Source organism: Anabrus simplex, chromosome X, assembly GCF_040414725.1.
Source record: "Anabrus simplex isolate iqAnaSimp1 chromosome X, ASM4041472v1, whole genome shotgun sequence".
Lineage (NCBI taxonomy): Eukaryota > Metazoa > Arthropoda > Insecta > Orthoptera > Tettigoniidae > Anabrus > Anabrus simplex.
Window position 1 is genome coordinate 22,380,271 of NC_090279.1, and position 72,089 is coordinate 22,452,359.

Consider the following 72,089-nt stretch of genomic DNA (forward strand, 5'->3'; position numbering starts at 1 on the left):
AAGGCAGATCGTGCTCAATGGGAACAGCCCAGCCTTGTTAAGTGACAGAATGGGATGATAGTTCATATTTATGAACACTGAGGAAGTAGCAACGAACATTGCATTATGGAGAGTATAGTACCGAGCACATGAGGCGACCAGCTCAGTTTAAGATAATAATCACTCTCTGTGCTCACTCAACAACACCAAGCTTGTCTAATTAATAAAACGTACCTAATTGACGGAAATTTTAAACCATTATTAGTCTGTCTTCTATAATGTGCGAAGATAGAATGACAAATCTTCTTTATGTCCTAAAGTGATCATGATTCTTATTGGGGGGATTTGAAAAGTAGGGCTTGGTCATGAGTGCAAGCTTAACCTAACAGGCACGGATTCGACTTGAGACCTATCATCACAGGCCCTGGATTCAACCCTAGGCGTAACCTTACAAGGTCATTAGCTTTACAGACTCATGTTTGACGTCCAAGAGTGCTGGCTTAAGCCAACAGGCACAGATTTGTTGCCCAGCTCAACCTTACATGGGCTTTTCACATTCGAGTTTGAGATTCGATCCTAGGCTTAACCTAACTAGACAATCAAGTTTAAGAACTTCATTTTAAATCCGTATTGAACCGATAATAAAATGGGAACAAAATAGTAGGGTCCACCTATTCAATGCAACACAATGTTATAAGCTTAACTATAACATTTTAATATTATTAATGAGAACAGCTTCGATGCATGTATGCATAATCTTCAGCCATAAACTTGAAAACAGACAATATCCTACTTAAAGTTACAAAACAAAGCATAATAAATATGAGAGTACACTAACCTTATGGATAATTGGTAGAAATTGACGTGATTAAAACATAATCCTGAAACAATGTCTTATAACACTAGCTTGAAAGTTTTCTTTGCAGAAAATATAGCACCATTTCCTTATACAAAGTGAAATTCCTCTTGTTGAAGTTCACCGAGTCTTGAAATGTGGGATAAAACTGTTAAGAGCATTAATCCAAAAACTTTTTCAAAGCACTGAGTGGAATTTTGGCCATTGAAATTATATGTGATATTCTTTCTTAATCAACTTTTAAAATGATGTAGCAAGTTTTTAAATCTTTCTAGATTTCTACGTGATGTCAGCAATATTATAAGGTACTATAAATCTCTAGAATTCTAATCTATAAACTCTAATTTTTTCAATGTAAAATTTAGAGTAGCAAACATTAAAAATCAACAGCATGTTTCGCTTCAGCTCATGTGCTAGTGTCTGTGACTCTGCAGCCGATCGGCTTCTCAAGACCTTAAGTAGCTTTATACAGGTATGCCCCTATGAATAATACAGATATTTTAAACCCTTCACCATCTCCCTAGTCCCATAATACCATCTTACGTCAAGTTTAGCTCTGAGCCCTACACCATAGCTCATTCCATTTAGCCCTCCTGCCCTTAAGCCATTTAGCCCTTTTGTCCTACAGCCATTTAATCCTTTGGACTTTTTTCCAGTTTCTCAGCTCCATGACCTAAGGCCACCTTTCAAAGTTATAGCCATATGAATAAAGCGTATATATTAAGCCTTCTATCATTTCCCAAGTCCTATTAAAACAATGTGTGTAGCTGCTATCTTGTTCCAAGAACAGATCCAAAAGCCCCTGGACCATGTCTCAGCTTGTCTAGTTAGCTTATGCCTGAGATCGAATCTGAAACTCGAGTCTGTAATGCCTTTGTAAGGTTAAGCTGGGCATCAAATTCTTGCTTGTTAGCTTAAGCTAGCACCCATGTCCCTGATCACATTGGCAGTTGGGTTTAGCTAGCACTCTTGGGCATCAAACTTGAGTCTGTAAAGGCAACACCCTCGTAAGGTTATGCCTACGGATGAATCCAGTGGCTGTAAGGTTAGGCCTAAAGTTGAATCTGTGCATGTTAGGTTAAGTTTGAACTTTTTGCCAAGCCCTATGTTTCAAATCTCCAGTCAAACAAGGTTGTGAGTTTAAGTATGCACTCTTATACAGCACATTCCGTGTGGCGGAGGCCTTTCCCAGGGATGTGTGGTAACAGTGGCCGGCAAACATGTGACTAGCATCTACTACTACCTTCTTTTTCAGTGTTACTTAAACGACGTTCCATACCTTCCAAGGACAGTGAAGAATATCTTCAAAGTTATCATATACTTATACTGTAGAAATTTGTGAGTGTTGATTTTCAATTCAAAAAGACTTTAATATTGAACAACATCAAGAAGACTTAATTTGTGTAATTCTTGTGATTTTTGAGCAGTTATGTTTCAAAATAAATGTAGTCTCCTGTTGTACTTCGTTTCTTTTGCCAGACATGTTCCAAGTCCCACCACATCTAAACATGCCTGAAATATTTAAGCATTGCCAACACAATGGTCCACTTCTGGATTCCCTGTGTTCAGCAATTGGGTGCAGAGTAGTTTGGGGGCAATATATAAATATGCAAGCTATTAAGATAATATTTTATTAGTACAAATAACACAAGTAGTGTTCAAAATCTTTCATTTTGTGTGCTGTGGACGACTGTGCAACAATTACAGGAGTTAGGTGATGTCTTGATGTCTCCATTGAGTATCTTACCAAGTTTTAATACAATCAATATCTTTGATACTCCAGGTTACAGCTAAAAGTCACTAATTTTAGGTACCTCCAAGATTACTCTCTTGAGTGATAATCCTAGCAGTTTCCATTGCATTCGGTCTCATCCAACCCAAGCAGTTCCTTTCCAGATGACCACATAGATAGGGACGTCCGCGTATGTACCGATTAGTACAAGGAATTTTATATAGTGAAAATAACTCCCTCAATTCATAACAGCAAAGCCACAAAGAACAACTTATACAAAATTCACACTACTGTCCTAGCTATAAGCCACTGCTTGAAATGAATAATTCCTGCAACATACTGCAAGTAGCAATGATACCAACTGCCACACATTATGTATATTGCAATCTTGGAACAGTATCAGCTGTTGTAAGGCATTGGAACAAAGCCAGATGTAACACAACACCTAGCAGTGCATTGCAGTGCATTACAGTACTCTGTGGAAGACATAGCAACCACTTGGAGAAAATGAGAATATTCGTATAAAAACTACAATGTTTCTAAGGAACTTCAGACTTAATGCTTTAAAATAAGGGGTATGGTGTTAGTAGTAGTGAATGATTTTTAAGAGGAAGTACAACTACAAAACCAGCCTCTAAAAAAGGGGTGTGTCACTGACATTGACATGACTATATTAAAAATGATCTGAAGACCTTAAAGATTCACTGGAGGAAAAAATGGTAAACTCCATAAATCCAGTACCTAATAATAATGGAACTGAACATACATTATCATTGTTACCAAGTTTTTGTGGTAGGTAGAGGTGAAAGAAGGTGCGGGGGTGAACGGGTCTCAACCTACGAAATTAAAGTTATGTAAAATTTAACAAGGTTATATTTTGTTTCCAAAATTCAGAAATAACACGAATGGCAGGTACAGAGTAGCAAGGCAACAAAAGTACAATTACAGTATATACAGGATTTGGGCTTCGAGCCCCGAACTCGCAATTCTTGGGCAACTAGCCCAACTTTACCTCAAAACAAGATTTAACAGAGGGGCAGAAAACCCCATTCATGCCCAGGAGCACTTGCTCTAAATTACACAGAAAAGCCTCCTCGAGGCATACAACACTCAATTTTTGAGAAAGAGCCACTCGCTCTCAACTTTAAGCCTATCAAAGGCCACACCAAACTCCACCTTCAAGTTGTCCTCTAAGGACATAGATACAGGGGTAAAATACCCAAACTACTGAGGCCTATTAAGTGAGAAAAAGGTTAATTACATGACCTCTAAAATAACAATTTGAGAGGAGGCGATCTGCACTCCTAATACATTTTGTTTAAAAACTAATCTGGCTCTAGGCCGCTAATGCAAGGGCTAATCCCATACTACAGAGGTGACTTTAGAAAAGAACAATTTACATTACATTAAGGAAGAATCGGTTGTGAGAAGTAAGTTCACCTCAAAACAATATGAGTGGGAGCTCGAGAGGGTTAAGCAGTCTCTATCCCAATATGTAGCTTAAAAGAGAATAGATACAAAGAGTCTTTACATTTTAGGGAAAAGTTACATGGAGGAAAAGCTTCGGACCCGCCCCGAGAGTTAAACTGCTGAGCTAGCAAGAAAAGAAGTTATTATACGGCCATTACCCGGTTGTTGAACTGCTGTCCGAAGAAAGAGGCGCTTCCCGCCCCCTGCTATGTACTTTACACACTGAACGATGGTACTGAAGTGGCGCAGAGACCCTAAAATCAGTAGTTTATATACTCTCGCGGAAATTTCGAGGCGTTTCAGGAAAGAAAACACCCGCCCACAATCATTTATTGGTTAGGGTTAAGCAGCATATCCAATTTGAAGAAGAAACCCCTTATTGGTCGTAAATTAATTAAAGAAATTCGGGATTGGCTAAATTCAAAACAAGGGGAAAGAAAGGGGAATACAGTCAACTTAAACAATACCAGAAATAAATTTAACAAGAAACAAACTTTTGAAATAAAATTTTCTCCAAAAAACAGTTCTTTCACCTTGCACTAGGGTGCACTATTGTAGTTCTTCAGTAGTGTCCTCTAGAAGAGAAAGTTCACACTTCTTACTACAGGTAAAACAAAAATACATCGAAAACGACCCAGTTCAGAAACTTCAAAATTTCCAAGTAGTGACATCTTCTGGGTAACTTGAAAATTAATACATTAGATAGAGTTCGGACTTCCTCCAGCAGAGGGTTTTCAACTGGCGCAAAGTTTGAATTAAAGGCGTGGAGGTGTACCGCCCGGTACAGACCTCCCCCCCCAAAAGTTCCTCCAAGGGGTAACACAGAGGAACATAAACTTTGTTTCAAAATAAGTTCCAAGTTATGATCTTGATATAGACATTAATTGCGGAAGCATTTATAAAATTTACTAAATTAGGTTTGATCCAGTTTCAAAATTCTTGTAGTAACTGTTGAAGTAATGTCTTTATGTTTGTAGAAGTTGAATTCAGAAGGAAAATTTTAGTTTTTTAAGGTTGATGAAAAATTTACTAAGTCCACCAGATATTGCAGGAAATCCAAAAAAAAGGTAGTAATGTTGAACTGGAATGTCCATGTAGCTGATTAAATATTTTCAAGGTTGATTAAGTTGGATGGCCAGACCGGCCGCTGCAGCTTGTGTCCAGAGGAGGCCGCTCGGACCCCTCAATTACCCTGAGATACCGCTCGCCCGCACTATGGGAGGAGGAGTAGTGGTGTTGAAGCACGCCGCGCCCGTGGTGAACATATACAGGCTGCGGGCAAGTAGCAGGTTGTGCGCCGCACATCAGCCTTGGCCGGGAGGAGGGCTCCGGCTCGCCGTGCACATGTCGACCTCGCTGGAGTAGAGGGGGCCCTTCCTCTATCCCAGTCGCGGCACGGCGCCGCGCAGCTGCGTGGGCACTGAAACATTAAAGCTCGACGGCAGAATTTTTGTTGGACCAGAATGATAGTAGGGTACATTCATTGTGGTGAGGTTGAGGGGCCAGCGGCGTGGAGAAATTCATTTCATGTACAAGCCACTGTGTGTAGTGGAGCAGGAGACGGGAGCGTGGTAATGGCCGTGGCAACGACAGGATGGCAGTTTAACGGTTCGGGGAAGGTTTTACAAAAATGCTTACATATAAAACAAAATATTATAGAAGGGGCAGAAGGCCTTAAAAGTGAAAACCTCAAAAAAAAATATAACCTTCATATTCCTTTCAAGATTATATGAAGCAAGTTAGCACAGAAATTATACAGGTTTCACCTGCGACAGGTGAACCCTAAATATCCTCTCGGTGCCTGGATTACTTAATAACAACGTAACCGGCGTAAGAAAATCGAGAATGACACACGGCCCATGAAATTTGGGGGCAAGCTTGCCCGCGGGAACAAAATTCTTGACCATCACTTCTCCGCATACCTTCAAATTGGTGGGTCTCCGTCCACGATCATATCTTTCCCTAACCTTTTCATGAGACACTTTAAGATTGGCTTTAGCCTTCTTCCAAAGATCTTTAATATTGTCCGAGTCTATTGTCTCCGGTAGAATGTCACTCAGAGACCAGAGGTTAGAGAGCGGCGTGTTGGGAACAAACTTGAACATCAAAGACGCTGGAGTAAATTTATGTGATTCATGAACCGCCGAATTCAAAGCAAAAGCTAACCAATGCAGGGACGTGTCCAAACTGGAATGATCTTCATGATGATAGGCAATAAGCGCGGACCTGAGATTACGATTAACCCGTTCAGCCAGAGATGGTTGAGGGTAATAAGCAGAAGTCGTCACATGAGAGATGGACAAGTCAAAACAGAATTTACGAAAAAGATTTGATGTGAACGCCTTAGCATTATCAGACACAATATATTGGCACGGACCAAAAGAAGCAAAAACAGAATTTAGGCAAGTAATGGTGGACTGAGTGGTAGCCAGCTTAGTCGGAAATAACCAGGAAAATCTTGTAAAACCATCTACACATACAAAGATGAACTTGTTGGCATTTCCCTTTGACTGAGGGAAGGGTCCTACATAATCAATATACAGGCGTTCCATGGGGCGCGAAGCCTGATGCGAAGACAAAAGGCCTACCTTGGTGGACATGGTGGGTTTACTAAGCAAACAAGATTTACAAGCTTTTACTAGTTCACGGATTTCACCGTCCATACCCTTCCAGATGAACCTTTCACAAATCTTTTCACGAGTTTTAAAGATTCCAAGATGCCCCCCTAATGGGGTCTCATGATAGTACTTGAAGATCATAGGCACAAGAACAGCTGGAACGACAACCATCATCATCTTATCATGCCTCGAAGGGCAACATAGAACACCATTCCTCAGTACATAAGGGACAACATGTTCCCCAGAAGAAAGGGTTTCCATTATCGGAGCCAGCGTCGGATCTTCACGTTGGTATTTCTCGATATCCCTAAAGAGCATGGGAGCATCTGTTAAGATGGCATTAACATCAGACAGTATGGACTCGGGAGGTGATGAACTGTCGACCGGTTCATGGGTCTCGACGTCGTTGGAAAACATACAGCTGAGTCCATCGGCAACAACATTTTCGGTCCCTCTGATATGCCTGACATCGAAATGGAAGGCAGAAATTCGGATGGCCCAACCGTCTATACGACCAGTACGACGCGGCCTACCTAAGACCCAGCTTAAGGCTTGATTATCTGTCTCCAGGTCGAATTTGACATGTTCAAGATAGAGACGGAACTTTTCTAAGGCAAATAAGACTGCCAAACCTTCGAGCTCATAGATGGAATACTTGGCTTCTTGAGCCGATAGAGTCCTAGATGCATAGGCGATGGGTCGCCTCCCTAATTCAGTCTCTTGAAGAAGGACTGCTGCTACTGCTGACGACGACGCGTCAGTTTGGACGATGAATTTCTTTGAGAAATCATGCATAGCAAGGACAGGGGCATTACAGAGAGCTAATTTACTTCAAAAGCGGCTTGTTGAGAAGGTCCCCACTCGAATTTGATGCCTTTCCTACGAAGAAGGTTTAAGGGCGCCGCTGTATTAGCGAAGTTAGGAATAAACTTCCTGAAGAAATTCACCATACCAATGAACCTGGCGATACCTTTAATGTCCTTGGGAGGTTTAAAATCACGGATGGCCTGTGTTCTAGAATGATCGACTGCAACACCATTGGGTGACACAATATGCCCTAGGAATGACATAGAGGGCTTAGCAAAGGCAACCTTGGACAACTTGACAGTTAACCCAGCCTTACGAAGGCGATTGCGAACTTCTCGCAGATGATCTAGATGTTCTTCAAAGGTCTCCGAAAATACGACGACATCATCCAAGTAGTGATACAAGTACTCAAATTTGATGTCGGAGAAGACCCTATCTAGCAGCCTAGTGAGTACAGCTGCTCCCGTGGGGAGCCCGAAAGGCACGCGGTTGTATTCATACAAATTCCAATCCGTGGCAAACGCTGTAAAATGTTTAGACTCTTCCGCTAGGGGAATTTGATTATAGGCCTGATTCAGGCCCAAGATAGTAAAGAACTTGGCCCTACGAAACCATGAAAAGCAAGAATGAAGGTCCGGAAGGGGCACAGATTGTAACACCACCTTCCGATTGAGAGCCCTATAATCAATGACAGGCCTGAAGCCTCCTTGGGGTTTCGGGACTAGAAAAATAGGTGAAGAATACGCCGACTTAGAGGGCCTAATAATACCATCCTTCAACATCTGATCGATGATTTTTTCAGAGCCTTCATTTTAGGTGGAGATAGCCTATATGGCGGAAAACGGACAGGAATCGAATCCGTGACCTCAATTTTGTATTCAATAAGGTCAGTAACACCAAGAGTATCAGAGAACACCTCTGGAAACGACTGACACAACGTACGAATACTATCAGCCTGCTCCTCAGGTAGATGTCTAAGGTCTAACAACATCTCATCCTGGGTAGGCGAAATAGAGGAACATGATACAGAATTACACTTCAATAATGGGATTTTACAATTAAGCGCAAATTTGAATGTGCACGACTTACTCTGAAGATCGAGCACAAGACCAGTGTGAGAAATGAACTCAGCTCCCAATATGATGGGGCAAGACAAGTGCTTAGCCACAAACAGTTTGATTTTCCATGTAAATTTAAAAAATACGAATTTTGACCTGTAAAGAACCTAGAATTTCTAATGGAGATGAATTAGCCGAAACATATTGGATCGAAGAGGAACAATAGTCAGGAAGTTTACAAACAGATTTCAATTTTGCATACCATTCAGCCGAAATAATAGAACAAACACTGCCTGAATCTAATAGAGCTCTTATAGGCTCATTATTTAACTCAATTTTGAGAAAGGGGACCGGTGCGGGGTATCCGCCACAATCCTAAGACACTCTTTGGGGCATTCAAAAGATGGATTTGCAGATTGAACGTTCCCTGAATTTTCGATCTGTTTACCAGGGGTTGAGCCTCGGAAAGATGGATTAGTCGACTCAGCCGAAGCCACTAGCCACTTTTTATTATTGGCATTGGTGGAATTTGCACCAGAGGTTGAGCAGGAGGGGGTGCCATTTGAATTTGGGCAATTCTTGGCGATATGTGAGAAAGCCCCACATTTAAAACAGCCTTGTGATGAACCAGCTCCATTATTTGCCCTACTAGTTTTGACCAATGGACATTTATTGCGAAGATGGTCAGGCGACCCACAAGCATAACATTTACGGGGTGTGACTGGTCGGCGAGGTGGAGGCCGAGTATTACTAAACGAAGGAGGGAGTTCTTTCGCGACACGCAAGGAATCAGCGTATCTAAATCCTTCCGCTGAGACGGCCAATGCTTCAAGTTCAGAGAAGGTTTGCGGGCACTCCGCGAAACACAAATATGACCTATAAGATGGTGAAATGCCTTCCACAATAGCTTGTACAATATGATCCTCAGGGAAGTGAATCGCAAACACCCCAGTATAGAACTTAATGTCTTGTATGAAATCAGCCAGATTTTCATCCAATCTCTGTACTCGATAATAGTACTTCTGAATCAGAGATGACCTCGCGCGAGCAGGAATAAAATTTGCAAGTAGATGTGCATGAAAATCTTCAATAGATGACTGTTCGGCAATGGCTCTTACTATTTTATCTGAGAGAATACCAACTGCATAAGGATAAATTATCTGTAAAATTTGACACGGAGAAAGAGAAAAAACAAGGGCATGATCCTGAAATTCAACTAAAAACCTTAAGAATGACATAACTTCACTGGTGGTATTAACAGAAAACTTAGAGATAACTCTGAGCAACATTGCTAATGGATGAGGCAAGCTGCTGAACCCAGGTGACATAGTAGGTAAAGGTTTCAGTGGCAAATAAGTTAGTTCAGAACGTACATTATTCAACGACGTACGGCGTTCAGACTCGTTGTCCAATGGGGCCGAGATAGTTTGAGCTCCAACGGTTTTCCTATTGACTTCTCCCTTAGGAGGCTCTTCCTCGCTACCTACATTCACCGTAGCGGGTTGATCAGTTTTGGGAGGAACTTCCCCAGTTAACAATTGAGTGACCTTACTAGATAATTCAGAAATATTTTCAAGCACCGTACTAGCTTCCTTCCTCTGAACGTCATTCAACTTTAGGGACAACAGATCGTTAACTCTATTTGAAAAATGAAATAGCCTGGCTTGCACACGCTTAATTTGATTAGGAGAAGGATCATTTTCGTCAAAAAACTAACTACAGATGCTAGCCCAGTAATATTCTCGATGATCGTGGAAAGAGAGTCGTCAATTTCTTTCTCTCCCAAAGTGGGGATGGAAATGGGCAAATCAAGGGACTCTCTAAGCTTGTTTGTGTCTACTGCAACCGTGCCTCCAGATTGCACATTTCTGATAGTTAACTCATAGATCAACTCCTCCTTGCGCAAATAGTTAAGATGGAGAACATCGCGAGGGCCGGGCATGATGACAGAACAATTTTGAAACAGGACAAATCAAAAATTCCAGCAACTGAGAAAATTGTTAGAGTTCGGATCAATGCAATGTTTAGCCGTCAAAAGGGGCTAAATTGAGACCCATTCAACCACGCTCTGCTACCACTTGTTACCAAGTTTTTGTGGTAGGTAGAGGTGAAAGAAGGTGCGGGGGTGAACGGGTCTCAACCTACGAAATTAAAGTTAATGTAAAATTTAACAAGGTTATATTTTCTTTCCAAAATTCAGAAATAACACGAATGGCAGGTACAGAGTAGCAAGGCAACAAAAGTACAATTACAGTATTTACAGGATTTGGGCTTCGAGCCCCGAACTCGCAATTCTTGGGCAACTAGCCCAACTTTACCTCAAAACAAGATTTAACAGAGGGGCAGAAAACCTCATTCATGCCCAGGAGCACTTGCTCTAAATTACACAGAAAAGCCTCCTCGAGGCATACAACACTCAATTTTTGAGAAAGAGCCACTCGCTCTCAACTTTAAGCCTATCAAAGGCAACACCAAACTCCACCTTCAAGTTGTCCTCTAAGGACATAGACACAGGGGTAAAATACCCAACCTACTGAGGCCTATTAAGTGAGAAAAAGGTTAATTACATGACCTCTAAAATAACAATTTGAGAGGAGGCGATCTGCACTCCTAATACATTTTGTTTAAAAACTAATCTGGCTCTAGGCCGCTAATGCAAGGGCTAATCCCATACTACAGAGGTGACTTTAGAAAAGAACAATTTACATTACATTAAGGAAGAATCGGTTGTGAGAAGTAAGTTCACCTCAAAACAATATGAGTGGGAGCTCGAGAGGGTTAAGCAGTCTCTATCCCAATATGTAGCTTAAAAGAGAATAGATACAAAGAGTCTTTACATTTTAGGGAAAAGTTACATGGAGGAAAAGCTTCCGACCCGCCCCGAGAGTTAAACTGCTGAGCTAGCAAGAAAAGAAGTTATTATACGGCCATTACCCGGTTGTTGAACTGCTGTCCGAAGAAAGAGGCGCTTCCCGCCCCCTGCTATGTACTTTACACACTGAACGATGGTACTGAAGTGGCGCAGAGACCCTAAAATCAGCAGTTTATATACTCTCGCGGAAATTTCCAGGCGTTTCAGGAAAGAAAACACCCGCCCACAATCATTTATTGGTTAGGGTTATGCAGCATATCCAATTTGAAGAAGAAACCCCTTATTGGTCGTAAATTAATTAAAGAAATTAGGGATTGGCTAAATTCAAAACAAGGGGAAAGAAAGGGGAATACAGTCAACTTAAACAATACCAGAAATAAATTTAACAAGAAACAAACTTTTGAAATAAAAATTTCTCCAAAAAACAGTTCTTTCACCTTGCACTAGGGTGCACTATTGTAGTTCTTCAGTAGTGTCCTCTAGAAGAGAAAGTTCACATTTCTTACTACAGGTAAAACAAAAATACATCGAAAACGACCCAGTTCAGAAACTTCAAAATTTCCAAGTAGTGACATCTTCTGGGTAACTTGAAAATTAATACATTAGATAGAGTTCGGACTTCCTCCAGCAGAGGGTTTTCAACTGGCGCAAAGTTTGAATTAGCGGCGTGGAGGTGTACCGCCCGGTACAATCATTATAGACTGTTATGCCTTTCAGCGTTCAATCTGCAAGCATCTGAGAATTTACTAAACGTCGCCACAATCCTCGATTTGCAACTAGTGCAGTGGCCTCATTCAGTTCTATACCTCTTATCTTTAAATCGTTAGAAACCGAGTCTAACCATCGTCGTCTTGGTCTCCCTCCACTTCTATTACCCTCCATAACAGAATCCATTATTCTCCTAGGTAACCTATCATCCACCATTCACATCACATGACCCCATCACCGAAGCCGGTTTATGCGTACAGCTTCATCCATCGAGTTCATTCCTAAATTAGCCTTTATCTCCTCACTCCGAGTACCCTCCTGCCAATGTTCCCACATGTTTGTACCAGCAATCATTCTTGCTACTTTCATATCTGTTACTTCTAACTTATTAATAATATATCCCAAGTCCACCCAGCTTTCGCTCCCGTGAAGCAAAGTTGGTCTGAAAACAGACCGATGTAAAGATAGTTTCATCTGGGAGCTGACTTCCTTCTTACAGAATACTGCTGATCGCAACTGCGAGCTCACTGCATTAGCTTTACTACACCTTGATTCAATCTCACTTACTATATTACCATCCTGAGAGAACACACAACCCAAATACGTGAAATTATTGACCTGTTCTAGCTTTGTATCACCAATCTGACATTCAATCCTATTGAATTTCTTACCTACTGACATCAATTTAGTCTTCGAGAGGCTAATTTTCATACCACACTCATTGCACCTATTTCCATGTTCCCAGATATTAGACTGCAGGCTTTCGGCACAGTCTACCATTAAGACCAAGTCGTCAGCATAGGCCAAACTGCTTACTACATTTCTACCTAAGTGAATCGCTCCCTGCCATGTTATACCTTTCAGCAGATGATCCATGTAAACTACGAACAGCAAATGTGAAAGATTACAGCCTTGTCTAACCCCTGTAAGTACCCTGAACCAAGAACTAATTCTACCATCAATTCTCACTGAAGCCCAATTGTCAAAATAAATGCCTTTGATTAATGTTAATAATCTACCCTTAATTCCATAGTCCTCCAGTATAGTGAACATCTTTTCCCTCGGTACCCTGTCATATGCTTTCTCTAGATCTACGAAACATAAACACAACTGCCTATTAATCTCGTAGCATTTTTCAATTACCTGGCGCATACTGAAAATCTGATCCTGACAGCCTCTCTGTGGTCTGAAACCACACTGGTTTTCATCCAACTTCCTCTCAACAACTGATCGCACCCTCCCTTCCAAGATGCCAGTGAATACTTTTGCCGGTATACTAATCAATGAGATACCTCGATAATTGTTGCAATCCTTCCTGTTCCCCTGCTTGTATATAGGTGCAATTACTGCTTTTGTCCAATCTGAAGGTACCTTACCAACACTCCACGCTAATTTTACTACTCTATGAAGCCATTTCATCCTGGCCTTCCCACTATACTTCACCAATTCAGGTCTAACTTCATCTATTCCTGCTGCCTTATGACAATGGAGTTTTTTACCATCTTTTCCACTTCCTCAAGCATAATTTCACCAACATCATTTTCCTCCTCCCCATGAGCTTGGCTGTTTGTAACACCACCAGGATGATTTCCTTTTACATTGAGAAGATGTTCAAAATATTCCCTCCACCTCTCCAGTGATTCCCTGGGATCTATTATGAGTTCACCTGAATTACTCAAAACACTGTTCATTTCCTTTTTCCCTCCCTTCCTAAGATTCTTTATTACTGTCCAGAAAGGTTTCCCTGCCGCTTGACCTAGCCTTTCCAGGTTATTACCAAAATCTTCCGACGACTTCTTTTTGGATTCAACAACTATTTGTTTCGCTCTATTTCTCTCATCTATGTACAAATCCCTGTCAGCCTCGGCCCTTGTTTGGAGCCATTTCTGATAAGCCTTCCTTTTACGTTTACAGGCTGTCTCACTTCATCATTCCACCAAGATGTTCGCCTTTTCCCATCTTTACACACAATTGTTCCTAGGCATTCCCTTGCTGTTTCTACAACAGCATCCCTGTATGCCACCCATTCACTTTCTATATCCTGAACCTGCTTACTGTCTACTGTTCGAAACTTCTCACTAATCATATCCATGTACTTCTGTCTAATTTCCTCATCCTGGAGATTTTCTACCCTTATTCATTTGGAGACAGATTTCAATTTCTCTACCCTAGGCCTAGAGATAGGGTACTTAGTTCACTACAGATCAGATAGTTGTCTGTATCATCGAAAAATCCGCTAAAAATCGTACATTCCTAACAGATTTCCTGAATTCAAAGTCTGTTAAGATATAGTCTATTATGGATCTGGTACCGCTAGCCTCCCATGTGTAGTGGTGAATAGCCTTATGCTTGAAGAATGTATTCGTAACAGCTAAACCCATACTAGCACAGAAGTCCAGCAAACGCTTCCCATTCCCATTAGCTTCCATATCATCCCCACATTTACCAATCACCCCTTTGTATCCTTCAGTTCTATTCCAAACTCTCGCATTGAAATCGCCCATTAGCACTATTCTATCCTTGCTGTTGACCCTGACCACGATGTCACTCAATGCTTCATAAAACTTGTTAACTTCATCCTCATCTGCACCCTCACATGGTGAATACACGGACACAATTCTTGTCCAACTGACAAGTCTACCCACATCATTCACTCATTTTCATGCCTAACAGAAACTATGTTGCGTGCAATGGTATTCCTGATAAAGAGCCCTACCCCAGACTCTGCCCTTCCCTTTCTAGCACCCGTCAAGTACACTTTATAATCTCCTATCTCTTCCTCATTATCACCCCTTACCCGAATATCACTTACTCCTAGCACATCCAGATGCATCCTCTTTGCTGACTCAGCCAGTTCTACCTTCTTTCTTCCATAAGCCCCATTAATATTAATAGCTCCCCATCGAATTCCATTTTGTTCGCCAAGTTGTATCCAAGGAGTCCCTCGCCTGTCAAATGGGAGTGGGACTCCGGTACTCCCATAGATCCGAGGCTTGCATAAAATGTTCCGAGCTCGGTAAATTCATGAAGCAGGATGCTACCCTACTTGCACATAGTCCAAGTGAGGATCTCTCCTCTAACGGGTTATGGACCAATGGTGAATTGTATAGTCCTAGCCGCCTGAGCACAAGGAGGGCCACGACTCAGAATGTGTCCGAGAGGCCCACTCCCATTCCATAGCAACTGGTATCCCGACTCTCAGGACCACTTACTAGGCCACTCAGCCATTGCCCATAGTTCACGAACTAGGACGTGACTACAGTAACCCACAAACATGAACCAAAGCAAAGAATTATTAAAATCAACAGCATAAGTGAATATGACAAAGATCTGGCCTCCAAAAATGAAATTACCAAGTTTTGATGGAGACATAATGTTGTGACTATATTTCAAGGGCACTTTTACAAATATGATCACTAAAAATTAAGGTCTAAATGGAATAAAAAATTTCAATATATCACTTTGTCCCTGAAAGTTTAGACAAAGAATACCATAAATACACATTGCCACAATCAAACTCAGTGTCACCATACTATACAACTTAATTCATAACCGCTACCACTGCCCTAAACTGATTGCATCAGAGTATGTGAAGCATATCCTTGAATCCACAAATGAGCTGTGCTCCACCCTTTGCATTATAATGAAGTCAGGAAATATTATCTTCATCTGGACAAGTTCACTAGGATTCGTCTCTACCTCGTTTACCCCTTCTGCACTGAATGGGCTAATCGGGCCAGATTTAATTTTCAATTGCTTTAAGTGATAAAATATGGACTGTATATGCCCAAAACCTTGTGTATTTGTTCATCTCGTTAAGTAGTTACTGACATGATTTAAAAATACTTTTTACTTGCTCACTACTCTAGCTGCTCAATAAATTACATATATGATGTGTCGAATGGACCTATCCTTTAATTTCAATGTTGCCCTACGTGGCAGTCACTACAGAAACAATATTCGACTACCTCCACGACTAGGGAGTGCTGCAGTAAGGAATGTAATAATTTGTTCATTGTTTCCATGTTCAAATATGGCTGGTCATCAGCGGTTATGTGAGAAATCTAAACGAAATATATTGTATGAAATTAGTGAGAGTGAACATAAGAGGAAGCTGATGACACATGACTGATCCTTATTTTGTATTTCCCAAAAAATCTGATGATGAGGATCATGTTTCTCTTGATAGAGGAAAACGACAGGCTCCAAGTATCCGATAATGAACTACACGATGAGATTTACTCTGTACAAGAAGAAGTGTACATATCTCCAAATGGAAAAAACAACCCTACTGACAATAACGTGTAAGGTATGTTCAACATAAACAGTGGAACCCCTATGTAACGTTTTTAGAGGGACCTGATTTTTTAACCTTAAATGAGGGTTTACTCGAAATTGAGGTTTCAGTAGGAAGCACACACATTCCTGAGATCCTTGCCTGTATTAACATAAATTACTTACACAATGACAGCAATAACAGAAGGAGATATCTACCCCACACACTCTACTGTAGTTACAGTTTGTTCTTCATTTTGACAAATTTATGACAATTGCTTTTTACGTCAACTGTTCTGCATCTCCAAAGGATCTACAAGATCCTACTAGCATTGATATACACTTCAATTATATTAACTTGTATTATATATTTTTGCGACTGAACCTTTTACAGGCTTGTTCTTTAAGCTATTCACCGAGTTTCATCGGTATTTATAAGCACAGTGCCGGACGTTGTGCATGTTGTGCTGATCTTCAGGAGTTAGCATCTTCCTTTATTTAAACGACTTGTCTTTGACGTCTACACAATTTTGGGACTTTAAATTTATTAAATTGTGTTGTGACTTTGTGCCTGGCAGTGTTTGCATGCCTGTTCACCTCTTTTCGTAAACATTTTAGAGCACAGTGCCAGACATTGCGGGTGTTGTGCTACTCCTCAAGGACATGTGCCTTGCTACATAAAAGTGACTGATCTTCGAATTCATCTGGTTTTTATGATTTTAAATCACGCAGTGCTAATCCCTATTGTCTTATATTGCTTGTGGAATTGCTTTTGTGAATGATTTATCCTTTAATTTTTTGTTTTTTTATGCATTGCTTTTGTATTTTTAATCAGCTGATGATGACCCAGATTGGTGCTCGAAACTGCTACCGCTTTTAAACAAATAAGAAAGTAACACCACATTTCTTACTTACTACTACTGAATAGGTTGAACCACTTCATTTCTAGTTTCCAATTTAATTGTAGAAGTATTGTAAAGAAAGGAATCAAATTAAGTAATTTAATAGATACAGCATATACATAACAGATTTTGTAATAGGAGTTGAATCATGGCTGAGAAATGATATAATGGATGCATATATATTCTCAAGGAACTGAAGTGTGTATTGTAGAGACAGGATAGGAATGGTAGGAGGGGGAGTATTCATTCTGGTGAAAGATGAATTTGTAAGCCATGCAGAAGTTAAAGACGACAAACATGAAATTCTATGTGTAAGGCCCATCTCTAAAGATAAAAGGCAACTTGATGTCTTTGGAGTGTACAGACTGGGAAAGGGTAGTGCTGACACTGATACAGAATTATTTGATAAAATAATCACCTATGTTGGAAACGATAAGGAAAGGAATATGAGAGTAGCAGGTGATCTCAATTTACCAAATGTCAATTGGGAAGGTAAGCCGAACGACAGGAAGCATGAACAACAAATGCTAAGTAAGTTAATATGGGAAGAGAAGCTGATTCAGAAAGTGATGGAACCAACTAGAGGGAAAAATATCCTAGATGTGGTGCTGGTAAAACCAGATGAGCTCTATAGAGAAATCGAAGTAATAGTTGGTAATAGTGATCATGAAGCTGTTTTTGTTGTAGATAAAAATAAATGTGAAAGAAAGGAAGCTATTAAAATTAGGACTATAAGGCAGTACCATATGGCTGACAAAACAGGCAGGAGGGAGTTTTTTTAAAAGTAACTATGATCTGTGGAAAACGGTAATTAAAAATGTGACCAGACTCTGGGATGGGTTTAAAGCAATTGTTGAGGAATGTGAAAGTAGGTTTGTTTTGTAATGGTGGTAAGGAATGGAAAAGATCCACTGTATTATAACAGAGAAGTAAAGACACTAAGAAGGAGGTGCAGGTTAGAAAGAAATAGTTAGAAATGGCTGTGGAATTAGGGAGAAATTGAAGGAACTTACTAGGAAATTGAATCTAGCAAAGAAGTCAGCTAAAGATAACATGATGGCAAGCATAATTGGCGGTCAAACAAATTTTAATGAAAAATGGAAGAGTATGAATAGGTACTTTAAGGCAGAAACTGGTTCCAAGAAGGACATTCCAGGAATAATTAATGAAAAGGGGGAGTGTGTATTTGAAGGTCTTCAACAGGCAGAAGTATTCAGTCAGAAGTATGTAAAGATTGTTGTTTAAAAGGACAATGTCCAGATAGAGGAGGTGACTAATATTAAAGAAGTATTAAAATTTACCTATGATGGAAATGACATTTACAGTAAGATACAAAAGTTGAAAACTAGATAAGCGGCTGGAATTGATAAGATTTCTGGGGATATACTGAAGGCAATGGGTTGGGATATAGTACCATATCTGAAGTACTTATTTGATTATTGTCTGCATGAAGGAGCTCTACCAAATGAATGGAGAGTTGCTATAGTAGCTCCTGTGTATAAAGGGAAGGGAGATAGACATAAAGCTAAAAATTACAGGCCAGTCAGTTTTACATGCATTGCATGTAAGCTTTGGGAAAGCATTCTTTCTGATTATATTAGACATGTTTGCAAAATTGATAACTGGTTTGACGGAAGACAGTTTGGGTTTAGGAAAGGTTATTCCACTGAAGCTCAACTTGTAGGATTCCAGCAAGATATAGCAGATATCATAGATTCAAGAGGTCAAATGAACTGTATTGTGATTGACCTATCAAAGGCATTTGATAGGGTAGATCATGGGGCACTACTGGCAAAAATGAGTGCAATTGGACTAGAAAAAAGATTGACTGAAAGGATGGCTATATTTCTAGAAAATAGAACTCAGAGAATTAGAGTAGGTGAAGCTCCACCTGACCCTGTAATAATTAAGAGGGGAATTCCTCAAGGCAGTATCATTGGACCTTTATGTTTTCTGATATATATATCAACAATATGTGTAAAGGAGTGGAATCAGAGATAAGGCTGTTTGCAGATGATGTTATTCTATACAGAATAATAAATAAGTAATAAGACTGTGTGCAACTGCAAAATGACCTTGATAATGTTGTGAGATAGACAGTAGGCAATGGTACGATGATAAACAGGGTTAAAAGTCAGGTTGTGAATTTCACAAACAGGGAAAGTCCTCTCTGTTCTAATTACTGCATTGATGGTGTGAATGTTCCTTTTGGGGATCATTGTAAGTAGCCAGGTGTTAATATAAGGAAAGATCACATAAATATGATAGTTTATAATGGGTACAGACCTCTGCACATGGTTATGAGGATATATAGGGGTTGTAGTAAGGATGTAAAGGAGAGAGCAGATACGTCTCTGGTAAGACCCCAACTAGAGTATGGTTCCAGTGTATGGGACCCTCAACAGGATTACTTGATTCAAAAACTGGAAGAAATCCAAAGAAAAGCAGCTCGATTTTTTCTGGGTGATTTCTGACAAAAGAGTAGCATTACAAAAATTTTGTAAAGTTCGGGCTGAGAAGATTTGGGAGAAAGGAGACGAGCTGCTCGACTAAGTGATACACAATACAAACATAAATTGTCCGTTATTGGACATTACAAATTTTAGTGCTAACTCATTCCTGGTTGCAAGCGTTTCGGCCCCGTGTGCTATTAAGGGTTATAAATTTCATGTTGTTGGTCCGTATTGAACTGAGAATAACATATGAGTAAACAACACAGTAAAGGTTTCAGCCTATTCAGATTTTTGATTTGATGTGGCTGATGATGACCCCTAGATGGGTCGAAACTAGTTCCATGTAACTTTAAAATATTGTGAATATATTTTGTATTGAATAGGTGGAAACCTTTACTGTGTTGTTTACTCATATGCCCGTGTGCTATGTTGGGCTGATGAGTTGGTACATAGCACACCCACCAAGACGCATGGCTTGTGCATACCATGGAGGCTACTGCGTAGGCTACTTAGAGCCACCGGCAGTGCCAATGCACTATGAGAGACTTTGTCTCATTACCAAAAAATTGATGCCTACTTGGCCATCAGTTGATATAGATGTTGATTCCCATAAGGAACCTGAAATATTTGTCTGAATGAGTATATGACCCCAACAGAGCACATGCGGCAAAATGCTGAGAACCAGGAATGAGTCAGTTGTAATGTCCAATAAAGGAACATTAATGTTGGTTTTATAAATTTACTCATTTGGACAAACATTTCAGGTTCCCTATGGAATCAACATCTATATCATAAGTGGTAAGTTCTGAGCTGTCAGTGGAGGGATGGTGTGGATTGACATCAGTAGATGAATATGTCTGAGTGATGTCCTTAAATTAGGAATGATCACAATATGAAGACAAAGCTGGAATTCAAGAGGACGAATTCGTGCAAATATTCGTTTATACGAAGGGGAGTTGGGGAAAGGAATAACTAACCAAGGGAAATGTTCAATAAATTTCCAATTCCTTTGTGATCATTTAAGGAAAGGTTAGGAGAACAACAGATATGATATCTGCCACCTGGCCGACTGCGCTAAATCCAGATCAGTAGTGAGTGATTGAAACCCCGGAAAAAGAAAACTCTTCAGCGCAACTGCAGGCATGAGACTGAAATGGCATATCATCCCTCCTACAGCACCACACTTTGGTGGAATCTGTGAAGCAGCTGTTAAGAGTCTTATATATCGCCCCAGAAGGGTGATGGATTCTTATTGCTTCATCAATAAAGAACAGACCACTCTTACGAAACATACATCCCCTCGCTATAGTTAACCCGTTAAGTGGGGAGGTCATAAAAGAGGAATTCCTGCATAGTGGGGAATCATTTTCAGTAAATTTTTTCTTTAGAAAAGAAATAGTTTTTGCCAACCTACACCCGCTTAATATTATATTATGTTAAAATTAGCATAAAATTATACGTTGCGGTGGAAATTGTGTTATTATTTACAATTAAAACGATTTTTCAATTCATCCAGTGTCAGTGCAAAAATTGCTTATGTGCCATTTCATATTTACTCCGATTCGGAGTATTATTTGTGTTGCTTATATTAATTCAAAGTTGAAATGCGTAACGCACAAATAAAAAAGTATCATATACTCCAAATAATACAGACACATTCACTCAAATATCACATTTTCCTGAAATAAAATAGAAAAATTTACTCACCACGTAGGCCTATAACTTGCCATTGAAGAGGGCAGCGAGTAATCCATGAGTTCATTCATCACAATTTTGTCACCAAATTACACAAAATTACACTACACTGTTCAACACTATTTACACTAATTATTTACACACAATAGCTATAACAAATGACTGGAGAAAAATTGAAAAGAACTATTTCAGGATGGTCACTGATAGTTGCCGGCACACAGAATGTACAGCGGTCACCAAGTGTAGACTACGATCTTCTCAGATTCCCCAAGTATGGAACCTGAGACTCGCTGGCATATTTTCAATGCTCATACTTCAACTGTATGGTATAGCCGGAAGCAAGGAGAGGGGCACAAAGCGACACTGCATACTACACAACAATACCGAGTGTCCCGCCGCTGGCCTTTCGCCACGCAAACAACGCATCTCTTATTTGCGTGCAGTCTTGATTTCGAGGCTGGATTGAAATCTGGAAAATGCCTTCCCGAGAATCGAGTTGACAATTCAACGGGTGCGGGTCTCACTGATCGAATTGGCAAGGCTGCGTTAGGGGTAGCGTTCGCATACTTCTGAAATAGTTTCTGCACAATTTGAATACGAAACTCCACCTGAGTGAATTTACCACCATGTTTCTTGTGTATCACAAAAGCATTGAACACTGTTATATCCAGTAGGTGTCTAAAAATCTTGTGGTAATATTTCTTCATTCTTTTTCTTGCCATACTGTATGGCACGATACATTGGTCCGATAAGTCCACCCCTCCCATTGAGTCATTGTACTCAATACATACGACCGGCTTCTCTTTGGTTTCTCCTTTCTTGTTTACAACAGTGCGCATTTCCGCGTCATGAATACTACTCAGCATGCAGACGTCTCTCTTGTCTTTCCACTTCATGGCCATGAGTTTGTTTTTATAGGCAAAAGCCACCTCCCCTTTTTTCAGCGCTTTCCCCATGACGTCCTTCGGAAGATTTTTTCCGTTAGATTTTACAGTGCCGACAGCGTCTGTCTGAAACTCATTGAGCTGATCGAAGAGTTCCGGGCTACTGTAATAATTGTCAAGAGCTATGAGATATCCCTTATTTAGAAGAGGTTCGGCTAGAGCAAACACTACTTTCGAGGGCTTGGTATACTGAGAAATATTTACCCCACAAACCTCATTTACTAGCTCAGTTTCCTTGCCTGTGTACCACAGGATATTCCACACATATCCCGTTTTAGCCTCACATAATTTAAAAGATTCCATCCCGAAACGAGCTTTCCTCTTCGGAATGTATATTTTCCACCCCAAGCGACCTTTCCAAAGGAGTAAACTTTCGTCAATTGATAGACGATCATCTGGTAAATAGTACATTTTAAATTTTGATACAAGAATGTCTAGAACTGGCTTCACTTTGTAGAGTTTTGGGGATACTTGCCGATCGAAAGCCTCATTATCTGAGAAATGTAAAAATTTCAGTAGAAGGAAAAAACGTTTCTCGGACATGGTCTCGTAAAACACGGGCGTAGCAAACAATCTATTACGTGAAAAATAATGAGACAGCTTCGGCTTTTGAATTATACCCTGAAGAAGAAAGATACCAAATAAAAGTTTTATTTCTTCCTTGTTAGTAGGAACCCAATCCCTCTCCCTGCTTCTCCTTTTCATTTTAGCTGTTCATATACTAGCTTGTATTGACTGCTGAGCGTACAGATTAGTTTGCTCTGCAATAAGTTCGCACAGTTCATCGTCAATGAAATGCTCAAATATTTCGTCCGGTTCTTTTTTATTTAAAAGTTCGCCCTGAATTCCACTTTGGTATGTAGCTGGAAATCGGGCTCTCCTACATCCCCTTACATCCCAGTCATTAGGCGGAGTAGGAGGCAAATCACTCTCACTTTCTGACTCGCTACTCTCATCGGAGCTCGAACTCGACACCTGTCCACGGCATCTAGGCAACAGGCCTACTCCGACGGAAGCACTCGTGCTTGGAGCATCTAATAGCGGGATAGTTTCACCATTACTATCTAAACTAGAATCACTGCAACTATCTTCCTCACTGAGCTCGAGAATATCCCGTATATCATCACTCGGAAGATCTACAATTCTTTTGGACATGTTGACTACAAATAGGAAACGCTACATGTAGAATTAAAACAATAAATCACAAGATAAATTTATATACCAACAAAACAACTTATGAGAGCTGAAAACATTCACACCGGGACACGAAATACTACGCTCGTCGCGGCACACTGACTGAGCTTCTCGCCAAGCGCCACATAGGTTGTTCTTGCGCTACGCAGCTATGTAGCAGATAATAAGGGGATTCCAAGACGAGAACTGCTTAGATACACGAAGGTGAAAAAAAATCTGTCAGATGGCAGCACCTCTCGGAACATACAGAGAAAGTTTCAAACCTACCGCTTGTTTCGTAACGGAGATAAAAAATAAAAACTTTCTGCGCTTCACATGACGCGCGCCCACCATCGGGCTCGCTCAAGCCGCGTCACCTGAAGCGAGCCCCACTCTACGGGTTAAATGAAGACCCTTTTGACACTTCTTACCTAACTACATCCCATTTCCTTATAGGAGAGCCAATTACTACTCCCCTGATCATGATTATACTTCCTCTCTCATCAGTAACTAGCCCAGATGGGCTAACCCAGAACTACTGGAAGAGCTTGTCAAAGGAATATCTCAATAAATGGGCAATGAAATACCCCATGGCAACATGCTCACACTGAAAGAAGCCGACACGCATGCTTTGCAATGGATTATGGCAGTGATCAAATGTGTATCCTGGTAGTGATGGATTAATTCATGAAACGAATGTTCAGGTGAGTAATGGTGAACATACAATGCCTATTCACAAACACTATCCCTTACGAAGTAGGAAAGAGAAAGGCAAGATCACTCTTGAAGAGCTTATTTATTCACTGCAAGTTTAAGTAATATTATAAGTCACAATGGACGAGTAACACCACAGACCACATTTTTTTTTACAACTGGCTTAACGTCGCACCAACACAGATCGGTCTTATGGCGACGATGGGAAAGGAAGGGGCTAGGAGTGGGAAGGAAGCGGCCGTGGCGGTCAGTAAGGTAAAGACCCAGCATTTGCCTGGTGTAAAAATGGGAAACCACGGAAAACCATCCTCAGGGCCGCCAACAGTGGGGTTCGAACCCACTGCAAGCTCACACCTGCGCGACCCTAACTGCACTGCCAACTCACCTGGTAAGCTGACAACATTTACAAAAATAAGAATGTTTTTCACTTGCCACATGATGGCTACAATGTGTGTAGCATATAAGTGAATGCTCACAATAAGCAAGCATCACCTTCAACTTTTATCTACAAATAATTGTATTATCTAGAAATTAATAATTAATATAATCAATAAGATTACGAAGGTGTTTCAATTGGAAGCAACTAATAAAATATCCAGTAACAAAAGAATGTATCTTATAGAAAATCTGTGTTTGAAATATTCAAGTAGTGAAAAGTATCAGTAGGAATCATACCAGCTCCCAAATGATATACAGTAGAGGTCTTTGGAGCAATCCTAACTGCTACACAATACATAACGCAAGATCGTGGAACAACTTGAAGGAAAAGTAAAAATTAGGTAAGGAAACAGTCAATCTCATGAAAAAAGTATATTTTCCGTAGGCCTATCAATTGTATGCATTGAAATGAAGAGTCAAACACTGATATCTGTTGAGCCATTTTCTATCTACCGTATTTACGTGAATAATTCCAGGATATTTTTATTTTTTAAATTTTAGGCACAAAATTTGGGTGCAGGTTTTACTTGCGTCAAGATTTTCAACACACTACGGGGTCACGTAGTTTTCATACAGTGTTTTAGACGTGGAGTGTGATGAATTTTTAAGTAATTTAGGAAAGGATTCTAGTAATGAAAGAGACAAGGAATCTTCCAATCTACAGCAAATCAACCCCATTGCAAGTTCAGATTAATTAAATACTTGTCACGTAAGAAGGACTACATGCTAATTTTCATGACATATATTTTATAGCAGTGATTATGCATTTTTATCCACTCTAATATGTTCAGGCAAAGTAGCTACATCCGTCATGTTCATATTTGCACAAAGACAACGTGTCATCATCGCCATAAGACCTATCTGTGTCGGTGCGACGTTAAGCTAGTAGCAAAAAAAAAAAAAAAAAGACCAGGCGGAACTCGAGGAATCACATACAATTTTGTTTGTGCCTATGTTACTCCTTCAATGCAAGTAATTTTAGTTCATTTCATTTTTTCAAAATGATCCTTCCTAAAATGAAGGTGCGGGGATTATTCGGTGGCAGGGATTATTCGCGTAATATGGTATTTTTGTTACTTGACTACGGGTTATCAAATTATGCACATTACCTCAAGTGAGCTTTCCTGTGTTGGCCCTGGCTCTGTTAACTCTGATTTGGCTTCTTTCTTCAGAGCTATCACTCCTGATACATGTTCAATATTTTCCTGTGGAAAGTTAGATATATTACGTATGCACATAACAGACATCTACAAATCTAGTCACCAACAAATGAGTATGATAAAGCATTACCTGACAGTTACTTTCAAAATTTCACTAATGTTTAAGGAAGGTTTTTACCAGCAGAGGACTGTTAAAACCAAAGGTTGTACTGAGAATGGTGTTGATATCCTTGATCACTCCTTATGTTAGAAAAAAGGATCAGACTGAGAACCAAATATAAAATGAGAAACGCTTCCTAGCCATTACAGAAGATATCTTACTGGCCATGGAATTGAGGCCGTCTCGCACAGAATTTGGGAGTAAGCTGCCACAGACATAAAAAGTAAATTGCATGAACTGTTGTCATAAGTCCAATCATATCAATCAAATCTTAGAGATTGTTTGAACCACTTCCAGGTGTTAAAACTGTTCTAAATCATTTTTCTTCTCAGCATAGAGTCTGTTTACAGAAAGATTTTAAAAAAAATTGAAATATTTGAATCACATTCTCTACTCCGGTTATGCTGAGCTCACAGGGGCTACATAAATCATTGAGATAGTTTTGTTTCAAACAGCATATTACAATGCTTCCAAGTGTAAAAAGAAGAAAACAAACATGAAAGAAGGAGGCTTATCACAGTCATATACCAGGGAAAGATGTAGCCCAAATTCAATGACACTACACACAAAATGTTGTACTACTAAGGGGATGTTATGTAGTGTTCCATGAAGAAATGTGGGGATGAGAACACCATCAGTAGAGAGTCAACAATGTTGGAGTGTACATCTGCAGTTTCAGGAGCTCTTTCATGATCTACAATAAGACATTGAAATTTCTCACTTGGATTCATAAAACCATGTTGGCAATAAAGATGTGGGCGAGGGACGTTCTAATATAAGTTCATTTACTAATAAAAACAAATTATAGTAAGTTACACAATTCTAGAATATACCGACTTAACCCATTCAATATAGAAGAAAGAGAACAGTGGCTGAACTAAGAAAAGAAACAAAAATGATGCACAAAATGACAAAATGAAATAATGACAAAGGGAAAGAAAAGTTAATTTTTTATGTTCCTTACATCCTGAGAGTGTTGGAGCCCTCTAAGAAGAGGCATATTAAAGAAAATGTTCTCAAAAAATCATGTATTCTAGAGTTATGCAGGGTTCTATAAGTAACATAGACACAGACCTGTATGTGAGAAATAAAATAAGCTAATCACTATTCTGCCTTCCTAAATGAATTCAAAGTCTGAGCAAAATACTTATTATGAGAGAAATTACATTCAGATTTTAAGCTATTTTATCTCTCATATGCCATACACAAATCTGCTCTTTCCTTAACACATATATCTTCCAGCAGATTGTGGATGTGAGAGTAACCCAGAGTAATCACACCTGTGTTGACATCCTGTTTGATGATGCTTCTTGCTTTAAGGGGCCTAACATCAAAGGTCATCGGCCCAAAACCATGTTTAGTAGACTGGTTTGATGATGATGATGATGCTTGTTGTTTAAAGGGCATAACATCTAGGTCATCGGCCCCTAATGGTACGAAATGAGACAAAATGAAATTACAATTTAAAAGTACAATAATCACCCAATGACCAGAATTCAAAACGTGATGAAGAACGAATGGATGAATATGAATTTAAAACAATTAGTGGATCCGATCTGCAATGCCTCACCTTCCCAGAAACTATATTACCGACCAAGGGACTCCTACCAAAGCACGATCCTGAATCAATGATGCTTGTTGTATAAAGGGTTTCTATATCCAGATCAACGGTCCCTCATAATGGCATTTAATGCTAGTAAAGTAGAACCATGTCATTTCTCAAGTTGCGGTCCTAATCAAAGGTAGCGTAAACTCACGGTGTTCCAACAACTTATGGTACTACTTACAAGTAATGTACATCGTACAGGTAAAATAGACCTACGGGGTTTCTCACATAATGGTGACACTCATAGGCAAAGCAAACCCATGGTGCACCTCACGTAGGTGTACTAATCACACGGACTAGTACTATCCCGTGGTGTTCCTCAAATAATGGGTACAAATCACAAGCAATGTTGACCAAAAGTGACGCTCATAAAATGATACTAATCATAGGCGATGCCCAGATCCGTGGTGTTTCTCACATAATGGTACAAATCACAGGCAACATAAGCCCATTATGTTCCGCATACAGTGGTACTAATCACAGGCACTGGAAACCCACAGTGAGCCGCGCTCTGCTGCTACTAATCACGAACCTATTGTGTACCTAACATAGTGGTACTACTTGCAAGTAAAGGCGACCCTTGGCTTACCCAGGTGATGGTACTAATCACAAGTAGTTTCATGGTTCTAATTCAATCATCCCTTGGTTGCCCCTTTTAGTCACTTCTTACAACAGGCAGGGGATACTGTGGATCTATTCTTCGTCTGCATCCCAACCCACAGGGGGTAGAGAGAGAAAAGAAAACCTCAACAAGCACACAATTATTCTGAGAGCAGCGTGCATTAGTTGCAGAATTTTAGCTTTAAGCAACTCTTGGGCAATATACAGTCTATAAATTAGCAGTTCACACTGTTTGCAATAGATTATTACTGTCAAGTCACAGTTATTCATTGAATATCTCTCTTCCAACATTCAAGGTTTTCAAAGACTCTGAGGTGCCACAATGATGTGTAGGAATTCACTTTCTTGCCAGTATAACTACATACATGTGCTGGGATAACTCAGCTTCTTCAAATACCTCTAGACCGAACGTGAATCACACTCACTAACACGAAATTAGAATGTCATCAGTTTACCCTCTGAGCTATCAGATGAAGAGCCACAGAACTGAAAGTTACACACTCAGAAGATTGCAATGGACTGTGACTAGAGTAGCAACATATGGAATATTATTAACGAAATTGGAGGGAATAGGATTGGACGTAAGGGTTATACGTTGGATAAGAACATTTCTAAATTCAAGGGTTCAGAAAGTCAAAGTAGGAAATAATATATCACAGGAAGAGAAAGTCTGGAAGGGAATTGCACAGCGTAGTATAATCGGTCCGTTACTTTTCTTAATATACGCAAATGACTTAGGGAACAATATAACATCGAAAATAAGATTGTATGCAGATGTATAATTGTTTATAGGGAAATAAATAACATTGAGGATTGTTCAGAATTACAAAGGGACCTTGTCAGTATCCAGGAATGGGTTGAAGAAAATAATATGAAGATTAATGGAGGCAAATCAACTGTTACAACATTTACAAACAGGAGCTTTAAAACTGAATTTGAATATACTTTGGATGAGGTAGTTATCCCAAAAGATGGCAAGTGCAAATACTTAGGTGTGAGATTTGAAAGTAATTTGCACTGGAAGGGTCATGTTGATGACATTGTTGGGAAAGCATACAGATCGTTACATGTCATAATGAGGCTACTTAAAGGATGCAACAAAGTGTACCGGGCGGTAAACCTCTACACCGTTTATTTAAAAGTTGCGCCAGTTGAAACTCCTCTTCTGGAGGAAGGTTGAACTTTATCTATTCTATTAATTCTCTACTTTCTCAGAAGATGTCACCACGTGGAAAATTTTGAGTTTTTGAACTGTGTCACTTTTGATGTGTTTTTGTCTCGCTTGAAGTAAGAAGTGTGAACTTTCTCTTCTAGAGGACACTACTGAAGAATTACAATAGTGCAACCTAGTGCGAAATCAAAGAACTATTTTGTTGAAGAAATTTTTATTTCAAATGTTTGTTCCTTGCTAAATTTCTTTCTGTTATTGTTTAAGTTGGCTGTATACCCCTCTTTTTCCCCTTAGTTTGGATCTAGCCAATCCCGAATTTCTTTAATTAATTTTCCACCAATAATGTGTTTCTTTTTCCTCTATGTAGGGGTTTCTTTTCCCTAGCCAATAAAATTTTTTGTGGGAGGGTGTTTTATTTCCCCTAACGCCTAGAATCTTCCGCGAGAGGATATAAACTGCTGATTTTAGGGTCTCCAGGCCACTTCTGTTCCATCTTTCAGTGTATTAAGTACATAGCAGGAGGCGGGAAGCGCCTCTTTCTTCGGCGGCGTCTACAACAAGGTAATGGCCAAGTAATAACTTCTTTCTTTGCTTGCTCAGCAGTTTAATCTTCGGGGCGGGTTCTAGGCCTTCCACCATGTAACCTTCCTTTAAAATGTAAAGACTACTGGTACCTATCCTATCTTCTAAACCACATATTGGGATAGAGAGTGCTAACCCTCTCGAGTTCCCACTCATATTGTTTTGAGGTGGACTTATTTTCTCAAACCAATTCTTCCGTGATGTAATGTAAATTGTTATTTTCTGAAGTCACCTCCGTAGTATGGGATTAGCCCTTGTATTAACGGCCTAGTGCCAAGTAGGTCTTAAACAAAGTGTATCAGGAGTGCGGTTAGCCTCCTCTCAAATTGTTATTTTAGAGGTCATGTAATCAACTTTCTTTTTCATTCAATAGACCTCAGTAGGTTGGGTATTTTACCCCTGTGAATACGTCCTTAGAGGACAGCTTGAAGGTAGAGTTTGGTGTGGCCTTTGAGAGGCTTAAATTTTGAGAGCGGATCGCTCTTTTGAAATGGAGTGTCATATGCCTCGTGGAGGCTTTTCTGTGTAATTCGGAGCCAGGGGCTCCTAGGGATGAATGGGGTTTTCTGCCCCTCTGTTAAAACTTGTGTTTGTGGTAAAACTGAGCTGATCGCTGAAGTCAGGGCGTGAAGCCCAAAACCTGTAAATATTGTAACTCCCCTTGTTTTGCTACATTGTACCTGCCATGTCTGTTATTGCTTTGTTTTTGAAAAGGAAATATAACCTTGTTAAATTTTAAATTAATTTTACATGCACTATAATTTCGTAGCTTGAAACCCATTCACACCCGCACCTTCTTTTACGCATAACTACCGCTAAAACACGGTAACAAGTGGTAGCAGAGCGTGGTGGAATGGGTCTCAATTTAGCCCCTTTTGACGGCTAAACATTGCTTTGATTCAAACTCTAACAATTTTCTCAGTTGCTGGAATTTTTTGAGTTTTTCAAAATTGTTCTGTCATCATGCCCGGCCCTCGCGATGTTCTCCTCCTTAACTACTTGCGCAAAGAGGAGTTGATATACGAGTTAACTATTAGAAATGTGCAATCTGGAGGCACGGTTGCAATCGACACCAACAAGCTTAGAGAGTCCCTTGATTGCCCATTTCCATCCCCAATTTGGGAGAGAAAGAAATTGATGACTCTCTTTCCACGATCGTCGAGAATATTACTGGGCTAGCATCTGTAGTCAGCTCTTTTTGATGAAAACGATCCGTCTCCTAATCAAATTAAGCGTGTGCAAGGCAGGCTATATCACTTTTCAAATAGAGTTAATGATCTGTTGTCTCTGAAGGTGAATGACGTTCAGAGGAAGCAAGCTAATACGCTCCTTGAAACTATCTCTGAATTGTCTAGTAAAGTCACTCAATTGTTAACTGGGGAAGTTCCTCCCAAATCTGATCAGCCCACCGTTGTGAATGTAAGTAGTGAGGAAGAACCTGCTAAGGGAGAAGGCAATAGGATAACCGTTGCTGCTCAAACTATCTCTGCCCCATTGGACAACGAGTCTGAACGCCGCACATCGTTGAACAATGTACGTGCTGAATTAACTTCCTTGCCATTGAAACCTTTACCTACTATGTCGCCCGGGTTTAGCAGCTTGCCTCATCCATTGGCAATGTTGCTCAGAGGTATATCCAAGTTTTCCGTTAATACCACCAGTGACGTAATTTCATTTTTAAGATTTCTAGTGGAATTTCAGGATCATGCCCTTGTGTTTTCTCTTTCCCCATGTCAAATTTTGCAAATTATCTATCCTTATGCTATTGGGGTTCTCTCAGATAAAATAGTAAGAGCCATAGCTGAACAGTCATCTATCGAAGATTTCCATGCACATCTGCTTGCAAATTTTATTCCTGCCCGCGCGAGGTCATCTCTTATTCAGAAATACTATTATCGAGTACAGAGGTTGGACGAAAACTTGGCTGACTTCATCCAAGATATTAAGTTTTATACTAGGGTGTTTGCTCTTCACTTCCCTGAGGATCAAATTGTACAAGCTATTGTGGAAGGCATTTCACCATCTTATAGATCATACTTGTGTTTTGCGGCGTGCCCGCAAACTTTCTCTGAACTTGATGCGTTGGCCGTCTCAGCGGAAGGAGTTAGATACGCCGATTCTTTGCGTGTAGCGAAAGAACCCCCGCCTTCCTTTAGTAACACTCGGCCTCCACCTCGCCGACCAGTCACGCCCCGTAAATGTTATGCTTGCGGGTCGCCTGACCATCTTCGCAATAAGTGTCCTCTGATCAAGTCTAGTAGGGCAAATAATGGAGCTGGTTCATCACAAGTCTGTTTTAAGTGTGGGGCCTTCTCACATATCGCCAAAAATTGCCCAAACTCAAATAGCACCCCCTCCTGCTCAACTTCTGGTGCAAATTCCACCTATGCCAATAATAAAAAGTGACTAGTGGCATCGGCTGAGTCGACTAATCCATCTTCCCGAGACTCAGCCCCTAGTAAACAGGTTGTAAATGCAGAGAACAATCAGCCTTCAAATTCATCTTTTGAATGCCCTAAAGAATGTCTTAGGATTGCGGCGGATACCCCCGCACCTGTTCCTTTTCTTAAGATTGAGTTAAATAATGAGCCTATAACAGCTCTCTTAGATTCAGGCAGCGTTTGTTCGATTATTTCGGCTGAATGGTATTCTAAATTGAAATCTGTTTGTAAACTACCTGACCATGTCTCAGCTCTTATTCAATATGTTTCGGCTAATTCATCGCCATTAGAAATTCTAGGTTCCGTACTGGTCAAAATTCGTATTTTTAAATTTACATGGAAAATCAAACTGTTTGTGGCTAAGCACTTGTCTTGCCCCATCATATTGGGAGCGGACTTCATTTCTCACACTGGTCTTGTGCTCGATCTCCAGAGTAGGTCGTGCACATTCAAATTTGCGTCCAATTGTAGAATTCCCTTGTTAAAGTGTAATTCTGTATCATGTTCATCTATTTCGCCTACCCAGGATGAGATGTTGTTAGACCTTAGACATCTACCTGAGGAGCAGGCTGATAGTATTCGGAAACTGTGTCAGTCGTTTCCCGAGGTGTTCTCTGATACTCTTGGTGTTACTGACCTTATTGAATACAAAATTGAGGTCACGGATTCGATTCCTGTCCGTTTTCCACCGTATAGGCTATCTCCACCTAAAATGAAGGCTCTGAAAGAAATCATCGATCAGATGTTGAAGGATGGTATTATTAGGCCCTCTAAGTCAGCGTATTCTTCGCCTATTTTTCTAGTCCCGAAACCCCAAGGAGGCTTCAGGCCTGTCATTGATTACAGGGCTCTCAATCGGAAGGTGGTGTTGCAATCTGTGCCCCTTCCCGACCTTCATTCTTGTTTTTCATGGTTTCGTAAGGCCAAGTTCTTCACCATCTTGGACTTAAATCAGGCCTATAATCAAATTCCCCTAGCCGAAGAGTCTAAACATCTTACAGCGTTTGCCACGGACTGGAATTTATATGAATACAACCGCGTGCCTTTCGGGCTCCCTACGGGAGCAGCTGTACTCACTAGGCTGCTAGATAGGGTCTTCTCCGACATCAAATTCGAGTACTTATATCACTACTTAGATGATGTCGTCGTATTTTCCGAAACCTTTGAAGAACATCTAGATCATCTGCGAGAAGTTCTCAATCGCCTTCGTAAGGCTGGGTTAACTGTTAAGTTGTCCAAGGTTGCCTTTGCTAAGCCCTCTATGTCATTCCTAGGGCATATTGTGTCACCTGATGGTGTAGCAGTCGATCATTCTAGAACACAGGCCATCCGTGATTTTAAACCTCCCAAGGACATTAAAGGTATCGCCAGGTTCATTGGCATGGTGAATTTCTTCAGGAAGTTCATTCCTAACTTCGCTAATAGAGCGGCGCCCTTAAACCTTCTTCGTAGGAAAGGCATCAAATTCGAGTGGGGACCTTCTCAACAAGCCGCTTTCGAAGACCTTAAATTAGCTCTCTGTAATGCCCCTGTACTTGCTATGCCGGATTTCTCGAAGAAATTCATCGTCCAAACCGACGCGTCGTCGTCGGCGGTAGCTGCAGTCCTTCTTCAAGAGACTGAACTAGGGAGGCGCCCCATCGCCTATGCGTCTAGGACATTGTCAGCTCAAGAAGCAAAGTACTCCATATATGAGCTTGAAGGTTTGGCAGTCTTATTCGCCTTAGAAAAGTTCCGTCTCTATCTGGAACACGTCAAATTCGACTTGGAGACAGATAATCAAGCCTTAAGCTGGGTCTTAGGTAGGCCGCGTCGTACTGGTCGTATAGCCCGTTGGGCCATCCGTATTTCTGCCTTCCAATTCGATGTACGACATATCAGAGGTACTGAAAATGTTGTTGCTGATGGACTCAGCCGTATGTTTTCTAACGACGTCGAGACCCATGAACCTGTCGACAGTTCATCACCTTCCGAGTCCATACTATCTGAGGTTAATGCCATCCTAACAGATGCTCCCATGCTCTTTAGAGATATTGAGAAGTACCAACGTGAAGATCCGACGCTGGCTCCGATAATGGAAACCCTTTCTTCTGGGGAACATGTTGTCCCTTATGTTCTGAGGAATGGTGTTTTATGTTGCCCTTCGAGGCATGACAAGATGATGAAAGTTGTCGTTCCAGCTGTTCTTGTGCCTATGATCTTCAAGTATTATCATGAGACCCCATTAGGAGGGCATCTTGGAATCTTTAAAACCCGTGAAAAAATTCGTGAAATGTTCATTTGGAAAGGTATGGACGGTGAAATCCGTGAACTTGTAAAAGCTTGTAAATCTTGTTTGCTTAGTAAACCCACCATGTCCACCAAGGTAGGCCTGTTGTCTTCGCATCAAGCGTCGCGCCCCATGGAACGCCTGTATATCGATTATGTAGGACCCTTCCCCCAGTCAAAGGGTAATGCTAACAAGTTCATCTTTGTGTGCGTAGATGGCTTTACTAGATTTTCTTGGTTATTTCCGACTAAGCTGGCTACCGCTCAGTCCACCATTACTTGCCTAAATTCTATTTTTGCTTCTTTTGGTCCGTGCCAATATATTGTATCTGATAATGCTAAGGCGTTCACATCAAATTTATTTCGTAAATTCTGTTTTGACTTGTCCATCTCTCATGTAACTACTTCCGCTTATTACCCTCAACCATCTCTGGCTGAACGGGTTAACCGTAATCTCAGGTCCGCACTTATTGCCTATCATCATGAAGATCATTCTAGGTGGGACACGTCCCTGCATTGGTTAGCTTTTGCTTTGAATTCGGCGGTTCATGAATCACACAAATTTACTCCAGCTTCTTTGATGTTTAAGTTCGTTCCCAACACGCCGCTCTCTAACCTCTGGTCTCTGAATGACATTCTGCCCGAGACAATAGATCCGGACAACATTAAAGATCTTTGGAAGAAGGCTAAAGCCAATCTTAAAGTGTCTCATGAAAAGGTTAGGGAAAGGTATGATCGTGGACGGAGACCCACCACTTTGAAGGTAGGTGACCAGGTTATGGTCAAAAATTTTGTTCCCGCGGGCAAGCTTGCCCCCAGATTTCATGGGCCTTGTATCATTCTCGATTTTCTTACGCCGGTTACCTTATTGCTAAGTAATCCAGCCACCGAGAGGATATTTAGAGTTCACCTGTCCCAGGTGAAACCGGTGTAATTTCTGTGTTAACTTGCTTCATATTATTTTGAAAGGATATGAAGGTTATATTTTTTTTGAGTTTCACTTTTAAGGCATTCTGCCCCTTCTGTAATATTTTGGTTTTAGATGTAAGCCTTGTGTAAAACCTGCCCCGACCCGTTAAACTGCCATCCTGTGCTTGCCACGGCCATTACCACGCTCCCGTCTCCTGCTCCACCTTACACTGTGGCTTCATAATAGTAAATGCCATGGATATCTACACGCCGCTGGCCCCTCAACCTCTCCACAAGCCTGTACCCTCAAAGAAGATGATAGTCCAACACAATTCTGCCGCCTAGCTTTAATGTTTCAGCGCCCCCGCAGCCGCGCAGCGCCGTGCAGCGACTGGGGAGGGGGATGGGCCCCCTCCTCTCCAGCGAGGACGACATGTGCACGGCGAGCCGGAACTCTCCTCCCGGCCAAGGCTGATGTGCGGCGCACGACCTGCTACATGCCCGCAGCCTGTATCTGTTCACCGCGGGCGCGGCGTACTTCAACTCCTCTGCTCCCCTCATAGTGCGGGCGAGCGGTATCTCAGGGTACTTGAGGGGTCCGAGCGGCCTCCGTTGGACGCAAGCTGCAACGGCCGGTCTGGCCATCCGACTCAATCTACATCAACTACATGGACAGTCACCATAAGCAATAACTACACTTGGGAATTCAACAACAATAATTGGTGGACATTGCCAAATTTTTCATCACTTTCAAGTATTAAAAGTTTATCTTCAGAAATTCAAATTCTACAAACATAAAGACTTTCATTCACCTGCAACAACAATATTTTGAAACTGAATTAAGAAATCTTGTAAATGCTTCTGCTATCTATCTTCGTATCAACATCATTACTTGGACTTTGTTTCAAACTGATTTCATGTGTCACCCCTGGAGGAACTTTTGGGGGGGGAGGTCTGTACCGGGCGGTACACCTCTACACCGTTTATTTAAAAGTTGCGCCAGTTGAAACTCCTCTTCTGGAGGAAGGTTGAACTTTATCTATTCTATTAATTCTCTACTTTCTCAGAAGATGTCACCACGTGGAAAATTTTGAGTTTTTGAACTGTGTCACTTTTGATGTGTTTTTGTCTCGCTTGAAGTAAGAAGTGTGAACTTTCTCTTCTAGAGGACACTACTGAAGAATTACAATAGTGCAACCTAGTGCGAAATCAAAGAACTATTTTGTTGAAGAAATTTTTATTTCAAATGTTTGTTCCTTGCTAAATTTCTTTCTGTTATTGTTTAAGTTGGCTGTATACCCCTCTTTTTCCCCTTAGTTTGGATCTAGCCAATCCCGAATTTCTTTAATTAATTTTCCACCAATAATGTGTTTCTTTTTCCTCTATGTAGGGGTTTCTTTTCCCTAGCCAATAAAATTTTTTGTGGGAGGGTGTTTTATTTCCCCTAACGCCTAGAATCTTCCGCGAGAGGATATAAACTGCTGATTTTAGGGTCTCCAGGCCACTTCTGTTCCATCTTTCAGTGTATTAAGTACATAGCAGGAGGCGGGAAGCGCCTCTTTCTTCGGCGGCGTCTACAACAAGGTAATGGCCAAGTAATAACTTCTTTCTTTGCTTGCTCAGCAGTTTAATCTTCGGGGCGGGTTCTAGGCCTTCCACCATGTAACCTTCCTTTAAAATGTAAAGACTACTGGTACCTATCCTATCTTCTAAACCACATATTGGGATAGAGAGTGCTAACCCTCTCGAGTTCCCACTCATATTGTTTTGAGGTGGACTTATTTTCTCAAACCAATTCTTCCGTGATGTAATGTAAATTGTTATTTTCTGAAGTCACCTCCGTAGTATGGGATTAGCCCTTGTATTAACGGCCTAGTGCCAAGTAGGTCTTAAACAAAGTGTATCAGGAGTGCGGTTAGCCTCCTCTCAAATTGTTATTTTAGAGGTCATGTAATCAACTTTCTTTTTCATTCAATAGACCTCAGTAGGTTGGGTATTTTACCCCTGTGAATACGTCCTTAGAGGACAGCTTGAAGGTAGAGTTTGGTGTGGCCTTTGAGAGGCTTAAATTTTGAGAGCGGATCGCTCTTTTGAAATGGAGTGTCATATGCCTCGTGGAGGCTTTTCTGTGTAATTCGGAGCCAGGGGCTCCTAGGGATGAATGGGGTTTTCTGCCCCTCTGTTAAAACTTGTGTTTGTGGTAAAACTGAGCTGATCGCTGAAGTCAGGGCGTGAAGCCCAAAACCTGTAAATATTGTAACTCCCCTTGTTTTGCTACATTGTACCTGCCATGTCTGTTATTGCTTTGTTTTTGAAAAGGAAATATAACCTTGTTAAATTTTAAATTAATTTTACATGCACTATAATTTCGTAGCTTGAAACCCATTCACACCCGCACCTTCTTTTACGCATAACTACCGCTAAAACACGGTAACACAAAGAATTAAAAGAAAAAAGTTACTTAAGTATGGTTCGTCCATTATTGGAATATGCAAACAGTGTTTGGGATCCTCACCAAGAATACCTAATAAAAGAAGTAGATGGTGTGCAGAGGAAAGCAGCAAGGTTTGTAACAGGGGATTTCAGGAGAAAGAGTAGTGCATCAGAAATGTTAAAGGAACTTGGGTGGGAAACTTCAAGTAAGAGAAGGGAGAAAAGTAGACTTATAGGATTATATAGAGCCTATACAGGAGAAGAAGCATGGGGAGATATCCATGAGAGGCTATGGTTGGAAAATAATTATATTGGTAGAACTGACCACAAGTACAAAATTAGAAGGAATTTTAGCAGAAGCGATTGGGGTAAATTTTCTTTCATTGGGAAGGGCGTGAAGGAGTGGAACAGTTTACCAGGGGTAGTGTTTGATCCTTTTCCAAAATCTGTACAGATATTCAAGAAGAGAATAAACAACAACTGAGATAATAAATTAAATGTTAGAGGGCATTCGACCAGTGCAGGATATTGTAAATAATAAATGTGTGTGATTAAATTAATTCCATCCCCTGGTCTAAGGTGTTTGGACAGCATAAGTAGGGGACTGCCTGTAGGGGTGAAGTACAGTGGGGACTTCGAGGGCCCTGGGACCGCTACGGTAGCTGTGAAGGCCCTTCAGGAACTCTGAAAAGTGGTGGCAAAAGGGGCTCTCATTAAGACGCACAAGGTCGTTATGCTCCTTAGGTTCCAAAATGGGTAAAATATAAATATGTAAATAAATTCAATGTTAATTTTAATCTTATATCAGTTGTATCGTATTATTAGAAGTAATTTCACATACCGTACTGTATATGAGTTGACTATGTTTGTAAGATATAATAAGTAGAATTTTGTAAACAATATAAATTTATTAAGGATGATGTGTGTGTTTAATAGAAAAAATTATTAGCGTAAATTGTATAATATTGTATTCTAGGAAAATTTTCTTCGTCTCCTGTTAATTTAAAATTTAGTGCTTGACAATAATGTATTTTAGTGTACCATTTGCCACCAAGGTAGACACCTCATTTGCAAATAAAGAGATTTTGATTTGATTTGATTTGAACAGATAGAGCAAGGAAAGATGATGAAAATCATGCTTCTTCTAAATAATTTTCACTGCATCTCCACCTTCATCAGGGTGTTTGCTTTAGATAAGCTACACTCACAGTAAACTGCCAAGGCAGAATTTTAATACGTGCTCACCCAACATTATTGACAATATAAAAAAGTTTAAATGATGTAAATCTTACCTGGAATTTCTTTTGAAGGAAAAATATGTTCACCATGAGAGCCATGGACCTACTGGCCATAACCTAATTCAATCTAGCACCCACCATTTTCCATCACTTCAGCAACTACTAGCACTGCAATTGGCTGACATATGATAGGAAATGATGTCAATCCAACAAAGATTCCATTACCAAACCAAGCAGAATAAGGACATTACCACACACCCTCCATAAATCAATTTATATAACCAACAGACAATAGACAGTCAGTCAAAGGGTACTTAACACATGAAATGCCCTGAAGCCTCAATCTTGAGACACAGCCTATCACAACTTCATCACTAGATGGACCTAACCATGGTTCCTTCACTATCAAGCCCACAACATTAATTCAGCTTTTTGCCACTATCAAACATAGAATGCACTGCCACCTCCCTCTTAAATGCTAGAGGCCAATTGTCCACTCAGCAGCAATTATCTGGGAGCTTATGCCACTAGAAGCCCTTTCCTTGTCCCACGAACAATAATTTTGTCACTAGCTGGACCCATAGATGTACATCAATACTGTTGTTTCTAGTTCGTAAGAGTTGGCAGCTTTGTGTAGCACACTGTGGCATACTCTCAGACAAAGAAACAAAACAGAGACATACCACACTTACATGCCCAAGCAGCAAAAGATGACTGCTGATGTTAATATTGGGGAAGCACATAGTAAATTATGCCCCTGCCAACCTTATTCAGCCGGTAAGGGTTAAATTCTGACCTCCATAAAGTTATGTGGAATGAGACTTACAAGTGATGCATTTGTTGTTCCTTCAAGCCAGGCTGGTTCCTCCTTGATCTTTATTTGCAAGTCCATTTCACACTGCAACTGAAGCAGTTAGAAGGTTCTGGGGTTTATGATTTCTTCCAATGATGTTACACTGGAACACAGACCAGAAAAATGTATTACCTTGTTGTTACTTAGGTTATTTTTCAACGGACTAAACAACAAGCTTGTAATTTTACATGACTCTCAATATCATGATCACACAAAAAAGCCCAAAAATTTAACATGCCTGTGGATTTCGTGAATATACCTATAGGACCATAAGTTTTCTATGACTGATACTATGATCAGAGCTAAGGACCTCCAGTTTTACATGACTTCAAATACAGTTATCACTTCCATACAAAATATAAGTTAACATGTCTGTCAATATCGACTTCATAGTCAAAAGATCCCAAGTTTTACATGACACCTTATATCGTATTCATAGCTATATAACATACAGTTTTACATGGAAGTGAAACCACAGCAAGATGGGTTTTCTTGTTAAAAATCAAACATACATTGATTGTGATCAAAATGCACAAAACTTCTTGAAAATTCAGTGACTATTCCATTAGCATATCATTCTGATCACCCGGGTCCATATCTTAGAATCTTCGTACCATTGTTATCTTCTGCACTTTGATTCACAACTAACTGAACAAGATCAGAGTGCCTTGAGATCTGTTCTATCAAAATTTTCCTTCTTCGCATCAAATTCTCTCAAACTGTTCTCCTCTCATCAAGCTGATTCACTATCTCTTTATTTCTAACATGTTCTATCCATCTGATCTTCAACAACTTCTGATAACACAGCATTTGAAAGGCTTCAACTCTGTTTTTCTCAGCACCAGTTATTATCCATGTTTCACTTCCATGCAGTGCCGTACTCCACACTCAGTGTAACATCAATTTTAAGTTCTTCAATGCATTGAATCTAAAGAACACGATGGAGGAAAGATAGGAGTTTAGGTAGGATTTAGTGATGACATTTTTAGATATTGAGAAGGCATACGAAAGTGTACCAGGGCAAGCGGTCTTCGATAGATTGATAAAGAAGAAGGGAGGGAGAGGAGAACCAATTATAAAAGCCATAAACGAAAAGTGAGTAAGTAGTAAGACGACTATGACAGGACAAACAAACTGGTTCAAAGTAGAAACAGGACTTAAACAAGGATGTGTATCATCCCCTCTACTCTACATTACAACGATGGATGAAACAAAAAATGGAAAGCAAAGAGACAAAGGCCTTACTCTTTGCAGATGACATAGTAGTATGGAGAGAAGATGAAATGGAAGTACAAGAACAAGATATTGTATAGAAGTAGGAGCTAGAGGTATATGGAATGCACATAAGTGTGGAGAGGTATATGATAGCAGTGGTGATGAGAGGTAATAGAGAAGGAAGTGGGAATATTGAAGTAAATGGAAGACCATTAGAAGTTGTGGAAAGCTTCAAGTATTTGGGGAGAGTAATTGCAGAAGATGGGAAAATAAATTAAGAAATTGGAAAGAGAATTGAACAAGCCAATGAGTTCCATCGATGTGCGAGGTCTATAGTCTGGAACTCGGACGTCCCTAAGGAATGAAAGAAAATGTTGCACCCTATGTATTACACACCAATTTTGACATATGCATCAGGCAAATGGACAACAGCAAACTATGATGAAAGCAGAATCCAAGAGGCCAAGATGAAATTCCTTAGAGGAATAATAGGGAGGATACGAAGGAATAAAGTCAGAAACATAGAAATCAGGGAAAGAATTGGATTCCCTAAACTTGTTACCTTTTATGTTTTTAGCATAGATCAGTTCTAAAACACAATTTCTCAAAAAAAGGAGAGGAGAGTCTCCCTCAATCATATGACAGAGCACAATGTTTACGTGTCAGGCCAAACAGAGTGGAAGCGTGCATGAGGCAATGCGCAGTTAGTCGCGCAGAACACAAATCAAGGCCCTTCCCGAGAGGTATTCCGTAGTAGGAGCAAAGGAATAAAAAGGGGACACCAAACAAATAAAAAGCCCAAGGGATCAGGTTTTAAGAATCATGACATATATTGTAGCAACATCAAAAGAAAGCTTATAAACATGATACATGGCAATGAAACTCATAATCTTTGGTATTGGTCAGATACTGGAATAGTAGACATGTTAGAAGATTAAGTTAAGAAAATAAGGTGTATGTACAAGTACTTTGTGAGAATATGGACAGATGACTACATTCAAATAGTTACAATGGTACCAATATCGTAGCAAGGGCGTACCCCGAATATACATCAAAAAAATATTACTAGTGGAATGATACATTCAGTAAACATTGGGATAGCAATGCATAGAAACCACCACATTGATATTTCACAATATTTAATCCCCCGAATACGAATTTCATTTAACTAGAAGAATAAGTTGACATTAATTTTAAAACCATTAAAGAGAAAGAACACCTATGAAAATTTGCAGACCATTACTAATCTTTCTAGTGCATTTTTAATTTCTCATACAAGAAGAAGAATAGGAAGTAACAAGGGCATACACTGGTAGAAGGAGATGTAGGAAAAATGGATAAAGAAAAAAAAACACAGGTGAGGGTATTAAGGGAACAGGCAGGGATCAGGCTGCAAAAACCCGTTGAAGGTTAAGTTCATTTCAACACACGATGTAAGGTTCCAGCTCGCTTATTGGTCCGCCAAGGAAAACTCCCCAATCACAGTTGACAATGTTCACACAAATGAAGGAAGTGCTCCATAGTGTAAGTAAAGTCCAAAAAAGGGCCAAAATTTTACAAGCTTGATATTTGTAACAAAGTCTGTGAGGAGCTAGAAAGAATATCAACATGAATATGTAAAATAAAACATGAGTCTGCTCACCCAGCGAGACATAGAAGGTTTGCACACATGTTAAATAAGTCAGCACGGACCAGCCGCGGACGATATAAAACTCCCACTACTTACAATAGCATAATGCACACACTTGATTGCCGATCAAGGCGAAACGGCAAGTTTATATAGGCCGGAGAGCCAGGCGTGGAATGTGCGGGAACAATGATGATGTCAGGGGGTGGCGGGGAATGGATAGCAAGCACACACACACAGTCATGAGGCAGACAAGGCAACAGATGGATGGAAAGTGTACCGGTCCAATGTCACTAGAAGGAAGGGATGAATATGCACAAGGTAAGAAAACATATATATCGGGAGCACATTACAAACTGCAAGACATGATAGAGACCAATAAGCTGAAATGGTATGGACACATGATGAGAATGGGACAGGGTAGAGTTCCAGAGAGTGATTACAGAGAAAATAATAGGAGAAAGACATCAGGGAATGCCCAGAAATAGGTGGATGAATACGGGGAAAGAGAGTACAGACAAGAGAGGAGTAAAAGTAGAAAAAAATATTGGAAAAAAGAAGGGAGTTGTGGAGAAACAGAAAAATGAGGAGGTCCTTAATTCACAACTCTACCCAAAGGACTGGAAATGGAAAATGAAGAAGAATCTGTTGAAATGAAGACAAAAATTTATTCAACACTTCTACCAGCTCATTTCATTGAACCTTTACTTAAGTGCACTTTCTTTATTTGTCTGTGCATGTCATGTCTTATGACACAACCGAGGGTTGGTTAACACAGCACCCCTTGAAGGGAGTTCTATGTCATACAACTGGTTTAAATGTTTAGCAGTTTGTTCCCCACATGGTATGAAACTAGTCTGTGTTGAATACATCGAGTGGTGCCTAACTGAATTCATTTCAGCCAATAACAGTGCTTGTTATTCACTTTGTGATATTTTACTGTAAAAGTAAACATAATGTACACATGTAACATGAGCTCGTTCCTGTGGCCAATTGCGTTGATTCTTACTCATTGCCAGGTAACAGATTTCTATGGAAACACATATCTATTCAGGAAACTATGATTAATTGTATTTTGTATATTGCAACGTAGGGGACACTAGGCCTACTTGTTCTGGCCTTCACTGGTTATTCTATTAATATATTCCTGATTTCACTTTCAAGTAACTACCTTTTACAGTTTCCAGAGCCACAATATGTTCTTGAAGATTTTTCTTCCATTCCTGCTACTGGTTTAATATTGCCCTAACAAGTCGAAGCGAAAGTGCTAGGATTAAGAAGGTAGCGGCGTTAAATACGGTAAGGTTAATTAACGAGAAAATGGGGAAACCACGGAAACGATTTTCAGGGCTGTCTATCCTGGGATTCGAACCCATGCAAACTCACCGCCACACGCCCATGAAGAAGATCTCTTACACACCAATAAATCAGGAAATATCTTACGAAAGAGAGGCAGTCTACTGTTAACTAAAACATCAGGAGTAAATACCGGACATAGCTGTTGTGGGATAAGGATGTGATACAGAAGAATCTCCATAACAACACTGATATACCAAGAAATCTACATATGGAGATATTTTCACAGATACCCTACACGGAACAACTCTCAAGATTTCGAACACTACCGGTACTAAAATCTTTCGCAGCCTACAGTGTAAAGAACAACCAAACATTCATAGCGCCACTTTTAAATCGCAAACAGAGGCAAATAACACATCAGCACAATAATTAAAATTATACCGATACACTATCTTGTAACTTCTTTCTGAAACTAATATCCGCAATTCTTCACCTCATTCCAATAAATTTAGATATCCGATATATTGCTACAACACACGATTTGCCGGTACATGTAACGCAAAGGCCAGGAGGTTTCAAAAAGAAAGCTATTTATATGCTTATACATTTTTAATGCTTAAGTAAAAATAAAATTAAGAAAATTAAAAATATGTATAATGCTGAAACTGAGAAACTTTAGCATTAACGTTTAACGGTTCTCAATTGAGATCTATAACTTTGGCAAAAGTAAATTACTGAAACTTGAACATTACCGACTATAAGTGTAAAGTGATAGAAATTCCTCAAAGAAGAAAATCTGAAACACAATTAACGGCATAAGCTGTACAACTGGTTAACACGCGCCTGATACAACAACATACCTCACACTTGGAGACAAAACCTGATGATGATAATAATAATAATAATAATAATAATAATAATAATAATAATAATAATAATAATAATAATAATAATAATAATAATAATAATAATAATAATACTTTATTAACGGTAATACCATTTTAATGTATTCTACAGTTTGTTAGGTCATCAGCCAAGAGGCTGGTTAGACCCTCAAATAGCACTACCAAAGGCTTTGCAGTTATAGGGAAACCGCAAAAACCAATGGCAGAGCCCAAATTAGGCGTACTAGGCAGGATGAGGAGTGAGGTAGTTTGCCATTGCTAATCACTTTAAACAAACTTTTGAAGAACGGATTTGATTTGTATCAGTCAGTAGAAGAGGCTGAATTTAGGAAAGGATGTATTACCAGTGACAACTCTCGAATATATGACAGTTATTGAAAAGTTCACTGTGCGCTATAGAGAATGAGTAAGAGTCCACTCTGAACGTCATTTTTCACTTCTGTATTCATCGGCTGCCACAAAGATTGCTGGGATTTCCACGCTAGCGCCTCTGACCGTCGTAGGCCGTAACTAAAATTATCGGGCGGGCGATTTAAATCGTTTAGCGCGTCAGTTCCCCAGGTTCTCATTCTCCCCCCGCTCTTCAATATATTCATTTCTTTCATATCTTTTTTCTTTTCTTTCTTTCTGTTACCTTTTTCTGAAATACATCATTCTGAACATTGAAAACACCTGGAAGTTTGCCTGTGCTTCATTATTATTTTGCTGGAGAAAAGAAGTTTACCAGCCTGTGCTGCTTATTATAATATTACTTTTATTAATTTACAAAGCCATGAAGAAAGGGAGTGACCGGTCTGGCCTCTGCAGCTCTTTTTTTTTTTTTTTTTTTTTTTTTTTGTGCTGAGGGAAAAAGAAGCCAACTGACAAAGGGAGGAAGGAAGGAAAGAAGTGACCAGAAGGTGAGTGGGATTGACAATCCTTATCTTGAATTAAGAACTACGACAGAAATAGACGCTAACATCACCTCGTACGTCAGTCCTCTTAACACTATCCAAGCCAACCTCAACAGTCAATAGTATCAAGATATGCCACTTATGCAGGAAATAAAATTGAAGTACAATGTAAGAAAGAATGCCACACACAGGAACCAAAATGATTAAAGGAAACTCATATGCTAAGGAGGAAGTTTGTAGGATTCAAACGTAAGCAGAAATGGTACATGATCGTGTGATTAATGGAGCTATATTCTACCTACTATCCACAGTATTACAGGTATAAAAAGTGTGTAGAAATTTCCACAAAAGTTTTAGTGATCATGGTATATCATAATTTCATGATATTAGATTCAGTAGTATTAATCACCAATTAATAATCATCAGTCAGAAAACAATACAATACAAATACAAAATCATTAATTTATGAAAGAAAGAGTGGAACTGACAAGTTGCAACATAATACTTTCCTGTCTTTTTGCAGTCTAACGTTGCACTGACACGTCAAAAGTTTTCAGCAACACCATTTGTATTTTCTCAAGGAACTTACTATATGGTACATCTTTCAGTCTGTCAAATGAGGCACATAGGGTCACACACTGAGAAATATGGAGATTTGTACTTCTTTTGTATCTGCCAGAGGATGGCAAGTCTCTGGCAGAGTAGTGTTTAAAGAAACCAAGGCATGGTAGCACGTACCCTGTTCCTACATATTGCACCAAAACACAACATATCATTCAATCAATCATCTGCATTTAGATGATAAATAATGTCAAGCTACAAATTGTATGCATCCCTTGTATTTATTGTTCTGCACTATTTACAGTACTTTAAAATGTTTTATTTCATGTATCAGTTGGATATATCTAAATTTCTCTGCTAAACGGATAAGGATAGCATTATGAATATGTTTATGGGCTTAAAAGACAAGAGAGCGATTACAGATTCTGTGATTGTTCCCTGTTACAACATGCAGGAGGTACAAATAATGCTTCCTTTCAGTCCATCCACAGGAGAGGAGTCCCAATAAATGGAAAGAAATACGTAGCATCAGGATCTACGTACTACTATATGGCAGCTGATCCAGCACAAAAAAGTTCCCATGGCACGTCACAAGATAGCTGCCTCCAAGGAATTGGTCACTAATTTATGTACAGTATTATGGCATGGAAATAAGACTCCCTAAGCCTCCATATGTAATACAGTCAGGGTGAGAAAAGAACAGGTGGTGACCGAGGTAGATCGGATAGGATAGATGAAATCTAAATGCAGATCAGTATTGATTGATTGATTGTGTTGAAATTGAAAAAAAGTTGCCACATGGTCACGAAGAGAGATGGTGTATATGAAATGGGGCATCGTGCATGATGGGGACTCATTGTGCAAATGTGGAGACGAACAGACTTCTAGGCATCTCTTGCACTGTCGTCTATGTTCAATAAATTTCCAATTACTTTGAAATCATTTAGGAAAAGGCTAGGAAAACAACAGATAGGGAATCTGCCACCTGGGCGACTGCCCTAAATGCAGATCAGTATTGATTGATTGAGGAGCCTGGCACAAGTAAGCGGAAGCAATGCCAGGATTCACCCAAGCTCCTAAGTTCAGAGCCCATGGGACCCTTTTTAGTCGCCTCTTACATCAGGCAGGGTATGTCTTGGGTGTTATTCTACTGCCCCCACCCACAGGGGGACAACTATTATCAGGAAAGTGTGTACAACTGTTACCATCACATCAAATGTATCAGTTACCAACAACACAAAATTAACAAATATTAATTTAGTTACTTGGACATTGAATACATGCCAGTACATACTTCTGTAGAGGAGGATGTGCATACAAATTGCAAATAAGAGAGGAGAGAGCTTAACATATTTCCTGTGTTCTGATGAGAAATTGTTTCCAAAATATACAATTTTCAGTGAAACCACTTTGGTAGAAATGGATGATTAACCAAAACTATGACTTCTTAACAAAATTCATCCACACAATATCACATGACACTTCCACTTCAGTATTTAAATGTTATCACACAATTCTACAGAAATGATGAGCTCATATAAAGGAACAGACTATGAGGGCACCAAACCACATGTTTGAAAGGTTCTTCTGGAAAATAACTCCACTTTTCAATTTTCACTTCCCATTCAGCAGATATGCAATTAAGACAAATGGAGTCTGGAACATGCATATGTTTGACATATTTTGAATTACAATACTGAACATGAACTGAACACACTTGTTTTCCACCTTTATGAACAATTATAATGATATTATGTGCTTCATAATGTCTCATTTTTTGGCTATGAGTTTTATATTGCACCGATTTATGGCAACGATGGAATGGGCCTGAGAAGGAAGTAATTGTGACCTTAACCCTGTGTTGCTACTGTATGAAAATGTAACTCTATTGCTACTCTGGGTCTGACAGGCCCAGTTGGCATACTACCCATTTTATATGGGAAAAACAAGAAACTACGATTCAGGATATTAAATTAACATATTTATATAGCGTTAAGACATTTTCTGTTTCGGTTTATGATTACTATATTTATCATTTACAGAATAAAATTGCTAATTTACACTACTAAATTTTCCGTATACTTGTTTACAAATTTAGTGGCATACTGCGTATGCAATTCAGTCTCTCACACTCATCAGTTTTAAGGACATCAGAAAACATTATAAATGTCACCCAGAAGAATCTAAAGAATGAAAACCTGTCACAATTGTTACTGTAGGCACTCTCTACAAATGAACTTTGCATGTTTCCTGAGACACATGAACTTCTTGCATTTAACGCATGAAAACTGAGACTAACTGTCGGTACACAAGTAGCATCTTCCTTTCTTTGGATGATCATTGCGTACCACTTTCTCCTTTTCGCGTTCTTCTTCGCCCATCAGTGATCTGGCTCCTTTTCCATTTGTTGAAGCAATATGTTTGTTGTCACCTCTCTTCTGCAAAAGGTTTCTCAGAAGTTCTTTTCCAAGAAACTTCAGAAAGCTTCTTCTGTTTATGTCTTTCTGACCGTTAGATTTATATATTATCAGGATGTTGATGGCGGCAATGTTCAATATGCAGAAGAACAGAGCAAGTGGCCAACGATCATCTCAGGCTTCTTAGTGTCGCCTGTGCTCTCGTCAATTTTGGCATCGTGGTGCATGGTACTCATTAAAATCACACACTTGTTCTTCTTCGGCACATAGCTGACAATTGTGTAGTCTTTTTGGAATCCAAAAGTACTACTAAAGCATTGCCACCCTCTAGGGTTGCTGAATTCGAGTGGGATTTCTTTCTTGTTCTTTCTTACAGTTCCCAAAGTTGTCAGTTTGTAGCTGGTCAACAATGTGTTTCCTAATTTGTAGCTCGTAAACCAGTTGTCCATCGTAACGTTCCTTGAAGTTCCATGTATAGGACTGGTTAGTCGTATTACTAAGTCATCTGCTTTATTGCTGATACGAAATGGTCCATCTGGTTGTTCACCCACGTACACTTCTAAATTGCAGCTATACTCTGCCCTCGCATCCGTTAAATTGAAGACCTTATGCCATATTTGGCTGGTTTTGAGGGCATGAACATCCGGAAGGAGCATCGGCCTCTGAATGCAACAAGCATTTCGTCCACGGTTACATACCCTCCCAAACAGTAATGGGATTTACAGTTGGAGTTAAATAGCTCAAAATTATGGCGTATTGGGGCTAGTTTATCGAGCTTCTTTCTTTCTTCGCTTGTTCCCCTTTCATCGAACCGCAGCGATTGCAGGAGAATGCGGAATCTCTGTAATGTCAATGTTACCTGAAATATTTCTAAGCCTGTACCATCATTGTCCCAAAATTCTTCCGCATTCACTCGCCCTGCCTTGAAAACCTCACCTAAATATAATAGTCCCAATAAAGCTCTAATTTCATCAATGTCCGTCTCTCGGACGAAAGACTGAGCAGACGAATATCTCCGAATAGTGCACTTGATGTAAATATTGGTACACCTGGTAATTTCAGTCAACATGTCATCCGTAATAAAAAGGTGTAAGATATCATAAGGGGAATTCACTGTTTTAGCAAATCCTTTCACGCCAGGAATATGTGATATAATATTATGTGATCTGGTTCTAACGCAAGGATTGGGTATCTCTTTCTTCCACTTTGTCACTCTGTCTTTTCCAAGAAATAAAGTACCACTACTTTCTGCTGCGTTATCTTCACTGCCACTTTCCTCGCTCTCTGTCTCATGTTCACTGCATATCTGAAAATCGGGATCAGCGTCAGAATCTTCATCTGAGTCCATAAGGTCGGTACCCTCAGCGTCATTCAGCCCATCCAGCATCTCAAGAATACGTAAACTTTCCGTTTCATCCATGTTTCCTGTAAAATACATGCATACTGTGTTGAAGAAACACACAAGCACGAAGTGAAACTGCATACAATATTACTACCCTGAGCCTAGCGAACCCGTGCTTTACTTACCTGCTTGCTACCGTTGGGTCTGTGGAGCCCTAAACAATTAAAACAAAGCTGGAGGGTAACATCCGACTGGCGCGCACCATCAAACTATTAACAACAATAACATAAGAAGCTAGAAGACAGATGAACATTGTCCACTGTTGCCAACGTGTTCAAAAACAAGACTGAATAACGCCATGGGTCTCTCAGACCCAATAGTAGAAATGGAGGGTTAAGAGGCGGGCGGAGTCAAGTCTAGATCCACCTTTTATTTAAAAATATCGCCACTAGTCTCGTTCCTGTCGACAGCTAACTCCACTGATAGTTACATCGCGGGTGCATAGATGGCAGTGAGAAAGGCCAAGGCCGAGCGGGCGATTCCCTTCTCACCCTCCAGCGTTACATAGTGTGTCACCAGGAAGTTGTGATACAGTACTTGCACGGAGCTGATGATGTCGACATTTGTACGAAATGCGAAACATTCCAGGATATTATTGAGCATGGGTTAGTGCTGAGCAAAACAGTAAACCGTCAACAGTTAAAATAACGTACTGTTTCCGACAAAAATAAATATAATGGCGTATGGCTTTTAGTGCTGGGAGTGTCGGAAGACAAGTTCGGCTTGCCAAATGCAGGTCCTCTGATTTGATGTCCGTAGGCGACCTGCGCGTCGTGATCAAGATGAAATGATGATGGAGACGACACATACACCCATCCCCCATGCAAGAGAAATTAACCAATTATGGCCAGCACAGCGGACACTGTTTCCGATGTTGAAATGAACTAGTGCATCAACCCCGTCCCCGCCTCACGCCTTTCCCTGTACCGGCCAGTCAGTGATACATATTATATTTATTCTATCCAATGAAAATACAAACACCGAGCTCGATAGCTGCAGTGGTTTAAGTGCGGACAGTATCCAGTAATCGGAAGATAGTGGGTTCGAGCGCCACTGTCGACAGCCCTGAAGATGGTTTTCCGTCGTTTCCCATTTCACACCAGGCAAATGCCGGGGCTGTACCTTAGTTAAGGCCACGGCCGCTTCCTTCCAATTCCTAGGCCTTTCCTATCCCATCGTCGCCATAAGACCTATCTGTGTCGGTGCGACGTAAAGCAAATTGCAAAAAAAAAAAAAAAAAAAAAAAAAAAATACAAACTGATACAAAATAAGTGAATTAATTTACGCATTTATTAGTCACACAGTGATACATTGGACATAATATAAAGATCGTAACGCGACCAAGAAAGGAATTTTCCAACAACCTCGAGTAAAAAAAAAAAAAGCCTTAACTTACAAATGTATAACAGTTTCTTCCTTGGAAACGAACAGTTCTGAAATATATAAACAATGTATAAAGAACATCCCATTGGATATTGTGTTAAAATTTGGATTCGATCAAGTAACGTGTTTTCGGAGACGCAGAGGTGCCGGAATGTTGTCCCGCAAGAGTTCTTTAACGTATCGACACGAGGCTGACATATCTGAGCACCTTCCAATACCACCGCACTGAGCCATGTTCGAACCTGCCAAGGGGAAGAAGGCCTGCGTTCCATCCTTCGAGCCGTTGTGAGAGTCTCTTTGTCTTTACAAAGACGGATTTGAAGTCGTATGTTTTCGTATAAGTTTTAAATAATGAATGTTACAGCATCTAAAGGTCCATTAGTTCTGTATTTCATGACTTGAGTGGAACGTAATTAGAGTAACTACTAAGGTAAAAAAATACCACTTCATTCTCGCTCTCGGTGACGTCAGGCGCTTTAGCCAATAGCAGCGCTGCTCTATCTGACCTGTGAGATAATGTAGTTACGTTGGAAAACCCCGTTTCCAAGAAATACAAGGATTTTAAACGACGGTTTTGTATAGCTTACCTACCCGTTATGAAACTCTGAAACGGTGCTGAGGGGCACTGCAACTTCCCTCTGTAGGTGAGGGTATTAGAATAACACCCACAGTATCCCCTGCCTGTCGTAAGAGGCGACTAAAGTGGGCCCCATGAGTTCTGAAATTAGGAGTCTGGGTTGGCGACCACGGAGCCCTTAGCTGAGTCCTAGCTTTATTTCCACTTACTTGTGCCGGGCTCCTCACTTTCATCTATCCTTCTTCAAGTGTCATCTCCTTTTTTGCTAGCTGCTTTACGTCGCACCGACATAGATAGGTCTTATGGCGACGATGGGACAGGAAAAGGCTAGGAGTGGGAAGGAAGCGGTCATTGCATTAATGAATGTACGGCCCCAGCATTTGCCTGGTGTGAAAATGGGAAACCACGGAAAACCATTTTCAGGGCTGCCGACAGTGGGGTTCGAACCTACTATCTCCCAAATACTGGATACTGGCCGCACTTAAGCGACTGGAGCTATCGAGCTCGGTGCATCTCCTTTCAGAAGATCGGCTACCATTATAGATTCTTGCTTTGCATGTTGCTCAGTAGTGGAACAGTTGAACCAAGTTTACAAATTATCAATCCAAGGAATGCGCTTTCTCCCTTGTCTTCTTTTTCCTTGTACCTTTCCTTGAATAACCAGCTGCAGTAGACGATATTCTCTTCTCTCATCTATCCTATCCGACCACATTTGGTAACTCTTGTTCTTTTCCGACCCCGACGGTATTACTGTACGTAAGGAGGCCTATGGTGTCTTTCATTTTCACACCCTTCGTGGCCTTTGTTTTTCCTTGGCCGATACCTTCATTTTCGAAGTGTCGGATCCCTTCCATTTTTTCTCTCTGATTAGAGTTATATAGAGGAAGGTTGCCTAGTTGTACTTCCTCTTAAAACAATAATAATCACCACCACCACACAGCAACTGATAAACGGTTATATTCTTGTAACTGTTTCATTCAACAACAGTTGTGTTCCCGAAACGGTTGCGTTCTATCTACCCCAGCTGTAATGTGTATTACAAACAGTGACACATGCACGGAGACTCAAAGAGGATTGTAATGCAGAAACAGGGCAGTTCCGCCTGCAAACCTTGTTTCGCGAGCAAGGGAAGCAGTGCAGCGGTGAGTTACCGTGCACACTAGTAACAAACGTATATTTAAACCCATGTCCAGAGGCGATTCTAGCCCTGGCAGGGTGGGGCTCAGTTTTAGTGAAATAATTATTTTAAAATTCCTTGATTAATAAAGAAATTCTAATTTACAGATATAATGGATTTGAAATAAACATGTTAATGGTTGTGCTAATGTTGCCCATTGTATTTTCAAAACCATGGTTACTTTTCTTTTGAATTCTGTTACCAAGACTTTCAATTCCAAACACTCCTCCGTTTTAAGTATCTAAAACCGCCACTGCCCGTATTGTAATGGGCTACAACTGAAAGAGGAACAACATATATTTATAGCAATTAATTCCATTTTTATTCTTATTCTACTAAACCTTATAATACTTTTGTAAATGTACACACCAGAGATAACAGAGAAACATTAGTAGCAACTACTATTCAGTATGCGGATTCTCAACCATTACTGCATCTCTTTCTGTAACTCTACGTCATTTAGCCATTCTTTTACTGAGATATGTTGTAGCTTATTCGAACTGACGATTCACCTCCGACCTACAATTACCAATAAAAATAAGTTAATTTTCTTAGTTTGAATAGTAAGCATCCTTGCGTCACTAACATAACAAAGAAAATTCAATAATGTCGGATAATACCTACCTCAGATAAGGCAGCTCTTTTAAGTTCATTCGTAATTTCATGGTGTTCTTCACCAACATATTTGTCATATTCTTCGGCGTGTTTTAGAGAATAATGTCGATGAATGTTAAATTTTTTTTGCTAGTGGTTTTACGTCGCACCGACACAGATAGGTCTTATGGAAACGATGGGATAAGAAAGGCCTAGGAGTTGGAAGGAAGCGGCCGCGGCCTTAATTAAGGTACAGCCCCAGCGTTTGCCTAGTGTGAAAATGAGAAACCACGGAAAACCATCTTCAGGGCTGCCACCAGTGGATTAACAAATCCACTAATCATAGTACCACGGTATAATAAAACACGACGAAATATAACGTGCTATTGAAAGGTCATACCACAAGTAGCGAGTAACAAAGTATTGTCAGCGTGTCCACTGCCGCTTGTTATGAAGCAAGGGTGAGGAAGCGACCGATAGCAGCTGAAGATCTCACTCACCACATCCCAGCATGGGTAAGAGCTAATCTGTCATCATCCCTCTTCAAGGACAAGACTTTGTGAGGCTGCGGCATCTGACGGAAACTGGCTGAACTACCAGCACTAGAATTCGGCCGACACTAAGCAGTGCTTTATTAAAATCACAATTAAATATATAAAGCATCCCTAATTTTAAAGTATGTTAAAGTAGCCCATTAGAGAAAAATATAAACTTCCCTACGGTATAGTTTGCTTCTAATTTGAACACGATCTTGACTTAAAATAAGTTTAGGAAAACCGTGGTTCAGAGCTCAGTTTTATGTGGAGATTCGTTATTTTAACTACCACTTCATAACTACATTTGCATTTCTTTTCGAAATGCTTTTACACTGATGGAAAGTGTGTGATTTTTTTTTTTAATTTCAAAATCTTCCTCCACTAGGAGGCTGCCTAAGACAAAGAATACGCATAAAATTTCATTCAAAAAATATAAAAAATAAGTACTTTATATCTCAGTCTAGCGAATACAAGTGGTGCCTGAGTATCAAAAGAGAACCCCTGAGTGCTTTCAGTCTCCAGTCGATGAACTCCTTGGTACTGATGTTGAAGACCTTCATCAGCTCTACCGTCTTCTTAGGGACTGTCCCTCTCGCACCGATCATGAGACCCCTCACTTCTACATCGTCCAGTTCGTATTTATTATAATACGGCACTATAGATACGAAATAATTTTACCTTGTTCCGTTTCCTTATAAAAAACCCTTTACAAACTTGTGACCCATGTTACAACAACTACTGAGCTGGTGGCCGGCCGTTCCAGCTCCGGCCGCCTGTTAACTCGCTCAGAAATACTTGTAAACTAGAGGAGGCTACAGACAAAAGCACGGCGGGACAAACACACAGTGCCGGGTTGGTCGGATTTGCTGGTTCATGTGTCAAACCGCCAAAACGGACCCAACCACGAGCTGATCAGAACGACCTAGGGGCCCCTTTAGTGACGCTGTATGAGGAAACCATCCTTCTTGAAACACAGGTATACTAGATGATGATATTTTTGCAGATGTCCTGGATGGTGCAATGAACTTATAGCCTGATAACCGATATAGAAACGAAGAATAACGGCCGAGGGTACTCATCGCGCTGACCACACGCAACTCGTTATCTGCAGGCCTTCGGACTGAGCAGCGGTCGCTTAGTAGGCCAAGTCCCAACGGGGCTCTTGCGCCGTGGGGTTTGGTTTAGCCTGATAAAATTTTAGAACCTGCATGTAAATTAGAAATGCGTTCAAATCTCTTGTTACACTGTAGTCGGTTTCTTCAGAAATCTTACCACAATTTGGTCATGCAATAAGTTGAGCTTCTCAGAATTCTCTACCCGAGACTAACCTTTGGATAAAACTGCCTATCAAAATGACTAACTGATTCTTATTCTTTTTGATAACTTACTATAAACATAGTTAAAATAATGAAGTGCTCTACTCATTCAAAAGAGCGTTCCTAAAAATAACATTACTAGCGAGTATGATTTCATTAGATATCACTCCACCGTTCACATGAACCTCTCACTATTTATTCTAATACTACTACTAACCTTGGGTGCGGAAGTAATATCTAATTAAACAATATACAAACACTTTCAGTGCTATGTACAAACCACTCCGGCGAATGAACATTCAATTTAAAGTGTTGAGAGGAATCAATTCTATTTCCCTTTTCATTTCTCTTTTTCTCACCCTCTCTTGCAGTTTTCTGACCTTTTTCTGCTTCTCTTCTTCTGTCTTCCGAGAATTTCCTTACTTTAAGATAGGAGGATAAGCCTGGCACTGTACTTAAAACGGGGGATTCGTTGCCGTCCTTATACATTTTTCTGGTAATAAAGTCTGTATCATTAAAATGGATTTTTAAAAACAATCAACCTGTCGTTTGGTTTCCATTTGGCTCTTGGAATAGGGCAAATCGATTCTTCTCGACGTGCTACAATTTCATGAAATTTGAAGGATCCCAAGTAGACTTCTACTTCATTGCTCTTACAAGCTGTAATGCAGCACGATCTCGTAGTTACTCCGTTGAAGGGAATGGCGCGAGAATGCGGGAACCGCGCCACGCCTTCACTGGTTGTACTTTGTTGTGCTGTGCTGCACAATCTTCCACACGTTACCTGAGAGCGAATTCCTGAAATAAACAATCAGTCACATCAGATTTACTCTTATCTCCACCGCGGCCTCCAAATTGGTAATTTAGGTGGCAACTGGAACAGGAGTTGTTTCATAATCCTTCTTCACTACAGGGAATAGAAAATAAATCATTGTCATGACATTGTCGACAAAAATTATATTTAGCTCGCCTTTTAGCAGGATAATATAAAAGCTCAGCACATTTAATATATATTTGAGACGCAAGGCATTTGGTCACCCCAGGTGAATACATGTTATTCGAGCTTAAAACAAGCAGACTCTGGTATTTCCGTTTTTGAAATTTGTGGGAATAATTTATAAAATGAATCCCTAACTTTACACTCCTATATATAAGTGTCTTGTCTGTACATTGCTCAGAATTTGAAAAGAATGGTATTTCTGTATCGATCATGTCCACAGTAACAAGAAAATGCTGTTTTTACTTTTCCATCTGTCTGTCTGTCTGTCTGTCTGTCTGTCTGTCTGTCTGTCTGTCTGTCTGTCTGTCTGTCTGTCTGTCTGTCTGTCTGTATGTCTGTCTGTACACGCATCACGAGAAAACGCCTAAAGAGAATTTAATAAAAATCGGTATGTAGAGTCGGACGGTGAGCCGATACAATCTAGGCTATAAATTCTTTTATTCACGCTAAGTGAAATGGTAGTTTAGGGGAAGGACTAAAATTCAATTCTCAAATATTTATATTATAAGTGGTCATATCGATAAATACTACGTAACTAAACTAAAGTTATGTAGAATTAAATTTCGGATCATTTACGACTTATGAATTTTTACCGTACCGGCTATGATAACAGAGATATTCATGAATTTGGATTTTTGTCCATATCAACGCCAAGCCCCGACAAAATGGGTAAACAGAATTTAATGAAAATCGGTATATAGAGTCGGGGAAAAAGAAACTGCAGTTTAAGCTATAAACGATGTTATTCACCCTGGGCGAAATGGTAGTTTACGGGAAGGCACCTAAAATTTAATTTTTAAATACCTATGTTCTTGGTCCTACGGAAAAGTACTACATAACGAAAGTTATAGAGAATATAATTTCGGTTATGTTTTATTCAGTTTTACCGTACCGACTATGATGAGAACGGTATTTCAGAACCAGAAGACAATTAATAATGTGACGGCCTACAATATCGAAAGCCCGTAACATAGATCAACAATAACATTACACTGACCGTTGTTTGTTGTAATGTTCTTTGTCTCTTATGCTGACATTCAACTCCGATAGATGGGACTGCTGCGTACCGAGTATGACAGCCTAACTGAATATTGGCGGGAAATAGCTGAGGAGTTATATAACTTTCTTCTTTAGCATGCCAATCCTCTGGTTCAGACATTTTCTGATACTGCTGGTACGTAACACACTGGTTCATCATAGTATGCCAGCTATTCGATACCTACTCTGACGCGCTGTTTTGAATGAGCAGTGTCTGCACTTAAGTTAGAGGCTCAGTTAGTAGTAGTATGAGTAGTATTATGAACTGGTCTGGAAATACAATTTAGCCCTATTCCAAATTATAGTACCAGAATTCACTAAATAACTCAAAATTCAACCTTGAAAAGAGCCGTTTCTTAGAAAAAGCTTCTTCCTCTTCACTTTCATTAAATTTACATTAATTTTACTCCAAATTAGCAGCGAAGATGTGGTTTCTTCTCTGGCTTGGAGGAAAAATTGCCTCCACGTCAGATAGTTATTTCCCCCGTCAATGCAGTGAATTGAGATTTTCCGACTCATCGGGTACTTCCAGGAAGCCGATAAGTAAACGGGCATAGTTTTTGCCCCGGGACTATCCACTATTTGAACACCCACCCCCCCCCCCCCCCGCCCGCCGAATAAAAGGACGACGATTGATCACGGATGTCTGCGTCTTGGTCATTCCAGCTCTGTAGCTTTGGACTGTTAGTTCGGCAGCATAGTACTGTTCGTTAAAAGTGAAAAAAATGTGTGGTTTTTCATTTGATCGAGTATTTCATATGAAGGCATTGCTTTTAATCGCGTCATTCCTACCGTCGTCATTGTAATGATCCATGTTCATTTCAGTTGGGAAAACCACTAAGAGAGTTTTTCTGAGAGTCTTATAAAGGCTGGTGGAGAGTGAGTGTCTGCCATTATAATGAAAATTCCCTAACCCAGTCTTGATATGAGAAAAGACGTTGGTGAATTGCCCGTCGTGCTTCTAGGGCAACGTTAAGAGCTATGCAACTTAATACAATCTTGCTCACAAGGTTTACACTACCTAACCTAGAATTCTGTATAAAATTTAGAATTCCGTAGCGAAGCACGGGTACATCAGCTAGTCTTGAAATATAACTCCTCCTGAGGACGTAACAACTCTCTTAATCATTAGTACGAGTAGGTCTGCCGCTACTGAAGGAAGTGACCGGTGCTAGTGGATATTTGGAGTTGAAGTTAGGTGATGAACCAGAGACAAGTTGTTTAACACCATCATTTCTTTCTCTGAAAACTGTCTGGAGCAATACTACTGGCTAGGGTGGTAGCATGTAGTAAAAATAGGAGTACTACCGTATGGTTAGTGACAGTGGCTTGGAGTCATTTTTAAAATGCAAGTATGGCCAATGGAAAATGGTAAATAAAATTGTAAACAACCTCTGGGATGGATTTAAAGCGATAGTTGAGAAGTGTGAAAACGGATATGACTTTAAAAGTGGTCAGGGCCCATTACATTATAACAGGGAAGTAAAGAGATTAGGAAGGAGGTGCACGTTAGAAGAAATGAAGTTAGGAATTGCTTCGGGAGTAAGAAGAGATTGAAGGAGCTCACTAGGAAATTGAATTTAGCAAAACAAAAAACAGCTATTAGGTTAGGTTAGGTTAGGTCAGGTTAGGTTAGGTTAGGTTAGGTTAGGTTAGATTACGTTAGGTTAGGTTAGGCAGCCAAATGAATTCCAGAGAGAAATATCCACCAGCACCAGTCCTGCTCGCTATTACTTCTTTCAGTAGCGGCAGACCTACTCGTACTAATGATTAGAAGAGTTTTAATGTCCTCAGGAGGAGTTACAATTCTTTTAAATATAAAGTTAGGGATTCATTTTATAAATTATTACCACAAAGTTCAAACAGGATATGTAAATATACTCTAAGGCATAAACAGGTACCTGGAAGGACATTCCAGGGATCATTAAGGGACACGGGGGTGAAAATGCGAGGATTTATAGATCATTTAAAGATAATGTACAGATAGAAGGGGCGACTCATACTGGCGAACTACCTAAATTTTCCTACGATATTAATGACATTTACTAAAAGTTGCAACATTAGAAAGTAGAAAAGTAGAAAGCTAGAAAGGCAGCTGAGATTGATAATTTTTGGGGGGACATATTAAATGTTGGAATATAGCGATGTAAGGCCAGACAAACCACCTTTTATTGGCGAAGGCAGCGAAACAAGTCCAAATACAACCCACGAGGAAGTAGTGTATGCAATCAAACTCCAGAAGAAAGGAGAAGCTGTAGGTCCGGACAAGATTCGTGCAGAAACTCTCAAACTCATTGCTGAAGGCCATGGCAGAGGAGTAGAGCTGCTAACTACATTATTTAACACAATATATAAATCTGGTAGAATCCCATCTGACTGGCTAAGATCTACTTTTTTCACCATACCTAAAAAAAGGCTGGTGCATAACACTGTGATGAATATCATATGACCAGACTAATGTCCCATGTGCTAAAGGTATTTCTGCGTATCATCCACACTCCTATCTACCTCAAATGCGAACGCCAAGTTGGACATACTCAGTTTGGCTTTAGGAACGGAACGGGTACGCGCGAGGCTCTTTTTTTCCTTGAATGTTTTGACCCAGAGTTGCCTAGATATGAATGTAGATGTGCATGCTTGCTCCATCGACTACCGAAAAGCTTCCGATTGCGTATCTCATGCAAAACTTGTTGAGATTTTAAAATCTACTGGTGTAGATGTTGGTGATCTTCGTATCATTACTCATTTGTACTCGAATCAAACGGCAGAGGTCGTAATAGAAGGAACTACTATTGAGGACATAACTATACGAAGAGGCGTCCGCCAGGGATGTGTCTTGTCCCCACTCCTTTTCAACATCTACTCTGAAGCTGTGTTCAGAGAGGCTATGGAAGATGTTAATCTAAATATCAAAATCAATGGCAATGAATTAATAACATCCGAATTTCCGATGACACGATTGTGTTAGCCAGCAACCTTAGTGCTCTTCAAATCATTATAAACAACATCGTGAGGACCAGTGAAACCTACGGTTCATCCTTGAATATTAACAAGACCAAGCTGATTGTATTCTCGAAAACACCAAAACAGGCCTCCCTGTAAATCAACAACAACATTGTCCAACAAGTATCTTCCATCAAATATCTTGGAACTCTAGCGAACCAGCATTGTGATTCAAAAGGTGAAATCTTATCCAGGATAGGACAAGCACAAAATATGTTCAATATAATGAGGACCTTATTCACCAGCCGAGAACTCAACCTCCAGCTCAGAGTTCGAAGGGTGGACGCTCAGCCCTTTATTGCGAAAGCGGACTCAATCTTTTGAAATGTACTTATACAGAAGAATACTCGGAATATCTTGGGTAGAAAAGATTTCAAATGAAAAAGTCCTCAACATCTTGAACAAGAAGAAAGAGCTTGCATAACCATCAAGGAGCGTAAGCTCAGCTACCCGGGGCACATCATGAGAGGTGAACGATATGAACTTCTCCGACTGATCATTCAAGGGAAGGTTGATGGGAAAAGATCTGCAGGAAGACGGAGAAATTCCTGGCTGAAAGACTTGCGGCGATAGAAATCTTCCGCGCTGCCGTTTCGCGTGTAATCCTAATCAATTGGATCGCCAACCTTCGGAGGGAGACGGCGTCATAAGAAGAAAAAGATCTGATATACTTATTTGATTACTGTTTGCGTGATGGAGCGATACCGAATGAATGGAGAGTTGCAATAGTAGCTCCATGGTACAAGGGAAAGCTTGTTTGTAAGCTCTTTCTGTCTGAATATGTCAGACACTAACTGGTTTGACAGTTCGGGTTTAGGAAAGGTTATTCCAGTGAAGTTCAACTTGTAGGAAGGCATAGCACATATTTAAGATACCGAATGTCAAATCGACTGTATCGCCATCGACAAATCGAAGGCTTTTGAAAGGGTAGATAATGGGAGATAACTGACGAAAATGAGGGCTATTGGACTAGACAAAATGTGGTTGAATTGGTGGCTAAATGTCTAGAAAATAGAACTCAGAGAAGTGGAGTAGGTGAAGTGTTATCTGATCCTGTAATGATTACGAGGGAGATCCCGCAGAGAAGTATAATACGACATTTATTTTTATTATAAATATAAAATATATCAGTAAAGTACTGCAATAACATATAGGGCTATTTGTGTATGAAGTTGTACTTTATAGAGTAGTAAATGTTTTACAGGATTGTGAGCGAATGCAGGGAACTTCAACGTGAGAGGGACAGCGGTTAATTGTATAGTGGTAAATGGGACGAAAAATCAAGCTCAAGTTTGACGAGGAGGAAGAGTCCTCTCAGTTGTAATTATTGCGTTCATCTGTTGGTAGTACCTTATGGTGAACACTCTAAATAAGTAGTTATTAATAAAAGGAATGATCTTCATTTGAATAATCATATTTACGAGGTTGTTAGCAAAGGTTACAGATCTCTTCGCATATTTATGGTAGTATTTAGGGACTGTAGTAAGTATGTAAAGGAGAGGGTACATACGTCTCTGGTAAGACCGCAGTTACAGTATGGTCCCAGTGTACGGGACGCACACCACGACTGCTCGATACGAGAACTGGAAAGCAGCACGATTTGTTGGCAGTGATTTCCGACACAGGAGTAGTGTTACAAATATTTTGCAAACGTAGGTCTGGGAAGACCAGGGAGTAAGGAGATGAGATGCTCTACTATGTGACATAATTTGAGCTGTCAATGGAGAAATGGTGTGGAATGACATTAGTAGGCGGATATGCTTGAGTGGAGCTGTTAAAAGCTGGAAAGTTCACAACATCAAGATAAAGTTGAAATTCAAATTGGGGAAATGTTCATTTATAGGAAGAGGAGTAAGCGATTGGGAAATGTTCGGTAAATTTCTAAGTTGTTTGAATCTGCCACCTGGACGACAGCGTGCGAGGTCACATAACCTCGATATCTCGACTCACCTCGGGAGCTAAATTTTGTTTCGAGTTATCGAAATTTCGAGATATAGAGAACACCGCTGCTACACTAACAAACTCTTATTATAAGGCGGCATCCTAATTATAGAGAGAATACAGCAGTGAAACAAGAAACACCTTTCGTTAGTCCCATCTTTTCTTCCACGTACATTTCAACAACATTTATTGCTCTGAGAAACACTGTCACTCACTCTGTATATAGGTTCGAAACCTGCCAAAGGAGCTCGTCATCCACGACTTCCGGGGCTGCTTTCTATCGTGACCGGTAATGAATTCACACCCGAATAACAACGAAGCTTCGCCGATTTTCCGATCACTAGAAGTTTGTTTTTCGATTCCCGTCATATTGGCTTATTTATTGTGAACTGTTCCTCGCAAACTACAAATGCTGTATTGCACAGTCAGTGTTGTACAAAATCCGAGTTACAGAGTATTTTTCGATTCAAGGCAGGAATCGTTTGGTTCGAGAAATCGAGATATTCGTGTAACCGAATTTCGAGTAACAGAGAAATGAATGCATTTTAGGAATAGGACAAACGGCCGGGAAATTGAAGTCACTTCGAGATATTGAAATTTCGAGTATTCGAGGTTCGAGATATCGAGGTTCGACTGTATGTACATATCGTTTGATGTCTTTATCTCCAGGAGCGATGGGCGTGCACTTAATCGCAGCTGCGAGTGTCTTGAGAGGAGGATTGGGGTGCAAGGTCAGAAGAACCAAACAACACGTTGCGCAGCAAATCAAGGCCACTGTGATAAGGCTGGAGAAGGGGAAGGGCAAGTGGGGTCATCCGTAATTAGGGATGCAATTTTGCCGATTTGCCTATTTTATTCCTGTGTTCAAAAACGTAAGATTTAATGCAGAATTAAATACAATAGCCTCATTATGGCAGCGTTATTTGTTTTTGCGAGTTTCCTCTAATATTTGGCGGTGCTATTTAATGATCCAATCAGCCTGTGAGCTGAAAACTTAACAAACGGAGGTTGTGGAGGCAGTTAGTTAATTTTCAGACGCTTGCACGAAAGCATAAAATGTAGAAATAATAATAATAATAATAATAATAACAATAATAATAATAATAATAATAATAATAATAATAATAATAATAATAATAATAATAATAATAATGAAAATGAAAATCCACACCCTGTTTCCAGTAATTTGACAGGGTCAGGAATGGAATGAATGAAGCCCCGTCTAGCGACGAGGATAGGAATAGTGCCGGCTGCCGAAGCATGTCGCACTCCACTGGGGCAGTGATTAATGACTGACAAATGAAATGTTACTGCAGAGTGTTGCTGGAATGAAAGATGACAGGAACAACCGAAGTACCGGGAGAATAACCTGCCCCGCCTCCGCTTTGTCGAGCACAAGTCTCACATGGAGTGACCGGGATTTGAACTACGGAACCCAGCGGTGAGAAGCCGGCGTGCTGCCGCCTGAGCTACGGAGGCTTTAATAAAAATATTAATAATAATAGTAATAATGATAAAAATTTTACCGAGAGGTACACCTCTACGCCGCGCGTACAAATGAGCGCCTAAAAGAACTCCTCTATCTATCAAATGTGAAAACAATAATACAACAAGTTAGAACTTTACTCTGAAGGTGACACCCACCACTAAAATTTTATATAATTTTGTTATTGTGAAGTTTCCTGAACTGTGCGAAATTCTACTTGTTTTGTTTTCCATTCATCAAGAAGTTTGAACATTCTCTCATAGATGACACTACCAAAGAACGATGATCATGCACCGTGGTGCGATGTGAAAGAACCTTTGATTTAAAGAAGTTTTGTATTCATAAGTTTTTTTTTTTTTACTAATTGATGTTCATTTATTTTTGGGTTGCCAATATTTATCTTCTGTTTCCGCCAGTTTTGAATCTAACCAATCCCTAATATTTGTAATTAATTTCCTACCAGTCACAGTCTTCTTCGTCGATCCTGAGTGTTACCTTTTAAATCTACCAATAAAATTCTGTAGGTGTGTCTTGATTATTCATGAATTATCTCGAACTTTCCCCGAGGGTTTATAAACTGCGGATTTTCACGTTTCTTGGCCAATTGATCGTCATCTGACCTAGCGGGTGTGTTAGAGCAGGAGGCGGGCGGCGCCTCTTTCATCAGGCAGCAGTACACCGACAAGGAAATGGCCACATAACATTTTTATTTCTTGCTAGCTCCGCAGTTTAACCAGAGGGAAAGGTCCGAATCATTAACTATGCAACCTAGTTTACCTAAAATGTAACTTTCTAGCGGCTAATGTAAAAACTTCATTAAATCTTTAACTGTATATCGGGGATAGAGAGTTATGTACCCTCTCAGATCCCCTTAATATTGGTTTGAGGTGACTACGTTTTGTAACTGGCTTTCTTCCTTTCCGTAATGTCTTAATTTATTCTTATACGAGTCACCTCTATAGTTTGGGAATAGCCCCGATTCATCGGCCTAGTGTCCCTTAGGTTTTAAGAGTTCACATCTAGGAGTGCAAGTACACGCCTCCATTCCATTTGAGAAGTATAATTGGAGAGTTCGGGCGCCTCTTCCCGCGGGAAATTTGAATTCTGGCGGGAAATTTGAATTCTGGCGGGAAATTTGAATTTTGGCGGGAGTTTTGAATTTTGGCGCGAGATTTGAATTTGTAAACAAAGCCACGTGCTTTTTGACAGCTGTCATCGACAACAACGCATCGCTAACCTCACTGCTGCCATCTTGACGGGCCTAAACCTCAGTAGTGCCAACTTAACCTAACTAGCATGAGGTAAACAAAGCCACGTGTTTTTTGACAGCCACTTGCTTTTTGACAGACAACAACGCATCGCTAACCTCAGTAGTGCCATCTTGACGGGCCTAAACCTTAGTGGTACCAACTTAACCTAACTAGCGCGAGGTAAACAAAGCCACGTGTTTTTGACAGCCACGTGCTTTTTGACAGACAACAACGCATCGCTAACCTCAGTACTGCCATCTTGACGGGCCTAAACCTTAGTGGTACCAACTTAACCTAACTAGCGCGAGGTAAACAAAGCCACGTGCTTTTTTGACAGCTGTCATCCGCCATCTTTAAACTACAGAGCACTGTGCTGCCCTCTTTATCATAGTAGATGTAAAATTCGTCACCTGTCATCGGCAGTGCTGCCATCTTGGCGGGCCTAAACCTTAGTGCTACCAACTTAACCTCACTAGCGTGAGATAAACAAATCCACGTGCAGCTGTAATCCGCCATCTTTAATCTATAGAGCACAGTGCTGCCCTCTTTGTGGTGGCGGATAATTTGAAAAATGCTTTTTGATAGCAGCCATCTTTGAGCACCGTGCTGCCCTCTATGTGGTGGCGGTAAGTTCCACGTCCTTTACAAACCTATATGCTTTTCTGACAGCTGTCATCCGCCATCTTTAATCCAGAGAGAACAGTGCTGCCCTCTATGTGGTGGCGGCAAATTCCACGTGCTCTTGTTTGGAAACAAATCGACATGCTTTTTTTGACAGCTGTCAACCGCCATCTTTAATCACCGTGCTGCCCTCTTTAGCTACTTACGTTTGACAGCTGTCATCCGCCAACTTTAATCCAGAGATAACAGTGCTGCCCTCCTTGTGGTGGCGGCAAATTCCACGTGTTCTTGTATGGAAACAAATCAACATTTTTTGACAGCTGTCAACCGCCACCTTTAATCACCGTGCTGCCCCCTCGTTAGCTACTCACCTTTGAAATGTGGTGGCGGTAAATTCTACGTGCCTTACAAACCTATATGCTTTTCTGGCAGCTGTCATCCGCCATCTTTAAGCTGTAAATCCCCAATTCTCGTGTTAGAAGTTGTAAAACAGATTCTTAATCCGAGTTCTTTGACGTCAGGAAGGGCAACCGGTCGAAAACAATAGTGTATGATGTAAGAGGCTAGATACCGCCAGTTTTGCGTCAGGAACGGCAACTAGTCTTAAAACAAATTTTTGCGATTTAAAATCTTAGTTTTGCGTCAGGAAGGGCATCCGGCTGTAAAACAATAGTTCGTGATACAGCGATTTAAAATCTAAGAAGAGCATCTAGCTGCAAATCCCCGATTCTCGTGTTAGAAGTTGTAAAACAGATTCTTAATCCGAGTTCTTTGACGTCAGGAAGGGCAACCGGTCGAAAACAATAGTGTATGATGTAAGAGGCTAGATACTGCCAGTTTTGCGTCAGGAAGGGCAACTAGTCTTAAAACAAATTCTTACTATTTAAAATCTTAGTTTTTCGTCAGGAAGGGCATCCGGCTGTAAAACAATAGTTCGTGATACAGTGATTTAAAATCTAAGAAGAGCATCTAGCTGTAAATCCCCGATTCTCGTGTTAGATTCTTAATCCGAGTTCTTTGACGTCAGGAAGGGCAACCGGTCGAAAACAATAGTGTATGATGTAAGAGGCTAGATACTGCCAGTTTTGCGTCAGGAAGGGCATCCGGCTGTAAAACAATAGTTCGTGATACAGTGATTTAAAATCTAAGAAGAGCATCTAGCTGAAAATCCCCGATTCTCGTGTTAGAAGTTGTAAAAGAGATTCTTAATCCAAGTTCTTTGACGTCAGGAAGGGCAACCGGTCGAAAACCATAGTGTATGATGTAAGAGGCTAGATACTGCCAGTTTTGCTCAGGAAGGGCAACTAGTCTTAAAACAAATTCTTGCGATTTACAATCTTCGTTTTGGGTCAGGAATGGTATCCGGCTGTAAAACAATAGTTCATGATACAGCGATTTCAAATCTAAGAAGAGCATCTAGCTGTAAATCCCCGATTCTCGTGTTAGAAGTTGTAAAACAGATTCTTAATCCGAATTCTTTTACGTCAGGAAGGGCAACCGGTCGAAAACAATAGTGTATGATGTAAGAGCTTAGATACTGCCAGTTTTGCGTCAGGAAGGGCAACTAGTCTTAAAAAACAGATTCTTAATCCTAGGTCTTTGATGTCAGGAAGGGCAACCGGTCGAAAACCATAGTGTATGGTGTAAGAGGCTAGATACTGCCAGTTTTGCGTCAGGAAGGGTAACTCAACAAATTCTTGCGATTTAAAATCTGTAAAACATATTTTTAATCCCAAGAGAATCGAACCCGAGACTGCCGGGTGAGAGGCATGCACACTAAACTAAACTGTATTCTATGGGCTACATTTTTTTTGTTCTACAGTCTTTGAAGTTGTATCGGCGAAGTCATTCAGAGCGAGCGCGGAATGCATGTGTTAGCTGAAATTGTACACGTATCTTCCGGCTTGTGTAACCTTGAACGAAGACACGGTGTGCTGTTGAGCGACTTGTAACTCATACAACGTCTTATTGCTAGATTATAACTGTATTAAGGTTGTAAAATATTCTGTCCTGTAAAACTGAAAAAGTCCTCCTCTGTGGTTTTTTTGCACACCCGCCTCTTAGATCATACGCCATAGTTTTACGACCGGTTACCCTTCCCGACTAGGATTTTAAATCGCAGTATACGCGATAAATATGTAATAGCGGGTTTTATAACTAGATATCCCGGTACCGGCACATAGCCTACTCCTACCGAAGATGCCTGCACACAGCTTAACGCCTCCATCCGACAGATGAATCACCATCAACACTCTTGTACTCACAATCATTTTCGAAGGAGTTTGCACAAGGTTTAACGCCCCCTATCAACAGCCCTTACATAATGCTGGCTTTTTTGCACACCCCGCGTCTTAGATCATACACCATAGTTTTACGACCGGTTGCCCTTCCTGACTAGGATTTTAAATCGCAGTATACGCGATAAATTTTTATAGCGGGTTTTATAACTAGATATCCCGGTACCGGCACATAGCCTACTCCTACCGAAGAAGCCTGCACAAGGCTTAATACCTCCATCCGACAGATGAATCACCCTCAACGTCTTGTACTCACAATCATTTTCGAAGGGGTCTGCACAAGGTTTAACGTCCCCATCAACAGCCCTTACTTAATGCTGGCTTTTTTGCACACCCCGCCTCTTAGATCATACACCATAGTTTTACGACCGGTTACCCTTCCTGACTAGGATTTTAAATCGATAACTAGATGTCCCGGTACCGGCACATAGCCTACTCCTACCGAAGAAGCCTGCACATAGCTTAACGCCTCCATCCGACAAATGAATCACCCTCAACACTCTTCAATCATTCTCGCTACTTCGGAAGATAGCGGGTTCAAACTCCTTCTGTTGGAAGCCGTAAAAAAATAGCAAATGCTAGGCGAGGGGCCTGCGCGATCGTCATAACGTGTAATTACATGATCTAGCTAAATGTAGTTTTAGCTCAATACCTTTAAGTGCCTACAGGAAAGGAATACCGCGGATGTAGCTTAGTACCCTCCCGTTTAAGTCCAGAAGTCGAGAATCGCGCGCTAACTTTCCAAGGCTCGATCCTCTGCAGAACTCTTAAATTATGACACCTCGGCATCAACAGGAGGTTCGATTCCGGCTTCAATACGCCAGCCTGCGGGACTTCAGGAGAGCTCTTGTTGCATAAACACTTCGTTCCGACTGTACTGCAGTTGTCAGCGATTTTCACATCCGCTTGGTAACAAGCAGCATATTTACTCGCTGCAGTCTGCGTGAAGCGCTCACAGTTCTCTGTATGCGTGTATCACGTACACATCTCCCGTCTAAGTACTGTCTGCTGTGAATATTATTCTTCAGCCTTTATCTTAAGGTAAGCTAGAACTGTTAGTTACTGTCTGCAAAGCAACTTCTACGCTAGTTAATAGACATCTACATTCATATATGTTTGTTCTTTTCTTTTTTAGGTACCGTTCGAGTTACAGGCTTGAAAGTACGCATTTTATTCATCCGAGTAACACTCTGTCGCACATGCATTTTAAGGTATGTTTTCGAACTTTGAGTTGTAGAGATAGCTAGGTTAACTGATGTACCCTACACTACATTCATATATGTTTGTTCTTTTCTTTTAGGTACGACCAGAATATTATCATTCGAGTTAGAGGCTTGAAAGTACGCATTTTATTCATCCGAGTAACAGTCTGCAGTGCGAAGATTTTAAGGTATGTCTGACCTCCATTCGTTGAAACTTGGTTTCTTCCGAACATCGTAACTTTAAGCTAATCATAAATAGTTGTTCTCTTCAATCCTCATGCTATAGACGAGGTTAATCTTATAATTTTAAACACGCACACATAGCTATGTCCGACCTCTATTCGTTGAAACTTGGTTTCTTCCGAACATCGTAACTTTAAGCTAATCATAAATAGTTGTTCTCTTCAATCCTCATGCTATAGACGAGGTTAATCTTATAATTTCAAACACGCACACATAGCTATGTCTGTCCTCAACAGGCTGAAACTTGGTTTCTTTTAAAACATCGTAACTTTAGTCTATTGATAAATAGTCGTTCTCTTCAATCCTCATGCTATAGACGAGGTTAATCTTATAATTTCAAACACGCACACATAGCTATGTCTGTCCTCAACAGGCTGAAACTTGGTTTCTTCTAAAACATCGTAACTTTAGTCTATTGATAAATAGTCGTTCTCTTCAATCCCCTTGCTATAGACGAGGTTAATTTTATAATTTCAAACACGCACACATAGCTATGTCTGACCTCAACAGGCTGAAATTTGGTTTCTTCTAAAACATCGTAACTTTAGACTATTGATAAATAGTCGTTCTCTTCAATCCTCATACTATAGACGAGGTTAATCTTATAATTTCAAACACGCACACATACCTATGTCTGTCCTCAACAGGCTGAAACTTGGTTTCTTCCGAACATCGTAACTTTAAGCTAATCATAAATAGTTGTTCTCTTCAATCCTCATGCTATAGACGAGGTTAATTTTATAATTTCAAACACGTACGCATAGCTATGTCTGTCCTCAACAGGCTGAAACATGGTTTCTTCTAAAACATCGTAACTTTAAGCTAATCATAAGTAGTCGTTCTCTTCAATCCTCATACTATAGACGAGGTTAATTTTATAATTTCAAACACACACATAGCTATGTCTGTCCTCAACAGGCTGAAACTTGGATTCTTCTAAAACATCGTAACTTTAAGCTAATCATAAATAGTTGTTCTCTTCAATCCTCATGCAATAGACGAGGTTAATTTTATAATTTCAAACACGCACACATAGCTATGTCTGGCCTCAACAGACTGAAACTTGGTTTCTTCTAAAACATCGTAACTTTAGACTATTGATAAATAGTCGTTCTCCTCAATCCTCATATTATAGACGAGGTTAATTTTATAATTTCAAACACGCAGATAGCTATGCCTGTCCTCAACAGGCTGAAACTTGGTTTCTTCCGAACATCGTAACTTTAAGCTAATCATAAATAGTTGTTCTCTTCAATCCTCATGCTATAGACGAGGTTAATTTTATAATTTCAAACACGTACGCATAGCTATATCTGTCCTCAACAGGCTGATACTTGGTTTCTTCTAAAACATCGTAACTTTAAGCTAATCATAAATAGTCGTTCTCTTCAATCCTCATACTATAGACGAGGTTAATTTTATAATTTCAAACACACACATAGCTATGTCTGTCCTCAACAGGCTGAAACTTGGTTTCTTCTAAAACATCGTAACTTTAAGCTAATCATAAATAGTTGTTCTCTTCAATCCTCATGCTATAGACGAGGTTCATGTTATAATTTCAACCACGCACACATAGCTATGTCTGACCTCAACAGGCTGAAACTTGGTTTCTTCTAAAACATCGTAACTTTAGACTATTGATAAATAGTCGTTCTCTTCAATCCTCATACTATAGACGAGGTTAAGTTTATAATTTCAAACACGCACATAGGTATGTCTGTCCTCAACAGGCTGAAACTTGGTTTCTTCCGAACATCGTAACTTTAAGCTAATCATAAATAGTTGTTCTCTTCAATCCTCGTGCTATAGTCGAGGTTAATTTTATAATTTCAAACACACACATAGGTATGTCTGACCTCAACAGGCTGAAACTTGGTTTCTTCTAAAACATCGTAACTTTACGCTAATCATAAATAGTCGTTCTTTTCAATCCTCATACTATAGACGAGGTTAATTTTATAATTTCA